The sequence below is a fragment of the Homo sapiens genome, chromosome X (genome assembly GCF_000001405.40).
Source record: "Homo sapiens chromosome X, GRCh38.p14 Primary Assembly".
NCBI classification, from domain to species: domain Eukaryota; kingdom Metazoa; phylum Chordata; class Mammalia; order Primates; family Hominidae; genus Homo; species Homo sapiens.
Window position 1 is genome coordinate 136,853,320 of NC_000023.11, and position 51,227 is coordinate 136,904,546.

At 43.7% G+C, this 51,227-nt stretch overlaps 1 protein-coding gene and 1 non-coding gene across 5 annotated transcripts, besides 7 other annotated features; both read right to left on the reverse strand.

The window, feature by feature from the left end:
* Positions 3,473-3,552: an enhancer, noted in NCBI's record as "active region_29997". NCBI's record gives its function as "activates an Ori minimal core promoter by ATAC-STARR-seq in GM12878 lymphoblastoid cells {active_cell/tissue: GM12878}" and the evidence as "EXISTENCE:reporter gene assay evidence [ECO:0000049][PMID:35858748]".
* On the reverse strand, positions 15,873-27,406 carry RBMX (RNA binding motif protein X-linked). 4 transcript variants are annotated; one of them, NR_028477.2, is made up of 9 exons: positions 27,278-27,406; positions 26,000-26,134; positions 25,698-25,839; positions 24,596-24,767; positions 23,184-23,336; positions 22,152-22,266; positions 21,939-22,064; positions 21,767-21,849; positions 20,142-21,133 (listed from the first exon to the last, which is right to left on the reverse strand). NR_028477.2 is itself a non-coding variant. In NM_002139.4 (9 exons), the coding sequence occupies exons 2-9, from the start codon at positions 26,106-26,108 to the stop codon at positions 20,823-20,825; spliced, it is 1,176 nt and encodes a 391-aa protein (NP_002130.2). In that variant the 5' UTR covers positions 26,109-26,134; positions 27,278-27,406; the 3' UTR covers positions 20,142-20,822. The 4 variants fall into 4 exon arrangements, 2 of the variants coding, with proteins under 2 accessions (NP_001158275.1, NP_002130.2); NM_002139.4 differs by having other exon boundaries at positions 25,698-25,804; NM_001164803.2 differs by lacking the exons at positions 20,142-21,133; positions 23,184-23,336; positions 24,596-24,767 and adding exons at positions 15,873-17,098; positions 18,949-19,026 and having other exon boundaries at positions 25,698-25,804.
* Positions 20,689-21,888: an enhancer, noted in NCBI's record as "MED14-independent group 3 enhancer chrX:135956167-135957366 (GRCh37/hg19 assembly coordinates)". NCBI's record gives its function as "activates an origin of replication core promoter dependent on BRD2, BRD4, P300/CBP and CDK7 cofactors, and independent of MED14, by STARR-seq in HCT116 cells {active_cell/tissue: HCT116}" and the evidence as "EXISTENCE:reporter gene assay evidence [ECO:0000049][PMID:35650434]".
* On the reverse strand, positions 25,880-25,952 carry SNORD61 (small nucleolar RNA, C/D box 61). Its single transcript, NR_002735.1, has one exon. It is a non-coding gene; the product is annotated as a small nucleolar RNA, C/D box 61 (small nucleolar RNA).
* Positions 26,331-26,930: an enhancer, noted in NCBI's record as "H3K27ac hESC enhancer chrX:135961809-135962408 (GRCh37/hg19 assembly coordinates)". NCBI's record gives its function as "activates a minimal SCP1, AML or CMV promoter by ChIP-STARR-seq in primed H9 embryonic stem cells {active_cell/tissue: H9 hESC(primed)}" and the evidence as "EXISTENCE:reporter gene assay evidence [ECO:0000049][PMID:30033119]".
* Positions 26,331-27,529: a biological region, named in NCBI's record as "H3K27ac hESC enhancers GRCh37_chrX:135961809-135962408 and GRCh37_chrX:135962409-135963007".
* Positions 26,732-26,791: an enhancer, noted in NCBI's record as "active region_29998". NCBI's record gives its function as "activates an Ori minimal core promoter by ATAC-STARR-seq in GM12878 lymphoblastoid cells {active_cell/tissue: GM12878}" and the evidence as "EXISTENCE:reporter gene assay evidence [ECO:0000049][PMID:35858748]".
* Positions 26,802-27,261: an enhancer, noted in NCBI's record as "active region_29999". NCBI's record gives its function as "activates an Ori minimal core promoter by ATAC-STARR-seq in GM12878 lymphoblastoid cells {active_cell/tissue: GM12878}" and the evidence as "EXISTENCE:reporter gene assay evidence [ECO:0000049][PMID:35858748]".
* Positions 26,931-27,529: an enhancer, noted in NCBI's record as "H3K27ac hESC enhancer chrX:135962409-135963007 (GRCh37/hg19 assembly coordinates)". NCBI's record gives its function as "activates a minimal SCP1, AML or CMV promoter by ChIP-STARR-seq in primed H9 embryonic stem cells {active_cell/tissue: H9 hESC(primed)}" and the evidence as "EXISTENCE:reporter gene assay evidence [ECO:0000049][PMID:30033119]".

A 51,227-nucleotide genomic window follows, 5' to 3' on the forward strand; every position in this document is an offset into this window, starting at 1 on the left:
GTGGTGGCAGGCGCCTGTAATCCCATCCACTCGGGAGGCTGAGGCAGGAGAATCCCTTGAACCCGAGAGACAGACATTGCAGTGAGCCGAGATCGCACACTGCACTCCAGCCTGGGGAACAGAAGGTGATCCATCTCATTAATAAATAAATACATAAATAAGTAAGTAAATTTCCTTATTTTCCCATAACCTAATCTACTAATCTCCTGCTTGTCCACCCTCATTCTTTGCCTTCCTTCCCTTATAGTGTGGTGGATGAAATACTTCTGCTCTTAACGTCGCCCTGTGACTTTTTTGGCTTCCATCTTCCCTTATCCAAAGACTTCATTAATACTGTCATCCCCTCATTCTCATGTGTCAATTTCTCCCCCTTTACTGGAACAGTCCCACAAACCTATATTCTAGTGCCGGGCGCGGTGGCTCATGCCTGTAATCCCTGCACTTTGGGAGGCCGAGGTGGGCAGATCACATGAGGTCACGAGTTCGAGACCAGCCTGATCAACACGGAGAAACACTGGCTATACTAAAAATACAAAATTAGCTGGGCGTGGTGGCGTGCACCTGTAATCCCAGCTACGGGAGGCTGAGGTAGGAGAATCACTTGAACCCGGGAGGCAGAGATTGCAGTGAGCCGAGATCACGCCATTGCACTCCAGCCTGGGCAACAAGAGCGAAACTCCATCTCAAAATAAATAAATAAATAAGACATTCTAGTATCTCCCATTTTAAAAAAATACCTCCCTTGACCCCACATCCTCCTACTCTTCTGTCCTTCACCACAGCAACATTTCTCGAAATAGCTCACTCTAGTTCTTGTCTTTCCTTCTGTGCCATTCTCTCCTCAACCCACTTCAAATAGGGTTGTGCGCCTTCCATCCCCCTGAAATGGCTTTTGTTAACTGTGTGTTAGTATGCCCAACGCATGTAGCATGTTGTGTCGAATGCTCACTCCTTTTTCTTCACCTCTGAGCAGCATTCAACAGTCATTCTTGCAACTTTCTCTTGGCTTCCTAGAAACCACACTATCCTGATTTTCCTCCTACCTCTGAGCCCATTCCTTTTTAGATTTCATGCTACATTCTCACCTCGTGGGCCTCTAAAACGTTAGAGCATGCCAGCATTCAGTCCTTGGACTTCTCTAGTTACACTCTTCCTGAGTGATCTCATCCACTTCGATATTCATACCTTATAGTGCCATCCACATGCTTATGACTCCCAAATTTACCTCCAACCCATACAACTCCAGCAACCTCATTACTTACACCTAATTCTACATGTGACATTTCTGTGTGGATGACTAAAAGTCACCTTAAATGATTCATAAAGTATTACATGTATTAACATACATGACAGGCAGTGTAGCATACTAGTTAGAAACATGATTTCTGGAACAACACGACTTGAAATCTAAGTCTATCAGTATATAGGTATGTGACCTTGCATTATTTATCTATGTAACAATTTCCTCACGCATTCAATGAGGAAAATAATAGTATTTACCTGATGAGTTCCTGTGAGGAGCAAATATGTTAATGAAAAGTACTTAGAACAGAGTCTGGGCCTGACGCTGCAGCTCACGCCTGCAATCCCAGCACTTTGAGAGGCAGAGATGGGTAGATCACCTGAGGTCAGGAGTTCAAGACCAGCCTGGCCAACATGGTGAAACCCCGTCTCTACTAAAAATACAAAAAATTTGCTGGGCATGGTGGCGGGCACCTGAAATCCCAGATCTTCGGGAGGCTGAGGCAGGAGAATCACTTGAACCCAGTAGGCGGAAATTGCAGTGAGCCAAGATCGCACCACTGCACTCCAGCCTGGGCGACAGAGTAAGATGCTGTCTCAAAAAACAATAAAAGCTAAAGGAAGATTATTACAACATCATACAGGCTTAGACCCCTCAGAATTGAAGGTTAAGTAAACCAAGTAAAATGCCACCATTGACTGAGGTAGAAAAAAAATAACAAAATGGATATTTTAGGAAGAATATTATAATTACCAATTATTGCTTGTGACCAGTTACCTAAACAAGAGTTATAGTCTCTACCTGAATTTCTCCTTTTACTGTATCATACTCTTGTTTTCTCTTCTCCCAATATTTTATATAGAATGTTTACGGATACATTTTAACATTTTCAGTTTATGTATTAGAAAATTTGGAGATTAGATTCCAGACATTCTGTACTTAAGAGTTGAATGCAACTATTCACAAAACTTTTTTGGTTGTCTTTCTTTGGGGTAGCCATAAAGCAGCACACTTGAAGATGTATGCAAAATAGTTAGTGTTAGGCAGAGATATTTTTGGAAGAACAACTATGAGAAGTGAAGCATATTCATTCATTTAACACATATTTGTTGAACTCCTACTATGTTCTAGACATCATCTCAGGCTTTGGGGATGCAGGAATAAACAAAACAGGCAAAGACCCCTCGTCTTAGGAAGATTATATTCTATCAAGGGAAGACAAAAAGAAACAATGGGTTTTTTAAAATTGGTACATTAGGCCGGGCACAGTGACTCATGCCTGTAATCCCAGCACTTTGGGAGGCCGAGGCAGGCGGATCACGAGGTCAGGAGATCGAGACCATCCTGGCTAACACAGTGAAACCCCGCCTTTACTAGAAATACAAAAAATTAGCTAGGCGTGGTGGCAGGCACCTGTAGTCCCAGCTACTCAGGAGGCTGAGGCAGAATGGCGTGAACCCGGGAGGCGGAGCTTGCAGTGAGCTGAGATCGTGCCACTGGGCAACAGAGCGAGACTCCATCTCCAAAAAAAAAAAAAAAAAAAAAAAATTGGTACGTTGACCAGGTGTGGTGGCTCACGCCTGTAACCCCAGCACATTGGGAGGCCCAGATGAGCACATCATTTGAGATCAGGAATTCAAAACCAGCCTGGCCAACATGGTGAAACTGCATCTGTACTAAAAATACAAAAATTAGTCGGCCGTGGTGGCACACACCTATAATCCCAGCCACTCAGGGGGCTGAGTCATGAGAATCACTTGAGCCCAGGAGGCGGAGGTTGCAATGAGCAGAGATCACACCACTGCACTCCTGCCAGGGTGACAGTGAGACCCCCTTCTCAAAAAGAAGAAAAAGAAAAAAAAAAAGGCACGGAAGAAGATCAGCAAGAGAATGGAGGTAGTGATCAGTGGGGTAAAACAAAAAGGAAGTGTAGTATCCTAAAATTAACATAAAGAAATTATTATCAGGGAAGGAGTAATCAATGGAGTCAAATATGGAGGTAAGAGGAAAACCTGGAGTGAATCTAACAATGTGCAGGTCACTGGTGACCTTGACAAGAGCAGTTTCAGTAAAATACTGAGAGTGAAACCTTGACTGAAATGAATTAAACAGAATGTGGGAAGAGGAACTGCAGACAGCAGGCATAAATAACTCTTTCAAGACATTTTGCAGCAAAGGAGAATAAGGAACTGGGATAGTAAGTGGACTGCGTAGTGTAGAGCATAGTTACTATTTTTTTTTTTTCGAGACAGAGTCTGGCTCTGTCGCCCAAGCCGGAGTACAAGGGTGCAATCTTGGTTCACTGCAACATCCGCCTCCCGGGCTGAAGCAATTCTCCTGCCTCAGCCTCCTGAGTAGCTGGGATTACAGGCACCCACCACCATGCCTGGCTAATTTTTGTATTTTTGATAGAGACAGGGTTTCACCACGTTGGCCAGGCTGGTCTCAAACTCCTGATCTCAGGTGATCCACCTGACTTGGCCTCCCAAAGTGCTGGGATTACAGGCATGAGCCACTGGGCATGGCCATTACTGTTGATTTTACTGTCCCATATCCATTCTACCTTCTCATGGTACATCAATTTACCTTCGAGCATTTACTTCTCTCTCATTGTATATTTGCTTTGTGGGACCAACACCTGCACTCAAACTGTAAGTGTTGCTAGAGAAAAATATATAAGCATGCTTGACAGGTTTCTCTATAAATTCATGATACGAATGTGAAATGGGACTCAAAACTATCAAATATTTCTCTAGTTTGCTTGCTTTCCAACTTTTCAAATGACTGTCTCATTTATTATCTCTCCTCAAACCTCCATTTCTCACTCCTCCTCACTTTCAGCTGATAACTTTGCCTCTAAACTAGAAAAAAGAAACAATATTAAAAGTTTCCTGGCAGGGTGCAGTGGTTCACGCCTGTAATCTCAGCACTTTGGGAGGCCGAGGGGGGTGGATCACTTGAGGTCAGGAGTTTAAGACCAGCCTGGCCAACATGGTGAAACCAAGACTCTACGAAAAATACAAAAATTAGCCGGGCGTGGTAGCAGGCGCCTGTAATCCCAGCTACTCAGGAGACTGAGGCAGGAAAATCACTTGAACCTGGGAGAAAGAGGATGCAGTGAGCTGAGACCACGCCACTCCACTCCAGCCTAGGCAACAGAGGGAGATCCATCTCATAAATAAGTGTCCTTATTGTCCCACAACCTAATCTACTAATCTCTGCTTGTCCACCTTCATTCTTTGCCTGCCTTCCCTCATAGTGTGGTGGATGAAATACTTCTGCTCTTAACGTCCCGTGACTTTTTGGATTCCATTCTCCCTCATCCTAAGACTTCAGTAATCCAGTCATCCCCTCATTCTCGTGTCAATTTCTGCCCCTTTACTGGAACAGTCCCAAAAACCTATATTCTAGTATCTCCCATTTATTAAAAATACCTCCCTTAACCCCACATCCTCCTGCTTTTCTCTGTCCTTCACCACAGCAACATTTCTCGAAATAGCTCACTCTAGTTCTTGTCTTTCCTTGTTTCTGTGCCATTCTCTCCTCAACCCACTTCAAATAAGGTTGTGCGCCCTCCATCCCCCTGAAATGGCTTAACTGCATGTTAGTATGCCCAACGCATGTAGCATGTTGTGTCGAATGCTCACTCCTTTTCCTTCATCTCTGAGCAGCATTCAACACAGTCATTCTTGCAACTTTCTCTTGGCTTCCTAGAAACCACACTATCCTGATTTTCCTCCTACCTCTGAGCCCACTCCTTTTCAGATTTCTTGCTACATTCTCACCTCCTTGGCCTCTAAAATGTTGGAGCATGCCAGGATTCAGTCCTTGGACTTCTCTAGTTACACTCTTCCTGAATGATCTCATCCACTTCAATATTGATACCTTATAGTGCCATCTACATGCTCATGACTCCCAAATTTACCTCCAACCCATACAACTCCAGCAACCTCATTACTAACACCTAGTTCTACATGTGACATTTGTTTGGATGACAAGTAGTCATCTCAAATTTAATGATTCATAAAGTATTACATGGATTAATATACATGACAGGCAGTGTAGCATACTAGTTAGAAACATGATTTCTGGAACATGACTTGAAATCTATCAGTATATAGGTATGTAACTTGGGTAATTTATTTATGTAACTGAATTTCCTTATAACTTCAATGAGAAAAATAATAGTATTTACCTTAAAGGTTCTTGTGAGGAGCAAACTTTTTTTTTTTTTTTTTTTTTTTTTTTTTTTTTATTTGAGACAGAGGCTTGCTCTTGTCGCCCAGGCTGCAGTGCAATGGCGCGATCTCAGCACACTGCAACCTCCACCTCCGGGGTTCAAGCGATTCTTGTGCCTCAGCCTCCTTGAGTAGCTGGGATGAGAGGCGCCCGCCACCACGCCCGGCTAATTTTTATACTTTTATTTTAGTAGAGACAGGGTCTGGCCATGTTGGCCAGGCTGGTCTTGAACACCTGACCTCCAGTGATCCGTCAGCCTTGGCCTCCCAAAGTGGTGGGATCACAGGTGTGAGCCACCGCGCCCAGCAATGAGGAACAAATATGTTAATGAAAAGTACACAGAACAAAATCTGGGCCTGGCACATGGATCATGCCTGTAATCACAACACTTTGGGAGGCCAAGGCAGCTGGATCACCTGAGGTCAGGAGTTAGAGACCAGCCTGGCCAATATGGTGAAACCCTGTCTGTACTAAAAATACAAAAATTAGCCGGGCATGGTGGTGGATGCCTGTAATCCCATCTATTCAGGAGGCTAAGGGAGGAGAATCACTTGACCCTTGGAGGCGGAGGTTGCAGTGAGCCGAGATCGCACCACTGCACTCTGCCCTGAGGGACAGAGGGAGACTCCGTCTCAAAAAGAAAAAAAAAAAACATAAAAGCTAAAGAAAGAGTATCACACAGGCTTAGAACCCTCAGGATTGAAGGTTTAGTAAACCAAGTAAAATGTCACCATTAACTAAGGTAAAAAAAAAAAAATACAAATGGATATTTTAGGAAGAATATTTTAATTACCAGTTATTGCCTTGTGACCAGTTACCTAAGCAAGTGTTATAGTCTCTACCTGAATTTCTCCTTTTACTATATCATACTCTTGTTTTCTCTTCTCCCAATATTTTATATAGAATGTTTAGGGATACATTTTAACATTTTCAGTTTATGTATTAGAAAACTTAGAGATAAGACTGCAGACATTCTGCACTTGGAGTTGAATGCAACTATTCATAAAACTTTAGGTTGCCTTTCTTTGGGGTGGCCATAAAGCAGTACACTTGTAGATGTATGCAAAACAGTTCAAGTGTGTTAGAGATATTTTTGGAAAAACAACTATGAAAAGTGAAGCATATTCATTTAACACATACTTGTTGAACTTCAGGCTTTGGGGAGACAGGAATAAACAAAACAGGCAAAGATCCCTCATCTTATGGAGATTATATTCTATCAAGAGAAGACAAAAAGAAACAATGGGTATTTAAAAATAAGTACCCCGGCAGGTCGCGGCGGCTCACGCCTATAATCCCAGCTCTTTGGGAGGCTGAGACAGGCAGATCATTTGAAGTCAGGAAATCAAAACCAGCCTGGCCAACATGGTGAAACCCTGTCTCTACTAAAACTAGAAAAATTAGCCAAGTGTGGTGGTGAGCGCCTGTAATACCAGCTACTCAGGAGGCTGAGGCAGGAGAATCACTTGAGCCCGGGAGGCAAAGGTTGCTGTGAGCAGAGATCACACCACTGCACTCCTGCCTGGGTGACAGAGTGAGACTCTGTCTCAAAGAAAAAAAAAAAAATGGAGGTTAGGCAAGAGGATCAGTAAGAGACTAGGAGTGATCAGTGGGGTAAAGGAAAAAGAAAGTGGGCTGGGCACGGTGTCTCTCGCCTATAATCCCAGCACGCTGGGAGGCCGAGGTTACTGGATCACCTGAGGTTGGGAGGTCGAGACCAGCCTGGCCAACGTGACAAAACCGCTTCTCTACCAAAATTACAAAACATTAGCTAGGGGTAGTGGCGGGCGCCTGTAGTCCCAGCTACTTGGGAGGCTCAGGCAGGAGAATCACTTGAACCCGGTAGGCGGAGGTTGCAGTGAGCCGAGATCATGCCACTGCACTCCAGCCTGGGAAATAGTTAAGACTCCATCTCAAAAGAAAAGAAAAGAAAGTGTAGTATCATAAAATTCAAATAAAGATATTCTATCAGGGAAAAAGTGACTAATGGAATCGAATATGGAAGAGGAAAATTTGGATTGAATCTAACAATGTGCAGGTCACCGGTGACCTTGACAAGAGCAGTTTCAGTGGAATGATGAGAGTGAAAACTTAACTGAAATGAATTAAACAGAATGTGGGAAGAGGAATTACAGATAGCAGGCATAAGTGACTCTTTTAAGACATTTGGCCACAAAGGAGAATAAGGAACTGGGGTAGTATGTGGACAGCATAGTGTAGTGCATAGTTATTGTTGATTTTACTGTCCCATATCCATTCTACCTTCTCATGGTACATCAATTTACCTTCGAGCATTTACTTCTCCCTTATTGTATACTTGCTTTGTGGGATCAACACCTGCATTCAAGCTGTAAGTACTGCTAGAGAAAAATACATAAGCATGCTTAACTGGTTTCTCTATAAATTTATGATACAAATCTCAAATGGGACTCAAAAATACCAAATACTTCTCCAGTTTGTTCACTTTCCAACTTTTCAAATGACTCTCATTTATTATCTCTCCTCAAACCTCTACTTTTCACTCCTCCTCACTTTCAGCTGGTAACTTTGCCTCTAAATGGGAAAAAGAAACAGTATTAAAAGTTTCCTGGCAGGGTGCAGTGGTTCACACCTGTAATCTCAGCACTTTGGGAGGCTGAGGCGGGCGGATCGCTTGTGGTAAGGAGTTCAAGACCAGCCTGGCCAACATGGTGAAACCCCGTCTGTGCTAAAAATACAAAAATTAGCCGGGCATGGTGGCGGGCGCCTGTAATCCTATCTACTTGCGAGGCTGAGGCAGGAGAATTGCTTGAACCTTGGAGACGGAGGTTGTAGTGAACCAGATCGTGCCACTGCACTACAGCCTGGGCAACAAGAGCAAGACTTAGTCTCAAAAAAAAAAGGACATACATTAAATGCATTAACGTGATTGCCAGTGGTAGGTGAATGAATGTATGGGAGTGGGAATGGGGAAGTAAAGTAAAAACAAAATGAGGAGGGCTCTGTGTGTACTAATCAGAATACACCAAAATACTTGAGGAGTATGACGAGCTCAGGAGACGAAGAAACTCAGCTTATCTTGTCCTTGACAAAATGCTGATCTAACAAAGTGCTGGTTCCTTCCCCTCATTCCACCCCTAAAGATGACACACAAGAAGAAAATTGATGAAAATAATAAAATCTAACACTTATGCAGCATTTACCATATGCCAGGAACTATTAACTCATTTATCTTAGCAGCCAATGCTATGAGATAATTATTATTCCCATTTTATAGATGAGAAAACTAGTGAGGTTAAGCAACTTGCCCAAGGTCACACACCTGGTAATGCTGAAACTGGGATTTGAACTCAGTCTAGATAGAACAGAGAAACACCTAGAGGAGGGAGAGGGTGAGTTTGGGGTAGGAATGGAAGTCAGGGAAGGGTAGCCTAAAACGGAGGAAGAGGGGGCTCCATGGACAGAGGAGAAGCTAGGGGTGAAATGTGTCATTGTGCCCTTTCTCCTCCAACATTGCACCAGAAAGATCATCTCCCACCTCATCACCACAGCAAGACAAAGAACATCTGCGCCAAGCCAGCTGGAGGTGGGTTCCATTTAGGCAGCACTGGAGCCCAGTTGGATGGGGGGGCATATTACATGTGCAGGCACACAGGCCACCCTGAAAACTACACCTTCAGCTAGTCAATACAACTTATACTTTCAAGGCAAGGATTTGGCCATATGTTCCTTGAGGAATTCTTTCCAAAAAAAAAAAAACCCCTGAAGAAATTGACATCAGGGTATCTTATTCTGTTTTCTGTTGTTATAACTAAGTACCTGTGACTGGGTAATTTATAAAGAATTGATTTCTTTCAGTTCTGCTTGCTGAGAAGTCCAAGGTCAAGAGGCCACATCTGGTGAGAGCCTCCTTGCTGGTGGGGACGCTGCAGAGTCCCAAAGCAGTGCAGGGTATCACATGGTGAAGAAGCTGAGCGTGCTAGCTCTGGTCTCTTCCTCTTCTCATGAAGCCACCAGTCCCAGTCCCATGATAATCCATTAACCCATTAATCCACGAATCACTGAGAATTGAGTTTCAACATGGGAGGGGCACAGTGGCTCATGCCTATAATCCCAGCACTTTGGGTGGCCGAGGCAGGCAGATAACTTGAGGTCAGGAGTTCGAGATCAGCCTGGCCAACATGGTGAAACCCCGTCTCTACTAAAAATATAAAAATTAGCTGGGCGTGGTGGCACCCATCTATAATCCCAGCTACTTGGGAGGCTGCAGCAGGAGAATTGCTTGAAGCTGGGAGGCGGAGGTTGCAGTGAGCCAAGATAGCGCCATTGCACTCCAGCCTGGGCCACAAGAGTGAAACTCCATCTCAAAAAAAAAAGTTTCAACATGGGTTTCGGAGGGAACATTCAAACCATAGCACAGGGGTTCACCAACAAACAGCACCCACAGTGAAGCACAGTAAAAAAGCCCTCAGAGATTACAAACATGTTAATCCCCTCTCTTCTTATAATCATGAACACAGAGCCAAAACTTTCCAATTATTTGAGGAAAGCCCCTAGTAAGAAGTTTGAAGTAGAAAAAAACAGCAATAGTAACTTCAAAGGAAAAAAATCCACTCTGCAGGAAGAAAACTTTAGGACTTTAAAAAATTAGTATCCTTAGAGAGCTTACTATAAAACTACAGTAATCAGGCCAGGCACAGTGGCTCACGCCTGTAATCCCAGTACTTTAGGAAGCCAAGGCTGGTGGATCACCTGAGGTCAGGAGTTTGAGACCAGCCTGGCCAACATGATGAAACTCCATCTCTACTAAAAATACAAAAAGTAGCCAGGCGTGGTGGTGGGTGCCTGTAATCCCAGCTACTCGGGAGGCTGAGGCAGGAGAATCACTTGAATCAGGGAGATGGAGGTTGCAGTGAGCCGAGATCATGCCATTGCACTCCAGCCTGGGGTGACAAGAGCAAAACTGTGTCTAAAAAAAAAAAACACCCTACAGTAATCAAGGTAAGGATAGACATAGACATTACCGATCAATTTTTTTAAGTACAGTAACGGACCCAGGTATGTATGTTTCCTATTAAGATACTGAAGTACTGGAGGCTAGTCTTTTCAAAAAAAGATGCTCAAAGGCCTATCTGTATTTGAAAAAATCAATTTCAACACCTACCTCATACCCAAAAAAATTCAAAATGGATTACAGACATAATATAAAAGTTAAAACCACAAAACTTGTCCAGGCATGGTGTCTCATGTATGTAATCTTAGCACTTTGGGAGGCCTAGGCACGTGGATCCCTTGAGCTCAGGAGTTGAAGGCCAGCCTGAGCAACATGGTGAAACCTTGTCATGAGGTTTTGAGACCCAGTCACAAAAAAACTTACAAAACTTCTAGAAGACAGGAAAAAATATTTATGACCAGGCAGTAGGCAATTTTGTTAGGTCACAGAAACCAAGAACCATTTTTGTTAAATTAGATTTCATTTGCTCATTGAAAAAAATAAAAAATAGGCAAGGCAGACTGGGAGAAGATATTCGTAACATATCTGACAATTTGTATCCAGAACAAATAAATAAATTCTGTAACATTTAAAAAGCAGGCAACCCAATTTTTAAGACAGACAAAAGTCTTAGACACTTTGTGAAAGTAGTTATACACACGGCTAATTAAGCACGTGAGAAACTGCCCATCAGCCTGGCCAACATGGCGAAATCCCATCTCTACTAAAAATACAAAAATTGCCGGGCGAGGTGGCTCACGCCTGTAATCCCAGCACTTTGGGAGGCCGAGGTGGGTGGATCACAAGGTCAGGAGTTCAAGGCCATGCTGACCAACATGGTGAAACCCCATCTCTACTAAAAATACAAAAATTAGCTGAGCGTGGTGGCGCATACCTGTAATCCCAGCTACTCAGTAGGCTGAGACAGGAGAATCCCTTGAACCCAGGAGGCAGAGGTTGCAGTGAGCTGACAGCATGCCACTGCACTCCAGCCTGGACGACAGAACAAGACTCCATCTCAAAAAAAAAAAAAAAAAAAAAAAAAGCAAAAATACAAAAATTAGCCCGGCATATGGACTGGGCACGGGGGCTCACGCCTATAATCCCAGCACTTTGGGAGGCCAAGGTGGGTGGATCACAAGGTCAGGAGATCAAGACCATCCTGGCTAACATGGTGAAACCCCATCTCTACTAAAAATACAAAAAATTAGCCGAGCGTTGTGGCGGGCGCCTGTAGTCCCAGCTACTCAGGAGGCTGAGGCAGGAGAACGGCGTGAACCCAGGAGGCGGAGCTTGCAGTGAGCGGAGATCGTGCCACTGCACTCCAGCCTAGGCGACAGAGCGAGACTCAGTCTCTAAATAAATAAAGTAATTAAATTAAATTAGTCCAGCATAGTGGTGGACGCCTGTAATCCCAGCTACTCGGGAGGCTGCAGCAGAACTGCTTGAACCCAGGAGGTGAAGTTTGCAGTGAGCCGAGATTGCGCCACTGCACTCCAGCCTGGGTGACAGAGCGAGACCCCGTTTCAGAAAAAAAAAACACAAAACTCCCAGTATGAAGTGCAATGTGAGATACTGGAGTAGATCCTGCAATGGAGAGAAGACAGTAGAAAATATGTGAAATCTAAAGTCTTTTTTGAGACATGGTCTCACTGTCACCCAAGCTGGAGTGCAGTGGTGCCATCACGGCTCACTGCAGCCTCAACTTCCTATGCTCAGGCCATCCTCCCATCTCAGCCTCCTGACACCACACCCAGCTAATTTTTGTATTCTTTTGTAGAGGTGGGTCTTGCTATGTTCTCCAGGCTGGTCACCTGGGCTCAAGTGGTCTACCTTGGCGTCCCAAAATGCTGGGATGACAAACATGAGACATCACACCCAACCTAGTCTGGAGTTTAGTTAATGGTAATATACCAATGTTAATCTCTTAGTTGACAAATACCATAATAATGTAAGATATTAAAATTAGGGGAAATTGGGTAATGCGTATGAGAACTCTCTACTTTGCAACTTCTGAGAATTTAAAATTATCCCCAAATAAAGCCTTTTTAAAAAAGTGCTCAGCATCATTAGTCATCAGGGAAATGTGAATTAAAATCAATACTACCCCACCCACCAGAATGGTTAAAATGAAACTGATCAATAGCAGCACATGTTGTTAAGGATGTTGTGGAGGAACCAGAATTCTCATAAATTGCTAATGAGGCCGGGCACGGTGGCTCATGCCTGTAATCCTAGCACTTGGGAGGCCAAGGAGGGTGTATCACCTGTCAGTTTGAGACCAACCTGGCCAACATGGCGAAACCTCGTCTCTACTAAAAATACAAAAATTAGCTGGGTGTGGTGGTGGGTGCCTGTAATCCCAGCTACTTGGGAGACTGAGGCAGGAGAATCGTTTGAACCCAGGAGGCAGAGGTTGCAGTGAGCCAAGATCATGCCACTGCACTCCAGCCTAGGCGACAGAGAGGCCGTCTCAAAAAAAAAAAAAAAAAAAATTGCTACTGAGGGCATAAAATGGTACAACCACTCTGGGAAAACTCTGGTAGTTTCTTAAAAATTAAACATACAGCAGATCTTTTAAAAACGTCATTTTAGTGAACATCATTTTGTTGAGGAAAAAAAAAAAATCAACTCCTGGCTGGGACCACTGTGCGGAGTTAACACATCCTTCCCGTGTCTGCATTGGCTTTCTCTCTGGGTACTCCTGTTTCCTCCCATATCCCAAAGGTAAACTTGCAAGTCTGAATGGTTCCGATCTGAGTGAATGTGGGTGTGAGCATGTCCTGCAATGGGATGGTCTCCTGGCCAAGATCGGTTCCCACCTTGGCCTTGAGCTGGCTAGACAGGTTCTAGTTTCCTGAGACTCTGAACTGAAATAACTGGGTAAATAACTAGATAGCTTTTCAACTCTTCTTAAGTAACTGGGTAAAGAACTATATAGCTTTTCAACTTTTCTTAAACGTATGCACAGCTCACGTTTATTTCAATGTTTAGTATTAGATGTGTTTTGGCTTTTATTTGGCACCAGGCGCAGTGGCTCACACCTGTAATCTCAGAACTTTGGGAGGCGGAGGAAGGATTGCGAAATTCAAGCCCAGCCTGGGCAACAAAGGGAGACCCCCGCCGTCTCTTTAAAAAAAAAAAAAAAAAAAAAACGCCAGGCATGCTAGCACACGCCTGTAGTCCCAGCTACTTGGGAGGCTGAGGTGGGAGGATTGCTTGAGTCCAGGAGGTCAAGGCTGCAGTGAGTCATAATAGCACTACACTCCAGCCTGGGCAACAGAGTACAATGTCTCAAAAAAAGTTTGACACTTTTAACTACAAATATGTTGCAGGAACTTAAATTTTTTGTCAATTAGCCTACGGTAAAGCTGGTTTCATTATAAAAGTTTCCAAGAACCCTTCAAGAAATCTTCAACAATGTTAAGATTTACTGTATTATCTACCCTGTCACTTCATGAATTCCACTCGACATTTACCAAAAATAAACTGTTACGTCCAAGACTCGTACAAGAATACTCATAGCAGTATTTGTAATAGCCAAAAATTGGAACTAGCCCAGATGTCCATCAATAGTTACTTCATGCACTGCAACTCTACTCTGCAATAAAAGGAATATACATGCAACTATGTGGATGAATCTGAAAACATTCTGTAAGCAGCTAGACATAAACTACATCAACAGAATTTACATAATCAAAATTTGCAAAAAATATCTTATGATGGAAATCAGGTCAGTGTTTGTTGCTGGTGTTGGGAGGTGGTCTATTGACTGAGAAGGGGCACACACAACTTTCCGGAGCTAAGTTCTGTGTCTTGATGTGCTAAGCGTTTCTCAAGACTGATCAAACTGTACATGAGATCAGTGCATTTCACCATACTTTTTTTCAAGTACTACTCATTGCTGAGAGGATAAGCCACAAATTCACCATAAGGGCTAAACTGTTAACACCAGATACTGACAAGGCATGGAATAACTCACACATCATTGGCTAAGTGTTTCCACAGTATTACTTTGGAAAAAATGCCTAGCCATCTCTCAAAAAATGTACATCTATCCTGATTCAGCAATTCCACACCCGTTTTCATCTCAGTAATTACAAAAACAAAAGCTACTGTGAGAACATTTATAGCAACTTTATGCATGAAAGCCAAAAACCAGAAAAGGCCCAGGTTTCCATGAATGGGAAAGCATACCATACTCGGCAACATGGAACTACTGATGTATACACGGCTAAAACTCAAGTACTTTGAGATGATGGTAATTATCCATCATTGATAGAGTATACATTTCTCAGTTCATAAAACAGTACCCTTAATACTTGAGTATTTCAGATTTAAATGTTATCTTAAAAATTGATTAAAGTTGAACTAATTGATACAAAAGTTCAAGTTACTTTTCAGGAAGTATACTGACATGTGCAACATAAAGTATTGACGGGATGAGTAGAGAGATGTTTTCCTGGAACAATAGGTATAGAACTGGCTGCGCGTTGTAGCTCACACCTGTAATCCCAGCACTTTGGGAGGCCAAGGTGGGCAGATCACTTGAGTTCAGGAGGTTCAAGACCAGGCTGGCCAACATGATGACAACCCCATCTCTACTAAAACACAAAAATTAGCTGGGTGTGGTGGCGCACGCCCGTAATCCCAGCTACTTGGGAGGCTGAGGTAGGACAATCGTTTGAACCCGGGAGGCGGAGGTTGCAGCGATCCGAGATGGTGCCACTGCACTCCAGCCTGGGGGACATGGTGAGACTCCATCTCATTAATAAACCCCCCCAAAAAAACAGGTGTAGAGCTGAGATTATTTACAGAATGACAATACTTAGGGCTTTCTCTGCCATCTTAATGCTTAGCTGCATTCTTTCTCCATGTGCTGAGTTCTGTTCAACTGACTACATAACCCAAATGCAATGCCCAGTTTTAGACACAAACGAACATCAACTAGTCAGATATATACAGGACACTAGGTAAAGCAGAGAAACTGAAAACTGCAAATTCAGAAGCATATTATCACATGCATTGCTTGACCCAAAGTATTTGGAATCCACAGCCACAACTGAGTTGTTGCTGACCTGTTTTTCCCCAAGAGGTAAGCAGGAATTACATAAAAGCACTACAGTTGACTCCTGGTTTATTTAGCCTCTGCTTCTTAGGTGTGTGATTGTGCTTCCATTTAACTTTTAGGGTGAGGACTGAATGAAGTCATCTACATTCCCCCTGAAGCTCACTCTCAATAAAGGAGGCCTAGTCACAAAAACAGCCTCAATGACTCTGGACATTCCCATGCAAAACTGATTAAGTGCCATCAATGCAACAGAGGTAGTGTTTGGGGGAGGGGGACATGGGAAAAACATTTAAAAACATAAACCCCTAATTTCTAAGTAAAGAAGAGCCCCTTGCCACAAAAAAAGATGCCATGTTAAAGTTTTATTAAGTTTCAATACAAAACATTCCAAAAAGTGAAAAGTGATCTATAATACCCAAGTTCTATGTTCAACTACCAGTTAAACAAGGAAAACATTTTCTGTATCATTCTGTTTTACAACCAGTATAAACCCAGAAGAATCAAGATCTGATTCCTTTTCCACACATCTGCTAGGTCAGTAAACTATCAAACAGGTATCTGGTCATTTTAACATACTCCTTATATTCCTATTTGGTACAATCTCTATATCCTATACTATCTTCAAGATATCTAAATATCTTAAATATTTAGGGTATCTCAAGAGCCAGAAGGTCCTCACAGAAGCGTTAACCCAAGTAATCGTAAGAGTATAGAAAGATTGGGCTAAGACAACTATGGAGTGCAAAAACCACATAAATTTGGTCATTACCCTTGTGGTCTGTGATTAGTAGTAGGTTGTCAAATGAGAGTTAAAAATGTTGTATTATCCCTAGTTGCAAATGTTCCAAATAAGACAGTGCCATAACTACACGACAAAAACAAAAAAAAAATCATATAAGTTGGGTTAGTTCCTCTAATCCAACAACTCAAGTCTGTTTCCTTTGAGAACATTATACTATTGGCTCTAGTCTCCAAACCAATAAAAAACTAAAACTTGTTTCCAAGACTGGGAGGTAAAGTAGGCTTATAAAACAATACAGCAAAAGAAAGCCAAGTGGCCTAATTGTTTCCAGTGTGCTTGCCATCTTAGCATGGTTACTTTCCAGATGTCACTCATAAGTTTTATTCTACAACTAAACTGTTTGTGGATAAGCCACCACCAAAAAATGTTTCACTTACTGACAGACACTTCACTAGATACAGCTACCACTTATATCCATCATTTTTATAATTCAACTTAAGTTCTAAATTGAAGAGTTGTCCCCATGACTTTAGCTAAACAAAATGAAAGCCAAAGCTGTAAAATCTATGTGAAGAACCACAAGAACTTCCTGACTACCTCCACTTACCAATTTCCTTAATTACTTCCCCTTTTCCATTTGGTCAATTACTTGCTTTAAGTAACTACCAGTCACTCCCTAGTTATGAGTGTTAATCAACACTGATGCCTTCCTCAGATCCACAGGAACCCCTGAAGGCAAAATCTATTGCCTGCACCAAACCAATTCTGACAGCACTGCTTATGCAACTGTAGTGACTTATTGACAATCAGCCGCCTTCTGCTTCAACAACTCTGTAAAATGAAAAACATGGGATCCTGTTACATAGTATTTGTTTTACTGTAAAGTACTTCCCCCCAAACTATCATTTAAATATATACTTTTTTGTTGCTTTAGCTGAAAATAAAAGTAACTGCTTTAAAAAGCAAGCAGGCGCAGTGGCTCACGCTTGTAATCCCAACACTGGGAGGCCGAGACAGGCAGATCACTCAAGGTCAGGAGTTTGAGACCAGCCTGGCCAACACAGTGAAACCCTGTCTCTACAAAAAGTACAAAGATTAGCCGGGCACGGTGGTGCACACCCGTAGTCCCAGCTACTTGGGGAGTCTGAGGCAGGAGAATCGCTTGAACCTGAGAGGCAGTGAGTTGAGAAGCCATCTCAAAAAAAAAAAAAGAAAAAGAAAAAAAGAAAAAAAAAGAAAGCCGCATGCAGTGGCTCACGTCTATAATCTCAGCACATTGGGAGGTCGAGGCGGGCGGATCACCTGAGGTTAGGGGTTCAAGACCAGCCTGGCCAACAGTGAAACCCTGTCTACTAAAAATACAAATAATAATAATAATAATAACCGACATAGTGGCAGGCACCTGTAATCCCAGCTACTTGGAAAGCTGAGGCAGGAAAATCACTTGAACCTGGGAAGCAGAGGTTGCAGTGAGCTGAGATCACACCATTGCACTCTAGCCTGGGCAACAAGTGCAAAACTGTCTCAGAAGAGAAGAAAAAAAAAAAACCACGCAAGCTTAAAAAATCAACCATAGGCGGCCAGGTGCGGTGGCTCATGCCTATAATCCCAGCACTTTGGGAGGCGAGGCAGGCAGATCACAAGGTCAGGAGATCGAGACCATCCTAACACAGTAAAACCCCATCTCTACTAAAAATACAAAAAATCAGCCGGGCGTGGCAGTGTGCACCTGTAGTCCCAGCTACTGGGGGAGGCTGAGGCACAGGAGAATGGCGTGAACCCGGGAGGCAGAGCTTGCAGTGAGCCGAGATCGCGCCACTGCACTCCAGCCTGGGCAACAGAGCAAGACTCCGTCTCAAAAAAAAAAAAAAAAAGGTAATATTGAAATTACATACTATGTCGTCATTATGTCAATGTCAATAAAATTATGTTAAACAGGGAGCTTGCAGCCACAGTTGCATCATTAACTCCACATTTAGTCAATTTGTATTGTAGCTATGCAAATGAGCAAGCACTAACTAGTAACAACGAAAGTATATCCTTTTACAAAATGCACTGAGCAAATTTTTTTTTTCCTCTTCTTGAGACAGGGTCTTGCTGTTGCCCAGGCTGGAGTGCAATGGCGTGATCTCGGCTCACTGCAACCTCTGCCTCCTGGGTTCAAGCAATTCTGCCTCAGCCTCCCCAGTAGCTGGGATTACAGGCGCACACCACCACGCCCGGTGTTTTTTTTTTTTTTTTTTTTTCTAGTACAGATGAGGTTTCACCATGTTTGCCAGACTGGTCTCGAACTCCTGACCTCATGGTCTGCCCGCCTTGGCCTCCCAAAGTCCTGGGATTAAAGGCACGAGCCATGGTGCCCAGCTGAGCAAACTTCTTACGTGTGTACTTCCTTGTTGAGAATGCTTGCATATGAAGAGCTATAAGCAAGCTTTATGGGTTCAAAAATAGCTAAGAATAATCTCATGAATGAGCCAGACTCACGGAAATGTAACCTCACTCTAAATTCACAATGAATGTGTCAGGCACTACACATTAAAGCACTTAACTTCATCAATTCCAAGCAGCGTTTTCTTTTACAGATGAAGTGAGGACCACAATAACTTGCCAATGTCACAGCTAAACTAAATGGTAGTTACACAACATTTAAACCTTCAAAGGCCATTGCTTTCAACACTTACCTTAGCATTTCTTACTGCCAGCTTTATCTACTGTGAATCAATCAGCACTCCACGACCATAATGAGCAAAATCACCAACCTGCAAAAGTTAAATAAATGAAAACTAGTTATCTCTCTTAAGGAAATTCTTTTAAAACTTGCCTATTACTGCCCTCTTTTCCAGAAAGAAAAGGCAAGTTCAGACTTGCAGCTTAATATATTTCATGTTCTACTATTTGTCTTAAGTGGTGGAAGATTCACTGGCTCGGGATGGACTGGAATGGCTTAAATTGTTAAGTTGCATGGCTTATGGATTGTCATTCTGTTCCAATGGTGCACTGCCACGTTAAATCCATAAGTTGAACGAACAAAACTTATTTGAAGGAATAAGTGCAGTATAAGGATTTTTAGTTGGAGGTCTTCAAGTTTACTATATTCAAGAGCATCTTTTTCAACTTCATGGCTGGACCTGGGTCATGCTGCCTCAGGTTTTGCTTTTTAAAGACCACTTGCAATAGATTTTCTCCATACAGTGTAGTTTCATAGAACTAAAAACAAGTCAGGCATCCAACTAAATGTCAAGTTTGCAATGGCTTACAGGGGTAAAAAGGGGGACCCCAAACTTAAGCCATTTCCTATATTGACTAAAAGACTAATTTGAAAAAAATGTTAAAAACATACGAAGCATGTTTAAAGGTCTTCATCAAAAATGGACTTTGAAAAAAATACCCCCTCCCAAGCCCCAGATCGCCATTGGTAAACAACAGCTCTATTAATAAAGCCTTTAAGTGTCACACATGCTTTAAAAAAAAAAAAAAAAAATCCAAGTGTTGAATTTGGAGGACTTCTAATACGCTATTGAATATTTCTTTTTTCCAAAAGTTTTTTTTAATCTAGAAGGCATTTCCATTGCCTTGAGGTACAGTATGTTTCACTGTACTATGAGGAAGGTAAGTGTTCAATTTCGACTTAGACGGAAAAACTAGTTTGCTTTGCTTACCATCTTTGCTGTTTCACAGGCATTTGATGCTTTAAATCTGATGTGGAATGCTGATAGATTCACTTTTTAGAAGTCATAAGCCTTTAGGAAGTTGGAGATAACTTCATTGCTTATCTATTTTCTCCTTTGCAATCAAGCTGTTCCTTTAAAAGTGAGACACTACAGAGTTGCAAAAATTTGAAACAGTAAGAGCAAGCACCTTTGCAGCTTCATGGTTGGTTTTGGCCAAACTTTTTATTTAGTATTCTGTAGTTGTTTAACACACACTTAAATGGTCTTATTGGGGGAAGGGAAAGGGGAGGTTCTTGCAGATTCCCAAGGAAATGTCAGAAAGGCAAAATGGCCAGCATTATCCATTTGCTTTTTTGGGTTTACTGGGTGAATAGCACTTTCCTTACATAGGCATGTGATTTCAGGTTTTTCGTACTGAGAACATTGAGATTTCAGTTGGAAGACACCCTGAAATCTTATGAGTAGCATACCCCAACCACCCTCTAATAGCTAGCTTGTTTGTATAGGTAGAATGATTCATCTCTCCATTTTAGATGGCTAGATGTTTTGTGGAAGATCTTAGAATTGCCTGCCTCATTTGCTGGGAAAAATCAGATAGGAAGTGGCCTTTAGGGGATACTTTTACTTGGAAAGTTACAACACTAGTACAAGTCTTAACACATTTAACATTTGCTTGTTGAAAAGCAATGCGAAAGTCAAATAAAATTAAACATGTTTTACTTTTTTCCTCACAAGAACATAAAAATTATGGAGGGGAACTTAACAGGGAATTTAAAAAAAGTAACACAATTTTTCCTTTTAGTAGTCCTTGGGTAGTTATGATAGAATAGTTTCCACTTTTTGTTTCTTTGAACTGGGATTTTGGTCCAAAGTTTTGTTTGTTTCTAGTATCTGCTTCTGCCTCCCCCTCTATCAGATCGGCTTCCTCCACGGCCACCACCTCTTGGTGCTCCGCGGCTTGAACTGCTGTAGGAATCACGTGGAGGAGGGTACCCCCTTTCCATAGAAGGGGGAAGCCCTCTTTCTTGTCTGCCAACCCGATCACGACCACTTGAGTAGAGATCACTTCGGCTGCTTGAGTAACTGTCTCGACTTCCACCATATCCGTCACGTGAGCTGCTGTAATCATCATAGCGACTGCTTCCACCATAAGATGGCGGGGGCCCTCGTGTAGGTGGAGCACTACGTGAGTTACCTGCAGGGTCAATGGTCAGGTAATATGGCAACACTATAAATTGTATATATACAACATTTTAAATCTGAATTTACAGAATTCTTGTATTAAAAGTTTACTTTCTCAACTGGGTGGGAGGTTTTAAACTCTGCCATTGCTGGCCATAACAGGGATTTGCTCATCTGCTGAGATATGGAATTGGATTCATTTTAATGTTTGTTTGAAAAGACTGAAGACGGTGTGTATTTCAAGAGGATATTCCAGAGAGCTTGTTATTTTATAGTAGACACTCAGCCACTTTCCAGTGATAAGTTGCAATTTTGAACTGTAGAACTTGCCTTCATATTGCAATGGTAAATATTTGATCTTGTTAATAAAATTTTTAAATTGTATTTTCACTGTTGGGGGAAAACACATAAGGCTGCCAATTTAAGCAAGCAAAATCCCCTCCAAAGCAAGCAAACAGCCTCAAAAGAAACTTAGAAAAACAAAAAAAGCCCCTCACAAAACTAGGAAAAGCCCAGCTGATAAAGTTACCCCTTTAAAAGCAAGCAAACATCCCTTTAAAAGCAAGCACCACACAGCCTAATAAACTGGCTCACGAACCTAAAAACTCAAGCTGGTGATACTAAAGACCCTTAACCAGTATCTTACCATAACTCTCATATGAATCTCTGTAGGAACCTCCACTTGGATGATCTGAATAGTCACGATCACGACCATATCCATCTCTATCGCTAAATTAAAGAGAAACCTTTAAGTCCCAGAGAATCAACTTTCATTGCAACTTTTCTTACATGTAAGCCACAGAAGCAAAGTCACTTACCTATATCCTCTTGATGGATAGTCATCACGTGAACTGGAATGACCATAATCACGGTAAGTATAATCTCGTGGTGGTGGTGCATAATCTCTAGTATCACGAGAACTTGGGTAATCTCTGCTTGAATAGCTACAAAGCAAAAGTTTTGGTTTATGCTTTTGATAAGCTTTCCTTCAACCTTAATTATTAATTTAAAAAGCTGCACTTTTCTATTACCTGTCTTTAGTAGAATACCCATCATCTCTTGGGGACAAATAAACATCTCTACGAGAGGGCAGCGGTTCCCTTCGAGGTGGACCTCCATAACTATCTCTTCCACGTGATACAGGAGCTTAAGGAAAAATATCATTTTTTTAAACATAGCCAGAGAAAAAAGTTAAAACGTGAACTTACATTCAGGCTATGAAAAATAATGAGACTGACTTCAAAGATGACATTACGGAGGCTAGATCACCTAATTTTATTTTCTACAATTTCCCATTCATATTTTAAATTTTTTTCAGTGCTAATTCCATTTATCTAATCACCTAGAACACATGACTAAAAGTTTTGTTTTTTTTTTTTGAGATGGGAGTCTCGCTCTGTCACCCAGGCTGGAGTGCAGTCGCGCAATCTTGGCTCACTGCAACCTCTGCCTTCTGGGTTCAAGTGATTCTCCTGCCTCAGCCTCCCGAGTAGCTGGGATTACAGGTGCCCACCACCACGCCCAGCTAACTTTTGTATCTTTAGTAGAGACAGGGTTTCACCACGTTGGCCAGACTGGCCTCGAACTCCGGGCCTCATGATCTGCCCACCTCAGCCTCCCAAAGTGTCAAGATTACAGGCGTGAGCCACCGCACCCAGACTCCATGAATAAAGTTTTTTTTTTTTGTTTTTTTTTTTTTTTTGGAGACAGAATCTCACTCTGTTGCCACGCTGGAGGACAGTGGCATGATCTCGGTTCCCTGCAACCTCTGCCTCCCAGGTTCAAACAATTCTCCTGCCTCGGCCTCCCAAGTAGCGGGGATTACAGGAACCCGCCCTACACTCAGCTAATTTTTGTATTTTTTAGTAGAGACGGGGTTTCACCACATTGGCCAGGATGGTCTTGATCTCTTGACACCGTGATCCGTCTGCCGCGGCCTCCCAAAGTGCTAGGATTACGGGCGTGAGCCACCACGCCTGGCCAATTAAAATTTTAAGCATCATTCACCTCTCAATTCTTTGTGTTACGGTAGTAGCATAAATCATCATACATGGAACATTTACCTCTTCCTCCCATTCCACTGCTACTGCGAACTGGTCCTGAAGGTGCAGATCTCTTAGGAGGAGGACCCCCACTTCTTGGTGGTGGTCCTCTTTTTACTGGGAGTGGTCCCCTGGAAGAACTCATGTTAAAATTCATGGAATATCCACCGTCATCTGCATCAAAAATAGAAAAGAAAAATATTACTACTCACAAGAATCAAGAAAGATATAAAAGTTTTTTTTTTTTTTTGAGAGTCTCACTGTCGCCCAGGCTGGAGTGCAGTGGCTTCATCTCGGCTCACTGCAACCTCTGCCTCCTGGGTTCAAGCAATTCTCCTGCCTCAGCCTCCCGAGTAGCTGGGATTACAGGTGTGCGCCACCACACCCAGCTAATTTTTGGTGGTTTTTTTTAAGTAGAGACAGGATTTCACCATGCTGGCCAGGCTGGTCTCGAACTCCTGACCTTGTGATCCGCCTGCCTCAGCCTCCCAAAGTGCTGGGATTGCAGGTGTGAGCCACCAGGCTCGGCCACTATAAAAGTTTTCTTTGCTTCATCAAGAATATGACCATTATTGGGCCGGGCACAATGGCTCACGCCTGTAATCCCAGCACTTTGGGAGGCCAAGGCGGGCGGATCACCTGAGGTCAGGAGTTCAAGACCAGTCTAACACGGTAAAATCCTGTCTCTACTAAAAATACAAAAATCCAGGTGTGGTGGTGCATGCCCGTAATCCCAGCTACTTGGGAGGCTGAGGCAGGACAATCGCCTGAACCTGGAAGGCAGAGGTTGTGGTGAGCCAAGATCGTGCCACTGCACTTCAGCCTGGGCAACAAGTGCTAAACTCTACCCCCCCCCCCCCAAAAAAAAACCATTATTGATTTGGGTAGTCTAGTTTCACTTGTACTTGATGGAGCATGCACTGCAGTCATAGAAACTGGGGAAATAAGAACTGAAGGTAGTCTTAAAAAACTTTTTTTTTTTTTTTTTGAGAGGGAGTCTCGCTGTTCCCCCAGGCTGGAGTACAGTGGCACGATCTCAACTCACTGCAACCTCTGCCTCCCAAGTTCAAGTGATTCTTCTGCCTCAGCCTCCGTAGTAGCTGGGATTACAGGCACCTGCCACCACGCCCAGCTAACTTTAAAAAATAAAAATGATTTCATTTTCATGTCCAACACCCTGGCCTATCAATTTTTAAATGCCTTTCCTACAGAGTGAACTACTTGGACAAGAAGTAACACTGTCCACGGTTTAACACCATAATCTAAAACATGCTTCCCATGCTTTCAATTGGCAATCACTTTGGTAGATGAACAAGTGTTGTCAATTTCAAAAGTTGGCACCTTTCCTCAAGGACTTAACCAAAGCATCCACTTGGTGTGAGCTTGCAGTCCCTAACTTATACACCAAACCCGAGGTCCACGCAAGTTATTACCCATGTGTCCTCCCCGTGAGGGAGGTCCCCTGGTTCCTCCACTTCCTCCTCTTCCACCTCTAAGACCTCTTGGAGGGCCTCTACTTCTTGGAGGTGGAGGCGGTCCACGTCTACCACTTTCAAATGATGGTTTGGTGGCTTGTTCCACCTTGATGGCTTTTCCATCTAATGACTAAAAAAAAAGATACGATTAAATTAAATCAAGATTTAAAAATAATTTGCACATCTACTATGCACTAAGACACTAACTGGTCCTTCAAAATGCAGTTATGGGTAAGTGTTGCTCATTAGTCTAAGAAAAAACACTGCAAATATAGTCAGTTTACATAAATGGGGCTTTTCCGCTTAAAATTCTTAATACTTAAAACCGATACTGATGATCTGGATTGAAACATAAGGTGAACCCACTGCATTATTGTATGGTAAAATTTAAAACAAGGCCAAGTAGGTATCAGCTTGTTATCAAAACTAGTAGCCAAAACCAAAAGCCAAGTTATCAAAATATGGCTTATGGATCTCAAGATAAAATGTATCATGTTGGCTGGGCGCAGTGGCTCGCAGTGTCTCACACCTGTAATCCCAGTACTTTGGGAGGCGGAGGCAGCTGGATCACCTGAAGTCAGGAGTTTGAGACCAGCCTGGCCAACATGGTGAAACCCTGTCTCTACTAAAAATACAAAGTTAGCCGGGCGTGGTCGCGCATGCCTGTAATCCCAGCTACTGGGGGGGGGGGGGGGGGCTGAGGCAGAAAAATCGCTTAGAACTCGGGAGACAGGCTGCAGTGGGCACTGCACCATTGCACTCCAGGCTAGGCAACGGAGGGAGACTATCAAAAAAAAAAAAAAAAAAGTACCATGTAATGCCATAATTATTCTGAACTGAGAGAATGTTACGAGCATAAGATATAACTCACTACTAGATTTGGTTCTGCAATTACAGAATACTCTTTGGAACAGGATCACAAACAGGATGAGTGGATCCCAGACAGGTATATACTGAAAAACAACGAAAACTCAAAAGCTGTCCTAGACCAGACTTGGACAACTACATGTTATTTTATGCACTAGTAACAGGTTATCATCCATCGTGTAGACAATCTCACCTTTCCATTCATGTCTCTGGCTGCATCCTTAGCGTCTGCTGGGCTTTCAAAGGTGACAAAAGCAAATCCTCTTGATTTGTTGGTTTCACGGTCTTTCATCAAGAGTACTAAAAAGTAGTTTTCAGAAAAATAAAGTGTTACCCTAGGTCAAATGAAATAACCAAAGTAAATGTGTAAACAGAAAGCTCAGAACTTCTTAGAGGACAAAAATACATTATCATGTCAGACGATCAATGCAATCAAATTCATCATAGCTTATATTTTAATTATAATAGCCCAGCCTGTACTGCCAGACAACTCACCTTCCACTATTCGTCCATATTTGCCAAATACTGCTTCAAGAGCTTTCTCATTTGTTTCCGTATTAAGCCCACCAATGAAGAGCTTTCCTGGGCGATCTGCTTCAACCATGTTTTTTTTTTTTTGGGCCGGTGAGTCTGTTGAAAAGGAATAGTATTACCTCACTGCAAAAAGTTCCTCAAGTTTATTGGACACTTTTACTTTCGCACATTTCTCATATTTTCCACTAAAACCATTGTTCCTTAATAACTAAAGAAAACGATAACGAGCTAAGCCTCAGCCACAGTAGGAAGCAATTTGAACTAAGTAGTTTAGTAACACTGCAATTTACATAAAACTGGTTAAAAGGGCCAACTTAACTTTTACCACTACCCTTGATCACCCTTAGCTGTTCTTAAGCAACAGCTGCTTAACATTTGAAAAAGCAACTTTTAGTTCCAGTCCTCTTGCCTTTGAAAGATTCAATTACTCATCACACCCTTCCTAACGATGGTTTTAAAAGACTCCCAAGGTCACAGGCTAGACACAGGACCTTAACACCAAGCCCTCTTCCAACGACTCCTCTTTTCCTCATTAGGATTCCCTACTAAATCCAAGGAGAAATGTGAAGTTTAAGCCAAGTTATGCCGCCCCTCTTCTTCACCGGCCCCCGCCCTACCGAAAATTCTACTATCCGGCCAAAAAGATAAAAACAAATCGTCAACATCGTTTGCTATTAAGTAACGGAACGCGGACGCACACACTAACACTCGACACTCCGTGACTGCAGCGGAACCTAATTAAAACTCGTCATTAAAAACCGCGTGTAAAAGACAAAATGGCGACACTTGGATTCAACCCAGAACCACCGACACTGGTCAGGGGACTAACTTTTACCACCAACATTGGCTGGGAACATTCAGAGGGCTTCTTCTCCGGGGCCGCCAATGAATACGAAGCCCGCAGCCCGCATGGAAGTCCACATGCCCATCATTAGCGCCAGCGCCATACCAATGCAGGTATCGCCGTGGTGCGGTCGCTCCTCGCCCCGCTCCAGCCTACAAAGCCCCGACCTCCGCTACCAACTCCCGCAGATGGCAGCCAAACTTTCTCGAGAAGCATACAACCAAACGGGCCCCCTCATTTGTTTTCCCTCGACCCCCTCAGCTTTATTTAAATAGGTCGGAACCTTTGGGTTCTTAAAATGGCGCCCGCCACCCCCATCTCCAGGGAGATATAATCCCCAGTCCTAACACGGGGAGAGTGTCACGAAAAACGGACTGAGGAAAGGAGACACGTACCGGAGGGGTGACAATGGGTTCAAGCTCCAACGAGCTCGGCGATAGGGGCTTCCTAGCAGCTCAGCACCAGTGGCGGCTGCCGGGTGCGAGGACCGAACCGCGAAGCCGCTAGCACTACTGCGCAACGAGGGCGAACAAAGGAGACAGCAAACTTTATACTGCCCGGGAACGAGGCTGAAGGACCCGGATGGAAACGGAGCTTAGAATTTGAAACGCAAAGGGAGGGGGGAAGTAGTTCCCAGTCTCCCCATTGGCTGGCTCCTCTGTCATTCACCCTTCTCTCCTCCCTTTTTCCCGGGCCCTCGGTGTTGGGTCGACAGACCTTTCTAACCGTTTTCTCTACCCCCACCCGTTCTTTACAAACGCGCTTTTTTTGCTTTACGCTAAAATGGTGCACAGGCTTCCTTTAATAAAGAACTGAAGTTTATTGAGCGTCCTAGTGGGCCGGGCACGGTGCAAAACTTTACTTTTACTTTTCCATTAACTCTTCTAATTGTCAAAATGTGATGAGGGTAGATACTCCTACTATACCAATTTTGCAGAAACGGAAAACAAAGAAGTTTTGGCAATATAATATATTTTCAAAAATTGTCTTTAACAAGTGTTTTTAGTGAGTGTGGGAATTTCTGATAAATACATGTAAATTTCAGATGAGTAAAAAACGTACAAAACAGCATGCAGATAGTACATTCATATAGAACAATTACTGAGCACCTTGTAAATGGTGGGCTCTGGGCTAGGCCAGGAAAATACAACTCCAGGGAAAAGACAAGAGTCAGGCCTGTGGGTAAGGATGCCGGATTTAATAAATGAAAATACCAGGCCGGGTGCAGTGGCTCACGCCTGTAATCCCAGCACTTTGGGAGGCCAAGGTCGGTGGATCACGAAGTCAGGAGATGGAGACCATCCTGGCTAACACGGTGAAACCCCGTCTCTTTTTAAAAATACAAAAAATTACCCAGGCGTGGTGGCACGCGCCTGTAGTCCCAGCTACTCGGGAGGCTGAGGCAGGAGAATCCGGGAGGCGGAGGTTGCAGTGAGCCAAGACTGCGCCACCGCACTCCAGCCTGGGCAGGCGACAGAGCGAGACTCCGTCTCAAAATAAAAAAGAAAATGCGGGACGCTAATTTATTCTGCGAAGCTGTTAAAAAATTTTAAATAAAAATATGGGACGCGGCCGGGGCGCGGTGGCTCATGCCTGTAATCCTAGCACTTTGGGAGGCCGAGGCGGGCAGATTGCCTGAGCTCAGGGGTTTGAGACCAGCCTGGGCAACATGGTGAAACCCCGTCTCTACTAAAATAAAAATAAAAAATAAAAAAATTAGCCGGGCGTGGCGGCGTGTGCCTGTAGTCCCAGCTACTCGGGAGGCTGAGGCAGGAGAATTGCTTGAACCCAGGAGGCGGCGGTTGCAGTGAGCCAAGATCATACCACTGCACTCCAGCCTGGCAACAGAGCGAGACTTCGTCTAAAAAAAAAAAAAGGGACGCCCAGTTAAGTTTAAATTTCAGATAACGAATACTTTTTTTAGTATAGTATGTCCCAAATCTCATATTTTAAAAATTCGCTGTTTATCGGAAATTCAAATTTAACTGAGCATTCTATATTTCATCTGCCCATCCTACTTGTTGAGGGGGGAAACCAAAAAATTTTTTAATTTTTTTCTTAAAGAAATTGAATACAATTAACAAAAGAATGGCATGTTGTGATTAATGCCAGGGAGGAAATAAACTAGTTGCTTTGATGGACAATATTAGGGAGAACAAATTTGATTAAAACATCAGGGAAGGTCTATGTGAAGAGGTGACTTTGGAGATCAGAGCTGAAGGAAGAAAAGAAACTAGCTATGGGAACAGCTGAGGGAAAAACCTTCAGGAAAAGAAGAGAATAGTAAACACAAAGTAGAGAGGAAGAGCTTGGCATATATCAAGGGACAGAAAGAGGGCCAGGTGACAAGAATATGAGGGGCATGAAATGAGGGAGCCAAGATTGGCAGGACCTTTGAGCCCATTAAATGACTGTAGGGGGTAAGTGTGGGAAAAAGGACACTAATAGGGCTGTGGGAGCAGACCAGAAAGAGAGGATGGTGGCTTGAATCAGGGTGGCGGCAGTGGACACGGGGAGGAAAGAACAATTGTTAGATGAATATGATAGGTATCGTGTTTAATGGTGCTATGGTCTAAATGTTTGTGTCCTCCCCCAAATTCATATGTTGAAATCCTAATACCCAAGGTGATGGCATTAGGAGGCGGGGATTTGGGGAGAAGATTAGGTCACAAAAGGGTAGGGTCCTCATGAATGGGATTAACACTTTTATAAAAGAGGCCCCTGTCCACCATGTGAGAACACAGTGAGGTGCCACTTATATGAACCAGAAAACTGGTGGTGGTGGGCCCTCACCAGACACTGAATATGCTGGCGTCTTTATCTTGGACTTCCCAGCCTACAAAAATGTGAGAAATAAATTTCTGTTGTTTATAAGCCAGCCAGTTTATGGTATTTTGTTATAGTAGCAGGAATGGACTAAGACAGATGGGAAAGGGGTGGGGAAGAATTGCGGAAAAAGAAAATCATTATGGATGACTCCAAGTATCTGGTATTAGTGGGACAGATGGTAACAGTCATTTACCAAAATGGTTTCAGAGGAGCAAGTTTGGGATATAGGGGCAGAAAAATCTGAAGCTCAGAGCATAGATCTGTGCTAAATTATCATCTCAGAGATGTAATAAAAGCCATCAGAATGAATGAAACCACCAAACAAGAGAGTACAGTGGGAAAAGAAGGCCCAAGATCACATAATATGAGCTATTAAAAAAATACATATGGAGACAAAATAACTGGGAGGAAATATGCCAAAATGTTACCAGTTTATCTTGGAGTGGTAGAATTTATGGACAATTTTCACTTTTCTTCTTCTTCTTCTCCTTTTTTTTTTGTTTGTTTTTTTGTTTTTTTGAGAAAGAGGTTCGCTCTCATTGCCCAGGCTAGAGTGCACTGGTGCGATCTTGGGTCACTGCAACCTCTGCCTCCCGGGTTCAAGCGATTCTCCCGTCTCCGCCTCCTGAGTAGCTGGGATTACAGGCATACGCCACCATGCCCGGCTAATTTTGTATTTTTAGTAGAGACAGAGTTTCACCATGTTGGCCAGGCTGGTCTCAAACTCCTGACCTCAGGTGATACGCCCGCCTCGCCCTCCCAAAGTGCTGAGATTACAGGCCTGAGCCACCGTGCCGGGCCTTTTCTTCTTCATAGTTACAATTACCTGCCCATGGTGAATTTTGGTATATGCCAGGCAGGTTGTAGTAAATAATATTCAGGTCACGGGTAAAAGCCCCCAAGGAGCTTCGAAACCAGCTCTGAATTATTAACATTAATAGGGGGAGTAATGCCCAGTAGGACAAGAATATTTGTTCTTGTTTTTTTTCCCCCAGCCAAATAATAAAAAGTAAGGCAAAACTCATGTCCATTTGCCTTTTGAATGAGTTCTGTAAATTATAGACTCTGGAGTCATTTGGGAACTGGCAAAAATGGCTTAAATACCAGGCTCAGCAAGCAGAACTTGTACTCCCAGAGGTAGCCAGGAGAAATCCCTCACCCTGTGGAAGCAGGCACTCTCTTTCTCTGTCTCAAATCCAAAGAGAGACTACAGGACTCTCCTCTAGGCTCTGAGTGTAAATCAGGTCTCCTCTAGTCTAGGGCAAAATGGGGCAGGCTCGACAATAGATAACCCTGTCCTCCTGGGTCTCAAAAAGGAAATGTGCATCCCCGTAGACCAGCTCACTTTGGCCTCTGCAGTTCACACCCAGGAATGTGGGGGAGGAGAAGTAGCATGCTGGCGGTGTTGGATGCAAACACAATTCCCAAGGACCAAAAGCGAGTGGGTGGGGTGGGGATGGCTAAGTTAAAGGAATTGTAGGAGGGGATCAGTTGGCCATATCGTCCAGGACAGAGAGGAAAAAGAAGCAGCTTGTGGGGGAAGCAGAGTGCTACTGACTAGATCTAGAGGGCAATGGAGAGGGGAGCCTTTTTTTTTTTTTTGAGACGGTGTTTCGCTCTTTCGACCAGGCTGGAGTGAAGTGGCGCAATCCCAGCTCACTGCAACCTCCGCCCCCCGGGTTCAAGCGATTCTCCTGTCTCAGCCTCCCAAGTAGCTGGGATTACAGGTGTCCACCACCATGCCAGGCTAATTTTTGTACTTTTAGTAGAGACGGGGTTTCGCCATGTTGGCCAGGCTGGTCTCGAACTCCTGACCTCAGGTGATCCACCCACCTCGGCCTCCCAAAGTGCTGGGATTACAGGCGTGAGCCACTGAGCCTGGCCGAGAGGGGAGCCTTTTTAAGAGGTGGAGTAAGGTAATCAGATTTCATCTTAATGAGATTACTGTGGTTGCAGTCTGGAGACTGTATTGGGGGAGGGAGAGACAGGAAGCAGGGAGACAAATCAGAAGGGTATTGCTGATGTAATGCAGGAGAGGGGGGACGTGGGCGTGCTGAGTGTGAGGGACTCTGGCCAACAGGCAGTTGGATAAGCAGGTCTCACACTGCCCAAAAGTAATTTCCGAATCCCATCCCTCCTCCTCATGGATCTTCTAGATTTTTCTCTTTGCCTCTTTCTATTTACTCTTTTATATTGTCATTAAATGTAGTTGCGTTTTTCTCTTTGCTATAATTTTCCCTTTGCCTTATTATTTTGTCTTCAGATGCCATCTCAGTGATCGACGGATACACTGAGTCAAACGATATTACTTCACTACTAGGTAATCTTGGAATATAATCAGTGCTAAATAAATGGCTGAATTGACTTGCAAGCTCTTCTTATTCTTCATGGCACTTAGCATGAGATGGGTGCATAGGAAGTTTTTATTTTATTTTATTGTATTTTATTTTAATTTAATTTAATTTTATTTTATTTTTGAGATGGAGTCTCACCCTGTCGCCCAGGCTGAAGTGCAGTGGTGCAATCTCAGCTCACTGCAATCCCCACTTCCTGGGTTCAAGCGATTCTCCTGCCTCAGCCTCCTGAGTAGTTGGGATTACAGGTGTGCACCACCACGTCTGGCTAATTTTTTTGTATTTTTAGTAGAGATGGGGTTTCTGGTCTCGAACTCCTGACCTCAGGTGATTCACCTGCCTCGGCCTCCCAAAGTGCTGGGATTACAGCCGTGAGCCACCACACTTGGCTGGAATTATGTAATAAATACTGGTGGCCTTGTCTTAAATCCTGATTTAATTTCAAGGGGCTCATATTTTATATTAAAAAAGGAAAAACAATAAACAAACCCATACTTTTAAAAGTTGCAACCAATTAAATTTAAGAAATAACCTTTCAGGCCGGGCACAGTGGCTCATGCCTGTAATTCCAGCACTTTGGGAGGCTGAGGTGGGCAGATCACGAGGTCAGGAGATCGAGACCATCCTGGCTAACACGGTGAAACCCTGTCTCTACTAAAAATACAAAAAATTAGCTGGGCGTGGTGGCGGGTGCCTGTAGTCCCAGCTACTCAGGAGGCTGAGGCAGGAGAATGGCGTGAACCCAGGAGGTGGAGCTTGCAGTGAGCCGAGATCACACCACTGCACTACAGCCTGGGCCACAGAGCGAGACTATCTCAAAAAAAAAGAAAAGAAAAGAAAAAAAGAAAAAAGAAATAACCTTTCAGTCATCAAACATCAAACTAGGAATCACTCTGGGATGAGTAAACTGAAGTTCTCCTGTCAGGCTTGCATTTTTACAGGAAGGGCATTCGTAATGTCACTCTGTTTCCAGTTATGCTTGTTCTCCAAACTACAGAAAGATAACCCTGCCACATGTTAAAAAAAAAAAAAGTCTGTAATCTTGTGCAAAGCAGGAAGGAAGAAGGGAAGGAAGAAGTAGATGTGATTAAAAATTGGGAAACTTTCCAAACCACTTTAAGTAGCCACCATCCAGAAGATAGCCTACTTAGCTTAGCTACAAAGAGCAAGAAATAAAAACTTTTTAACCAACATATGGCTCTGGTATCTATCTTGGAACTGACTAAATAAAGATAAAATTCTACTGTATCTTTCTCCACAATGAAGGAGATGATGCATTTTAACCAAACTTCATATCCAATTAAAAGGAACCAAAGTATGCCTTAAGAAACATTTGGGCCAGGCATGGTGGCTCATGCCCGTAATCCCAGCACTTTGGGAGGGCAAGGCAGGTGGATTGCTTGAGGTCAGTAGTTTGAGACCAGCCTGGCCAATATGGTGAAATCCCCTCTCTACTAAAAATACAAAAATTAGTGGGGGGTGGTGGCACGCGCCTGTAGTCTCAGCTACTTGGGAGGCTGAGGCATGAGAATCGCTTGAACCTAGGAGGCAGAGGTTGCAGTCAGCCGAGATCGTGCCACTGCACTCCAGCCTGGGTGACAGGGCAAGACTCTGTCTGAAAAAAAGACCAGGTGTGGTGGCTCACGCCTGTAATCCCAGCACTTTGGGAGGCCGAGGCGGGCAGATCACCTGAGGTCGGGAGTTCAAGACCAGCCTGACCAACATGGAGAAACCCCATCTCTACTAAAAATACAAAATTAGCCGGGCATGGCGGCGCATGCCTGAAATCCCAGCTACTCAGGAGGCTGAGGCAGGAGAATCGCTTGAACCCGGGAGGCAGAGGTTGTGGTGAGCCAAGATCGCGCCACTGCACTCCAGCCTGGGCAACAAGAGCAAAACACCATCTCAAAAATAAAAAATAAAAATAAAAATAAAAAAAAAAGAAGAAACATTTGATGGGGAGGGGGTGCGATGAATTGTTTAATAAATTGTGTCAAGACAATTAGAGAGCCATTTGAAGGGAAAATATCTGGATCCATGCCACACTTTTTACTCCAAAATAAATTTCAGCTCAAAGATTTAAATGTAAACAATAAAACCATTGAAGACTAGAAAAAAATGGGTAGATGCTTTTATAATCTTGTCATGAAGACGATTTATACATTTATTCATTCTTTTAGCACATATTTTTTCAATGCCTACTATGTGCCAGCACTGTTTTAGGTGCTGGGAATACATCAGTGAACAAAAAGACAACAATCCCTGCTCGCCTGGTGCAAACATTTTATTGAAGGGGTGCTATGGTTTAAATGTTTGTATGCTCCCCAAATTAATATATTGTTTTTGTTTTTTGTTTTTTTGAGACGGAGTCTCGGTCTGTCATTCAGGCTGAAGTGCAATGGTGTGATCTTGGCTCACTGCAACCTCTGCCTCCCGGCTTTAAGCGAATCTCCTGCCTCAGCCTCCCGAGTAGCTGGGATTGAACCACCACACCCAGTGATTTTTTGTATTTTTAGTAGAGATGGGGTTTCACCATACTGGCCAGGCTGGTCTCTCGAACTCCTGTCCTCAGGTGATCCGCCCACCTCAGCCTCCCAAAGTGCTGGGATTACAGGCATGAGCTACCGCGCCCAGCCTCTTCTTCCTTTTTTTTTTTTTTTCTTCTAAGAGACTGGGTCTCACTCTGTCACCCAGGCTGGAGTGCGGTGGTGTGATCCTAGCTCACTGCGGCCTCCAACTTCTGGGCTCAAGAGATCTTCCTGCCTCAGCCTCTGGAATAGCTGGGACTACAGGCACTGATCACTATACACAGCTAAAATTCATATATTGAACTCCTAACCTCCAAGGTGATGGTATTAGGAGGTGGGGCCTTTGGGAAGTGATTAGGTCAGGAAGGCAGGTGGAGCCATCATGAATGGGATTAGTGCCTTTATGTAAAAGACCACAGAGTGACCCTCACCTCTTTCTCCTAGTAAGTACACACGGAGAAGTCAGCAGTCAGCAACTGTTCCTTGGCGAACAGGTATATACAAACCTACCCCCAAAACCTGAGCGAAGCGAGAGGCCAAAGAAATGGCAAATCCAGGCCAGGCGCGGTGACTCACGCCTGTAATCCCAGCACTTTGGGAGGCCAAGGCAGGCGGATCATGAGGTCAGGAGTTCGAGACCATCCTGGCTAACACGGTGAAACCCTGTCTCTACTAAAAATACAAAAAAGCTAGCCAGGTGTGGTGGCGGGCGCCAGTAGTCCCAGCTACTCAGGAGGCTGAGGCAGGAGAATGGCGTGAACCCAGGAGGCAGAGCTTGCAGTGAGCTGAGATCGCGCCACTGCACTCCAGCTTGGGCGACAGAGTGAAACTCCATCTCAAAAAAAAAAAAAAAAAAGAAAGAAAGAAATGGCAAATCCAGTTTCTCAGAAAGAAAATATTTAGGACGGGTGTGGTGGCTCACACCTGTAATCCTAGCACTTTGGGAAGCCGAGGCAGGCAGATTATCTCACGTTGGGAGTTCGAGACCAGCCTGGCTAACATGATGAAACCCTGTCTCTACTAAAAATACAAAATTAGCTGGGCATGGTGGTGTGTGCCTGTAATCCCAGTTACTCAGGAGGCTGAGGTGGGAGAATCGCTTGAACCTGGGAGGTGGAGGTTGCAGTGAGCCAGGATCATGCCACTGCACTCCAGCCTGGGCGACAAAGTGAGAATCCGTCTCCAAAAAAAAGAAACAAAGAAAGAAAATATTTAATAGGGACTTACAAAGAAAAGCAATGCTTATGGCAGCCACGAGATGGTGGATCGGTGCACCCGCCCTCCAGAAAATATTCTTATTAAGCAAGCTTTTAGGGTAAAGCAGGTGCAACTGGTTACATCTCAGACTGTCTTGCCAAAACTCATCACCGCTGGGGAAATTAGATAAGTGTCTTTATGAGGAGTTATTTATGCTTCAGGCATTGTTCTAAGACCTTGCTGCAGAACAACACTTTGGTATGCAGGAGTCAAACATCAAGTCATTAAAAAAACAACAACAACATATCAGTCACATGGCGGTTTCACTTCCAAGATGGCATCACTCTTGCCATGCAACAGGCTCTTTTCCTAAAGCAACCCAGAAGAGGGTCCTCACCAGAACCCAGCCATGCTGGCATTCCGATCTTGGGCTTCTAGCCTCCAGAAATGTGAGAAGTAATTTTTTTTTTTTTTTGAGATGGAGTTTCGCTCTTGTTGCCCAGGCTGGAGTGCAGTGGTGCCATCTCGGCTCACTGCAACCTCCGCCTCCCGGGTTCAAGCGATTCTCCTGCCTCAGCCTCCCGAGTAGCTGGGATTACAAACATGTGCCAGCATGCCCAGCTGATTTTGTATTTTTAGTAGAGACGGAGGTTTCTCCATGTTGGTCAGGCTGGTCTCGAACTCCAGACCTCAGCTGATCCGCCTGCCTTGGCCTCCCAAAGTGCTGGGATTACAGGCGTGAGCCACCGTGCCCAGCCAAGAAGTAACTTTTTATTGACCCAGTCTATGGTAATTCGTTATAGCAGCCTGAACGGACTGAGAGAGGATATAGAATATAAACAGCAAGCCAAATAAATAAGTAAATTAGAAGTATGTTTGAATGTGGAAAGTGCTATGAAAGAAATAGAGCATAGCGGTGTCGGGGGGCGGGGTGGGGTGCAGGGCAGTAAGAAGTACAAGTGGAAGAGTACAAATCTGAAACAGTTGGCCTCACTAAGAAGGTGACATTGGGCTGGATGCAGTGGCTCACGCTTATAATCCCAGCACTTTGGGAGGCTGAGGTGGGCGGATCACTTGAGGCCAGGAGTTTGAGACCAGCCTGGCTAACATGGCAAAACCCCGTCTCTACTAAAAATACAAAAATTAGCCGGGCGTGGTGGTGACCGCCTGTAATCCCAGCTACTTGGGAGACTGAGGTAGGAGAATCGCTTGAACCTGGGAGGCAGAGGCTCCAGTGAGCTGAGATCGCACCACTGCACTCCAGTCTGGGCGACAGAGAGAGACTCTGTCTCAAAAAACCCACACACAAGGCCGGGCGCGGTGGCTCACACCTCTGATCCCAGCACTTTGGGAGGCCAAGGTGGGCTGATCATGAGGTCAGGAGATCAGGACCATCCTGGCTAACACGGTGAAAACCCCGTCTCTACTAAAATACAAAAAAAAAAAAAAAAAAAAATTGCCAGGTGTGGTGGCACGTGCCTGTAGTCCCAGCTACTCAGGAGGCTGAGGCAGGAGAATTTCTTGAACCCAGGAGGCAGAGGTTGCAGTGAGCTGAGATCGCGCCACTGCACCCCAGCCTGGGCGACAGAGCGAGACTTCATCTCAAAAAAAAACCAAAAAAGTCACACATGCTTAAGAGAGGTGACGTTGAAGCAAACACAAAGGAGGAAGTAAACACGTAGATATCCAGGAGAAGAGCATGCTGGGAAGACTGAAATATACCTACCATGTTCTAAGAACAGTAAGGAGGTCAGTATGGCTAAAACTGAGTGGGAGAATACAAGAGTAGTAGTAGGAGATGAGGTTGATAAGTAGCAGAGGAGTCAAATCATGTAGGTTCATGTAGGCCATGGTAGACTTTGGCTTTTACTGTGTGTGAAATGGGAAGTCACTGGAGGGCTTAGAGCACAGGAGTGATGTATCTTACTTACATTGCAACAGGATCACGTTGGCTGCTGTGTTGAGAATACACTGTAGGGAGCAAGGGTGAAAGCAGGGAGACCAGTTAGGAGACTTTTATAAATAGTGCCTTGGATCAAAGTGGTAGCAGTGGAGGTGGTAAGAAGTAATTGGCTTCTGAATATATTTTGAAGGTAGAACCAAAAGGATTTCCTTACATAAAATCCAGATGGCATGAAAGAAAAGACTGACTCATTTGACAATAAAAGCATTCATTCATTCTCAAACTACTTTGATGGTTCATTCTTCTGTAGTGGATCTTTAAATGTTAAAGTTTCTCCAGCTTTGTCGCTAGACCCTCTTGTCTTTTCATTCTGTCCTTACTCCTTAGGCAATTTCATCCATTCCCAGGGTGTTAATTACAATAAATATTCCTAAGACTCTCAGATTTATATTTCTATGCCAAATCTTAGTCTTGAGCTCCCCAACTTGCATATCCAACTTCCCACTTGACATTATCACTTGGCTGCCTTAAATTCATTCACTAATTCCCTTGATGAATATTTATTGCGTACCAAATATGCGTTAGACACTATCGTATAGGGCTGGTATACAATGGTGAATGAATACAACAGATTTGGCCCCCTGCTCTCATGAAGCTTCCAGTCTAGTGAGGATGGGGGTGGGGGGCAGTGAGAAAATAAACAAAAAAACAAACAAAAAGTGAAAGCTGCTATAAAAAAACAAGTTGCAGTAATACAGAATAAAAAGTATGTATGTGCAAGGGGAGGAAATCTACTTCGAATAGTCAGAGAAAAGCTCTCTAAAGAAGTTTCATGGAAGCTGAGAGTTCAAGGATGAGAAACAACCACCCATGAGAAGAACTGTAGAAAGAACAGTGTAGACAATAACAACAGCATATGCAAAGGCTCTGTTGAGGAAAATAATTTCATGTATTTGAAGAACTGAAATGAAGCCACTATGGCTGGAAAACAGTAATCAAGGAATAACAGTGATAAATGATTAAGCTGGAGGGTTAGGAAAGTGTCAGATCATCCAGAACCTTGTAAATCATGGCTGGGAGTTTGGGCTAAGAATGAGAAGCCGTTGAAGGACTTTAATCCAGGAAAATAATTTGAGCTGATTTGTAGGTTTTTTGTTTTTGTTTTGAGACGAAGTCTCGCTCTGTCGCCCAGGCTGGAGTGCAATGGCGCTATCTCAGTTCACTGCAACCTCCGCCCCCTGGGCTCAAGTGATTCTCCTGCCTCAGCCTCCCCAGTAGATGAGATTACAGGCGCATGCCACCATGCCCAGCTAATTTTTGTATTTTTAGTAGAGACGGGGTTTCACCATGTTGGCCAGGCTGGTCTAGAACTACTGACCTCAGGTGATCCGTCCACTTCGACCTCCCAAAGTGCTGGGATTACAGGCGCCAGCCACCGCACCCAGCCTGATTTATGTTTTTGAAAGACCACTCTGGCAGCTGTGTGGAGAATGAGTTACAAGGGGCCAAGTGTGGAAGCTGGAAAACCACTTAGGAGTTAAAGGCAGTAGTTTGAGTGAGAGATGATGTGACTCAGACTAGGTTAGTGGTCATGGAGATGGAGAGAAGTAGATAGATCAGAAATATATTTAGGAAGTTGAAACAATGCACACTAGCCTAGCTAAGAACATGGACTCTGGTGATAACTGCCTGGCTTGAAGCGCAGCTCTGCCACTTCCTAGCTGTGTGAATTTGGGCAAATCCATAATCTCTCTCTGCCTCAGTCTCCTCATTTACAAAATGGGGATAGTCATATTTATAGGAAGTGTGAGGAGTAATATTCACAAAGCATTTAGAACCATTCCTAGAGCACAGAAGCACTATATTAATTGTTAGCTATCAATAATGATAGTGGATGGCTGGGTGTGGTGGCTCATGCCTGTACCCATCACTTTGGGAGGCCAAGGCGGGAGGATTGTTTGAGCCCAGGAGTTCAACACTAGCCTGGGCAACATAGCAAGACCCCATCTTATTTAAATATTAATAAAAAATGATAGTGGATTGACTGTGGGGAATGGGGGCAGAACCAAAGGTGATTCCAGGTTTTGGCATGAGCTATTGGATGTTTTTTTGAGATACTAGGGTGACAAAACCTCAGTCTTGGTGGAAGCCACTAATTCATTGTCTACATCAACTGGAAAAAGTCACAGATTTTCAATGGAGTAGATTGAGTCTATTATAAAATTCATGATCACAGATGTCAAATGACAGATCCATATATCACCTAACAATTCTACTTTACATCTTTGGTCAATTCACTCTCCTACCTTCTGCAATCATTTTTGTTAAACCTATTCCATTCTTCTGTAACCTTCTACTCCAGCACCAAGTCCCCCCTGCACTCACACTTTTAATATTTGACCCAAACTCCTATTTTACAGAGAAAAAAGAAGCCATCTGATAGGAACTCCCTTATCTTCTGGTTACCAAACATATATATCTACCCAGTTCTGTACCCATCCTATCTTCTTTTTCTCCTGCTACACAGAATAGTGATTCCCAAAGTGTTGTTAGTTCCCCCAGAATAGCAGCATCAACACCGCCTGGGAAGTAGTTAGAAATGCAGATTTGCAGCCTCATCCCCAACCTACAGAATCACAAATTATGGGGTAGGGTGAAGGAAGGGGCAGCATTCTATGCTTTAACAATCCCTCCAGGAAAATTCTGGTGCACTCAGGTTAGAGAACCACTGCAACAGAAAAAAATAATACCTCCTTTCATCTAAGGCCTACCCTTCTACTTGTGCTTCAGATAATGTTCTCTCTGCCTTTTTTTTTTTTTTTTTAAGAGGGAGTCTCACTCTGTCGCCCTGACTGGAGTGCAATGGTTTGATCTCGGCTCACTGCAACCTCTGCCTCCTGGGTTCAAGCAATTCTCTCGCCTCAGTCTCCTGAGTAGCTGTGATTACAACCACCCACCATCATGCCCGGCTAATTTTTGTATTTTTGTAAAGATGAGATTTCACCATGTTGGCCAGGCTGGTCTTGAACTCCACCCACCTCGGCCTCCCAAAGTGCTGGGATTACAGGCGTGAGCCACCACGCCTGGCCGTGTCTTCTTAAGAATTTTATATCATTAATTGTTCTTTTTTTCCCTCCTGTGTATTCAACCACTCCTTCTCAACTGGAACTTTCTTGTATACATAAACATGCTCAAACCTTTCTCATATACAAAAACTCCTCTCTTAATGGTTCATGTCCTTCTAGTTACCTCATGATAGTTTTCCTCTCCTCCACAGCCAAACATCTTAAAAGAGTCGTCAGCATAAAAAATAAAGGAAATCCTGCAGTATATGACAGCATGGGTGAATTGACATTATGCTAAGTGACATAAGCCAGTCACAGAAGGACAAATACTACATGATTCCACTTGTATGAAGTAGCTAAAATAGTCAAACTCATAAAAGCAAAGAATAGAATGCTGGTTGCCAGGGACTAGGGAGGGGAGGAAATGTGTAGTTGCTAATCAATGTGCATTAAATTTCAATTATGCAAGATGAGTAAGTTCTAGAGATCTGCTATAAAACATTTTGCTTATAAATAACAATACTAGGACGGGCATGGTGGTTCACGCCTGTGATCCCAGCACTTTGGGAGGCTGAGGTGGGCGGATCACTTGAGGTCACAAGTTCAAGACCAGCCTGGTCAACATGGTGAAACCCCATCTCTACTAAAAAAAATACAAAAATTGGCCAGGTGTGGTGGCGTGCACCTGTAGTCCCAGCTACTCGGGAGGCTGACCCACAAGAATGGCTTGAACCCGGGAGGCAGAGGTAGAGGTTGCAGTGAGCTGAGATCGCACCACTGCACTCCAGCCTGGGTGACAGAGTGAAACTCCATTTCAATCAACAATCAATCAATCAATCAATCAATAAAACATAAAAAGTGCAAATAGTGTCTATTAAATTTTTATTTTATTTTATTTATTTTTTAGATACAGGGTCCCACTAAGTTGCCCAGGCTGCTTGAAACTCCTGGGCTCAAGCAATCCATCTGCCTCAACCTCCTGAGTAGCTGGGACTAAAGATGTGCTCCACTGCACCTAGCTGTCTATTAGAAATTTTTTTTTTTTTTTTTTTGAGATGGAGTTTCCCTCTTGTTGCCCAGGCTGGAGTGCAATGGCGCGATCTTGGCTCACTGCAGCCTCCATCTCCCGGGTTCAAATGATTCTCCTGCCTCAGCCTTCGGAGTAACTGGGATTACAGGCATGTGCCACCACGCCCGGCTAATTTTTCATTTTTAGTAGAGACAGGGTTTCACCATGTTGGTCAGGCTGGTCTTGAACTTGTGACCTCAAGTGATCCGCCCACCTCCCAAAGTGCTAGGATTACAGGCATGAACCACCATGCCCGGTCTGTCCATTAGAGTTTTAAATAAGCATACCCTTTTTGTTGTCTACCCTAGAGAAGAACCATCATACAGGCCCAGGGGAGCATGTATGAGGCTTTTTTTTTTTTTTTTGCAGAATTGTTAGTGACTGGGGAAAAAATGAAAACAACTGAAATGACCATCAGTAGAGGAATGGCCAAATAAATTATGATATACTCATAATATATAATATCAAGTATCTGTTAAAATAATGCAGTAGTTTATTCTATACATCATGTTATACTATACATAATATGTATATGTAAAACATATATATAAGTATATGTAAAATTATATTATATATGATGATAATATATTACTACTTAGAAAAAAACAGGAAGGACACACACCAAACAAATAACAAGGATTACCTCTGAAAGGTGGGGGAGAAGACTAGATTGGTGGCAGTGGTTAAAGGGGATTTTAGTCTTCTCTGTAATATATCAATTTTTAATTTTATTTTATTAATTAATTTATTTTTGAGGCAGGGTCTTGCTCTGTCATGCCACCATGCCCAGCTATTTGTTTTTGTTTTTGTTTGTAGAGACAGGGTCTCGCTATGGTGCTCAGGTTGATCTCGAACTCCTGTCCTCAAGTGATCTTCCCATCTTAGCCTCCTCAAATGTTGGGATTACAGGCATGAGCCATCGCACCCCCTCGCCTGTTTCAATTTTTAAAAAGAAGAATATATATACATATATATAGTATATGTAGTACTTATGTTATTAAAAACAAAGCTAATGAAAGAAAGGGTTGTCTATACCAACTAACTCCATTTTATCACCTCTCACTCAATTCTCAACCTGCTCCAATTTGGCTTTTATTCTGATCACTTCTCGCAAATAGCTCTCTTTCATGTCACCAATGACGTTCACATCACCAAATTAAAAAACAATTTATCATAAGAAAATTAGCCAGGCGTGGTGGCACGTGCCTGTGGTCCCAGTTACTTGAGAGGCTGAGGTGGGAGGATTGCTTGAGCCAAGGAGGTTGAGGCTGCAGAGAGCCCTGATCCTGCCACTGCACTCCAGCCTGGGTAACAGAGACCCTGTCTCAAAAAAAAAAAAAGAAAAAAGAAAGGAAAAAGGACTGGTCCTACCGGATTACGGCCACCCACTCTCATGACCTCATTTTAACCTAATTACCTCTTCAAAGACTGTCTCCAAATAGAGTCACATTCTGAGGTTCTGGGGGTTTGGACTTCAATATATAAATTTTGGGGCAGAGTGACACATTTGAGTGCATACCATGAAGTAACTACAAATAGCCTTTCTGCTGGTTCTTCCACATCTGGTTTGGCCCCTCTGTTATCACATCTTCATGAAGTAGTCAGAGGAGCTGATAATGTTACTGGCCCTCCTCCACAACATGCACGTACACTCACATAGTTATAATTCTCCAGTGACTTTCCAATGTGTTTAGGAAAAAGCCTTTCTTTTTTTTTTTTTTTTTTTTTTATAGGGCCAACAAGACAATAGTAGTCTGACTTCTGCTGATGCACTTGTTTCCTTGCCTAAAACACTTCCCCCCTAACCCAACTGGTCCCCTAACCTAATAATTTCACTTATTCTTTGAAATCTGGATTACTGCCCCTACCATTGAGTCAATTCTTTGTTTTTAAAATTGCCTTTATTAAAGTATATTTTACATATAAAACTCACCCATCTTAGGTGTACAATTCAATGATCTTCAGCAACTTTACTAAGTGGCACAGTCATCATGAAAAATCAGTTCTAAGACATTTGTAGCCCCCAGTTATTAGGGGTGCAAAAGTAACTGCGGGCCAGGCACGGTGCCTCATGTCTGTAATCCCAGCACTTTAGAAGGCCAGGGTGGGTGGATCACCTGAGGTCAGGAATTTGAGACCAGCCCGGCCAACATGGTGAAACCTCATCTCTACTAAAAATACAAAAATCAGCCGGGCATGGTGGCACATGCCCGTGATCCCAGCTACTCTGGAGGCTGAGGTGGGAGAATTGCTTAAACCTTGGAGGCAGAGGTTGGTGGCTCATGCCTCTAATCCTGGTACTTCGAGAGGCCAAGGTGGGTGGATGACTTCAGGTCAGGAGTTTGAGACCAGCCTGACCAACATGGTAAAACCCCGTCTCTACTAAAAATACAAAAATTAGCTGGCTGTGGTGACACATGCCTATAATACCAGCTACTTGGGAGGCTGAGGCATGAGAATTGCTTCAACCCTGGAGGGAGAGGTTGCAGTGAGCTGAGATGGTGCCACTGCACTCCAGCCTCTGCAACAGAGCAAGTCTCCATCTCAAAAAAGAAAGTAATGGCAACAACTGCAATTATTTTTGCACTAACCTAATAAGTGATCCCTCATGCCCATTTTCAGTTAACCCTGTCCCCAACTCCAGTGCCAGGCAACTGCCAATCTACTTTCTGTCTATAAATTTACCTTTACTGGACATTTTATTTTATTTTATTGAGACAGGGTCTTGCAATTTTGCCCAGGCTGGCCTCTAACTCCTGGGCTCAAGGGATCTTCCTACCTCAGCCTGCTGAGTAGCTGGAACTATAGGTATGCACCACCACACATGCTTTTGCACATTTTTATTTTTATTTTTATTATTTTTTTTTGAGGCAGAGTTTCCCTCTTGTTGCCCAGGCTGGAGTGCGACGGCACGATCTCAGCTCACTGCAACCTCTGCCTCCCAGGTTCAAGCAATTCTCCTGCCTCATCCTCCCAAGTAGCTGGGATTACAGGAGCCTACCACCATGCCCAGCTAATTTTGTTGTATTTTTAGTAGACACGGGGTTTCACCAGGTTGGCCAGGCTGGTCTAGAACTCCTGACCTCAGGTGATCCACCCTCCTTGGCCTCCCAAATTGCTGGGATTACAGGCATGAGCCACCACACCCGGCTGGACATTTTTTATTTTAAATTATACAATATGTGGTCTCTTGTGTATCTGGCTTTTTAAAATTTTTTTTTTAATTTTTTTTTTTTAATTTTTGAGAATCTTGCTCTGTCTCCCAGGCTGGAGTGCAGTGCTGCGATCAAGGCTCACTACAACCTTCGCCTCTCGGGTTCAAGTGATTCTTCTGCCTCAGCCTCCCAAGTAGCTGGGATTGCAGGCACATGCCAGCATGCCCGTCTAATTTTTGTATTTTTGGTAGAGACAGGGCTTTGCCATGTTTGCCAGGCTGGTTTCGAACTCCTGATCTCAGGTGATCCACCTGCCTTGGCCTCCCAAAATGCTGGGATTACAGGTGTGAGCCATCGCGCCCAGCTGTGTGTCTGGCTTTTTGCGCTTAGTGTGTTGTTGAGAATTCTCCATACTGTAGCATGTGTCAGTAGCTCATTCCTTTTTACTGCCAAATAGTATTCCATTTTATGGATACGCTATTGGGAGAAAAGCTGAGTGTTGGGAGAGAAACTGAGGCAGGGCTTGCATGTCTGCTAGACTTGCTGGCTCCTTGCTTCTAGTACTCCCATTATCTCAAGCAGCCATATGTTTCTCATTCACTTGATACACTGTTTCCTTTCAACCCCCACATCCTCACCACCTGTTCCTTTGTTTGAGCAACAATAAATAGCGTGGGCTCCCAGAGCTCAGGGCCTTCGCAGCCTCCACGCTTGCAATGGCCCCACAGTCCCACTTTATCTCTCAAACTGTCTTTTTCTCATTCCTTTGACTCCGCCAGACTTCGTCACCCCCACAACCTGGTGTTGGGTCTGATCACTCCAACAATACGCTATATATTGACTATCCATTCATCAATCAATTGACATTTAAGTTTTTGTTTTACAGCTTTTGGCTATTATGAATAATGCTTTATTATAAATAATGCAAATGCTATGAATATTTGCATAAAAATATTGTTGTGGACACCTGTCATTATTTCTCTTAGGTTTGTACCCAGAAGTGAAATTGCTTGCTTGTATGGAAGGTTTATGTTTGTCATTTTGAGGAGCTGCCAAAATGTTTTACAAAGCAGCTGCACCATTATACAAGCCCACAAGCAATGTAAGAATGTTGCAATTTCTCTACATCCTAGCCAACATTTATTATTGCTTGTCTTAATTTTTATAGCAATTCTTGTGGTTATGGAATAGTATCTCAATGTGCTTTCAATTTGCATTTCTGTACTGATAAATGATGTCGACCACCTGTTCATGTGCTTTTCATTTATATGTCCTCTTTGATGAAATGTCTGTTCATATATTTTGGCCAGTTTTCATTGAATTGTTTTATTATTGAGTTGTAAGAGTTCTTCATACATTCAGGTTACAAGTCCTTTATCTGATATGTCTTTTGCAAATATTTCCTCCAAGTCTGTGAGGTTTTTTTTTTCTTATTTTCCTTATTATTATTATTATTTTTTGAAATGGAGTCTCGCTGTGTTACCCAGGCTGGAGTGCAGTGGCGCGATCTCGACTCACTGCACGCTCTGCCTCCTGGGTTCACGGTATTCTCCTGCCTCAGCCTCCCGAGTAGCTGGGACTACAGGCGCCCACCCCCACGCCTGGCTAATTTTTTGTATTTTCAGTAGAGACGGGGGTTTCACCGTGTTAGCCAGGATGGTCTCGATCTCCTGACCTCGTGATCCGCCCGCCTTGGCCTCCCAAAGTGCTAGGATTACAGGCGTGAGCCACCGCGCCTGGCCTAGATTTCCTTTCTTTTTTTTTTTTTGAGACAGAGTTTCGCTCTTGTCACCCAGGCTGGAGTGCAGTGGCTCGATCTTGGCTCACTGCAACCTCCGCCTCCTGGGTTAAAGCGATTCTCCTGCTTCAGCCTCCCGAGTGGCTGGGATTACAAACGCCTGCCACCATGCCTGGTTAATTTTTTGTATTTTTAGTAGACACTGAGTTTCATCATGTTGGCCAGGCTGGTCTCAAACTCCTGACCTCAGGTGATCCACCCGCCTCGGCCTGCCAAAGTGTAGGGATTACAGGCCTGAGCCACCGTGCCCGGACCTAATTTTCTTAATGATGTCTTTTGGAGTGCAAACATTTTGAATTTTTGTAAGGTCAAATTTACCATATTTTTTCTTTTATGGAACATGCCTATAGAGTTGTATCCATGAGATGTTTGCCTAAGCCAAGGTCTCAAAGATTTTCCCCTATGTTTTCTTTTAAAAGTTTCATTGTTTTAACTCTAAAAATTAAGTCTAGTTTTTTGTTAGTTTGTTTTGTTTTTTGAGACAGAGTCTCACTCTGTCGCCCAGGCTGTAGTGCAGTGGCATGATCTCGGCTCACTGCAACCCCCGCCTCCTGGGTTCAAGCTATTCTCCTGCCTCAGCCTCCAGCGTAGCTGGGATTACAGGCGCCTACCACCACACTTGGCTAATTGTGGTATTTTTAGTAGAGACAGGGTTTCACCATTTTCACCAGGCTGGTCTCAAACTCCTGACCTCACGCGATCTGCCTGTCTTGGCCTCCCAAAGTGCTGGGATTACAGGCATGAGCCACTGTGCCTGGCCAAGTCCATGATATATTTTGAGTAAACTTCTTCATAATGTGAAGAGGGTCCAGCTCATCTTTTTGCATGTTGCATCTTTCTGCAGCACCATTTGTAAACTATCCTTTTCCCAGTGAATTGCCTTAGCACTCTTGTCAAAAAACAACTGACTTTAAATACAAGGATTTATTTCTGGACTCTTAATTCTGATCTATATGTCTATTCTTATGCCAGTACCGCATTGTCTTTTTTTTTTGATATGAGGTCTTACTGTGTCGCCCAGGCTGGAGTGCAGTGGTGTGATCTTGGCTCACTGCAACCTCTACCTCCCAGGTTCAAGCAATTCTCCTGCCTCCGCCTCCTGAGTAGCTGGGATTACAGTTGCCCGCCACCACGCCTGGCTAATATTTGTATTTTTAGTAGAGATGGGGTTTCACCACGTTGGCCAGGCTGGTCTCGAACTCCTTACCTCAAGTGATCCACCTGCCTCGGCTTCCCAAAGTGCTGGGATTACAGGCATGAGCCACCGCACCCAGCCTTTTTTTTTTTTGCATTTTTGAGATGTAGTCTTGCTCTGTCACCCAGGCTGGAGTGCAGTGGCAAAATCTTGGCTCACTGCAACCTCTGCCTCCCGGGTTCAAGTGATTCTCCTGCCTCAGCCTCCTGAGTAGCTGGGATTACAAAAGCACGCCACCATGCCTGGCTAATGTTTGTATTTTTAGTAGAGGTAGGGTTTTGCCATGTTGGCCAGGCTGGTCCTGAACTCCTGGCCTTAAGCGATTCGCCTGCCTCGGCCTCCCAAAGTGCTGGGATTATAGACATGAGCCACCTTGCCTGGCCTGATTAACTTATATTTTATTAAGGATTTTTGTGTCTACATGTATGAGAGACATTAGTTTATGCTTTTTTCTTTTGTGTGCTCTGTTTTATATATTGATCTTATATTCTGCACTTGCTTTGCTCATTTATTAGTTCTTTTTTTTTTAATTTTTTTTTTTTTTTTTTGAGACAGAGTCTTGCTCTGTCACCCAGGCTGGAGTGCAGTGGCGCGATCTCGGCTCACTGCAACCTCTGCCTCCTGGATTCAACCGATTCTCCTGCCTCAGCCTACCGAGTAGCTGGGACACCATGCCCGTCCAACAATTTTTTAAAAAGGTAATTATCACATAAAAAATAAATAAATAGGCCGGGCACGGTGGCTCACACCAGTAATCCCAGCACTTTGGGAGGCAGAGGCGGGCGTATCACCTGAGGTCAGGATTTTGAGACCAGCCTGGCCAACACATAGTGGAAACCCGTGTCTACTAAAGGTACAAAAATTAGCTGAGTGTGGTGGCGCACACCTGTAGTCCCAGCTACTTTGGAAGCTGAGGCAGGAGAATTACTTGAAACTGGGAGGTGGAGGTTGCAGTGAGCCGAGATCACGGCACTGCACTCCAGCCTGGGCGACAAAGAAATAAATATTGGCACAATACTATTAAACTAAACTGCAGACTTTATTCAGGTGTCACCAGTTTCCCACTAATGTCCTTTTTCTGTTTAGGATCCAATTCAGGATCCCACATTGCATTGAGTTGTCTGTCCAGTGAAGGATTTTAAAGAGCAGTGAGACATGATCAGATTTGCACTATCAATTTGGGAGAAGCATATTTAGATTGGGGGAAATTGGGAGGAAAAAAGTGAGTCAAGGCAGGAAACCCAAGGGGTAGGCTAGTTTGGTCCTGTCAGCACACAGCATGAAAGGTAAGATGTGGCCTCTGGAGCTGGCATGCTTGGCCTACCATGGACATTAGTTCCCTTTTGGAGGTTCCAATAAACTGATCTAGAAACATGGCTTAAATAGAACATGATTCCACTGGATCACAGTATTCCTTTGTTCACTACTTAATTTGGGTATGTACATATTGAAGTGAACTGGAAAGAGGATGGAAACTGCAGCTGGGATAACTTTAACTGTAAATGATTAGAAACTTGAAAAAATTATTAAAGACCTAGTAGTTGTAATAATCTGGCTTTTTGTTTGTTTGTTTGTTTTTGAGACAGAGTCTCTATCACCCAGGCTGGAGTGCAGTGGCGTGATCTTGGCTCACTGCAATCTCCACCTCCCAGGTTCAAGTGATTCTCCTGCCTCAGCCTCCCAAGTAACTAGGACTACAGGCCCCTGCCACCGTGACCGGCTAATTTTTCATAGAGACGGGGTTTCACCATGTTGGTCAGGCTGGTCTTAAACTCCTAACCTCAAATGATTCGCCTGCCTCAGCCTCCCACAGTGCTGTGATTACAGGCGTGAGCCACTGCACCCAGCCCTGTAATAGTGTTTTTTTTTTTTTTTTTTTTTTTTTTTTAAGACAGAGTTTAGCTCTGTTGCCCAGGCTGGAGCGCAGTGGCGCTCTCTCAGTTCACTGCAACCTCTGCCTCCTGGGTTCAAGCGATTCTCCTGCTTCAGCTTCCCGAGTAGCTGGGATTACAGGCGCATGCCACCATGCCCAGCTAATTTTTGTATTTTTTAGTAGAGACAGGGTTTTGCCACGTTGGCTAGGCTGCTCTCAAACTCTTGACCTTAGGTGATCCGCCTGCCTCGGCCTCCCAAAGTGCTGGGATAACAAGCGTGAGCCACCGCACCTGGCCAATAGTCTGATTTAGAAATTTTCTTTAATGTGGCCTGAAGCACCTGGTTTGTAAAGTGCCATAATTTGCTTTTCTCTCTTTTGCGAAATTGTTTGAGTGACACCACCTATCACAGATTTTCCAGTTAACTCTCTCTAGGCAGTATTCTCAAAGCTTAATGCCTAACTTGACATTCATATGGTCCACCCAATTTTTTTTTTTTTTGAGACTGAATCTCGCTCTGTTGCCCAGGCTGGAGTCCAGCAGCATGATCTTGGCTCACTGCAACCTCCACCTCCTGAGTTCAAGTGATTCTCCTGCCTCAGCCTCCCTAGTAGCTGGGATTACAAGCGTGCGCCCCCATGCCCAGCTAATTTTTGCGTTTTTAGTAGAGATGAGGTTTCACCATGTTGGTCAGGCTGGTCTCAAACTCCTGATCTCAAGTGATCTGCCTGCCTCAGCCTCCCAAAGTGCTGGGATTACAGGCATGAGCCACTGCACCCAGCCTTCACTCAATCTTTTGTTTCTGAAACATTTTTAATGAACATAGCTGGAAGATTAACAGCTATATTACCTCATAAAAGGAGTTTTAAAAATTAACAAATACTTTATACTTCCTTTTAATATCATTATTGAAAGGTGAAGCCAGCTGGACTTCCTGGGTCGAGTAGGGACTTGGAGAACTTTTCTGTCTTACAAGGGGATTGTAAAATGCACCAATCAGCACTCTGTAGCTGGCTAGAGGTTTGTAAAATTCACCAATCAGTGCTCTGTAAAAACGCACCAATCAGCACTCCGTAGCTACCTAGAGGTTTGTAAAATGGACCAATCAGCGCTCTGTAAAATGGACCAATCAGCACTCTGTAAAATGGACCAATCAGCACTCTGTAAAATGGACCAATCAGCAGGACATGGGCAGGGACAAATAAGGGAATAAAAACTGGCTGTCCTAGCCAGCAGTGGCAACCTGCTCAGGTTTTGCTCTTCACAGAAAATCTTGCTGCTGCTCACTGTTTGGGTCCGTGCCACTTTTAAGAGCTGTAACACGGCCGGGTGCCGTGGCTCACGCCTGTAATCCTAGCACTTTGGGAGGCCGAGGTGG

Coding starts and splice junctions, on each gene's coding strand:
- RBMX (NM_002139.4), bottom strand. CDS start 26,108: ATGGTTGAAGCAGATCGCCCAGGAAAGCTCTTCATTGGTGGGCTTAAT. Junction 25,805..25,999: donor ATATGGACGAATAGTGGAAG/GTGAGTTGTCTG, acceptor ACTACTTTTTAG/TACTCTTGATGAAAGACCGT. Junction 22,267..23,183: donor CAGTGGAATGGGAGGAAGAG/GTAAATGTTCCA, acceptor TTTTTCCTTAAG/CTCCTGTATCACGTGGAAGA.